Here is a 64,752-nt window from a genome sequence, read left to right as displayed (position 1 = left end):
AAATTGACTCTTGACTCTAATGAATCTGGGATTAATTTGCATTTCAATCGTATGTTATTTGACCATATCGAAGCACCGAAATCTTTGAAATATCTAAACAAAATTACCCGTAAAACTCTGTCCCTCCAAGCAATTTAGCACTTATAGCTTAAACCTCTAGAGAAGAGATGATCCTTTATCATTACCACCCGTCAAGAGATAACTTTTCGCGTTCAGATATCGCCATGTGACATAATCCAAGCATAAGTTCATAATACTTCTTGTTTAAAGATTAAGCTTTTTTGGAGTAGCCGCTTCCATATTCCATTTACAAGCACTATGCATATCAACTTCGCGTTAAGCGAGTTCAATTAAATCCAGTCTTCGTGTGATCGGGAGACGTATCGGGACATTCAATGTGCATCATGTCCTTTTTTCTAATAAATAAACTTCCGTGATGATAAAATTGTTTAGTTCTTTGATTTTTAAAACCTTTTCCGGACATAGTGACAGATTGGCAATTAATTGCACCCCATCATTCGAACATAATCAAATGTTGGGTCTGGACACCATCAATGTCATTCTAGCGATATAGTGCTACAACCGGAGTGGTTGAATAATATAAATAGCTAGAAATAAAAAACAAGGCACAAGACGATCATAAATTTACTTATCATTTCAAATATCTTTATGCCGTCTAATTTTATGTCGAGCTACATGGCACTTGCGAGGATGGTGGGAAAATCTTTTTTTATCGCTTCTTTTTCACGCAAAAAATAAAAAATCGCTCATCTGTCCACCTGCGTATTTCTTTCTTTTACATTGGCGTTGTATGGTCTAATTTTCCATAATCAAATGAATGTCGTTCTTCTGCCCTTTAAAAAGGAGAAAAGAGAGGAGAAGAGCTGGGAAAATTGGAGAAACTGTGCATCTAGGGCCTCGAAACAGTTTGCAGATCAGGGCCTTGATCTTTCTGTTCTCGAGCTGTCGGCCCTCGATGAGTAAATTAAGGGGGCCTTTGATGCTGTGCTTTGTTTCCAGGTATTCCTACGTTTGCTGCTTTAAGATCATCATCAGACTTGTCTTCTGTAGCTAAATTTTGGGCTATTCATCAATTGAAATTAAGACACTTATTATGTGATGGCAATTGCTTCGATCCTTCTAAAAACCGACAAGTACTTTTTCGTCCAAAGTCATGTAAATCATTTTTCCATATTTTTCAATTCTTCCAAAGGAGCAGTTCATCGACCAAGAAATTGGAAATTTAAGAAATGGCCGAAGGTTAAGTGTGCTTATTGAAAAATAATCTAAGGAAAAAAAACAAAAGAGTGGAAAATTAAAGATATATAGTCTTTTAGTCATGTGGGTAGCACCAGACTAGTCGATAACTTGGCGAAGCTAAATTTAAGTTAATCTTACAAATTGGGTTATTCTCGCAGCAAAGATACATCGGGGTGGTGGCGCAGTTGGCTAGCGCGTAGGTCTCATAGCTTCTGAGTTATCCTGAGGTCGAGAGTTCGAGCCTCTCTCACCCCACCACGTTTTTTTTGCCCTTTCGTCCCTCATCTTCTCTCTTTTTATTACTCTGATTTTTGTTCATGATTTTCTTTGGGTCGACTTATAGTTGGTCACAACTTTGCAGCGACGAGATGTGGGTAGTAGACCGATTAGCTATTGATCTTATGGCAACCAACACGTGAGACACAGTAAGTTTGAGCGATTTATCTGGTCAGGACTCGAGGTGCGTCGCTTTGCTTCTACGTCTATATCTTCTAAACTTACTCTTGTGTATTCAATCGAAGCAATGAAAAATCTCTTCAAGATAATCGATCACTCGCACTTAGCTGGAAGAATCGAGCCATACTTTGGTGCCTCTCTCATGTGTGGAGGTCTTAATTGGCTGGTACCTGGGTGATCCTTCTAATAAGCTATATAATAAACTTGTGTTTTCGTGTCGGTTCTGCAATCTTGGTTTCGTTACTCGTGCTGCTCCAATATACCCACCACTGCCGGTCTAAAGACACGATTCCATAGTGCAAACTTTTCTGCTTCGCCTCGCGTCTGGTCATTTTCGCTGGACTCCGCTCTACCGATCGAAACTCCAAAGTTGTCGGACCCCATGACCAAGATGGTCGATCGCACCAAATAGAAATTGATAAGAAGAGGAAAAATGGACGTTAAAGGGACCCTCTCGTGCGTGACAATGGTGGAGATTGAAGGTGGTAGAGACTGCAAAAGAGAACGGCATGTAAGAGAGTCTGCGTGCCACTCAGCGAGACTGTCAGATCTCATCAAAATGGGATCCCATTTCTTCTTAAAGTCGCATGTGGTTAGTTCGCTCTAATTTTAATGGTAAGTGTTCGCATTTATGATCATCTCATTCGGTCGGTGCACACTTTCCCTGTGAGGAAAACAATAGCCTTTTGTCTTCTGCGTGATGCTGCGGACCAAACTTCCGTATGGACTTCTCGTGACATACCCTGCAAGCCTAAATCGACACCTTCGGCCCATTCAGTGGCCATAACATTGAGCAAATAGCACGCTGTTGATGAGATTCGAACATGTAGTTTTTGAGCTGGAAGTTCCCCTAACGCCCCAGACCGACCGTGTCGGCCCTGGAGGTTATAGACTTACGGTCTGTGAGCTATTTGGTGGATGAAATTGAACGGTGCGTAAAAGTTTACTCAATGTGAGAGAGACGGGCAAAAGAATAACAGGAGGAGGACTTTGAAGAATCATGCATGCCCGAGTGGAAGAATGCTATTATTTCCCAAATGGACCTTCAATTGCATCCCGACATCAAGCCCTAAATTTCACTCGGGGGAAGAAGGGTGGGACTAAACTCGCCTAGATTTTCATAGCCAAACAAAACGAAAATCGGGGAAATCTGTCTACTTTTATCCTTCTGGCACTCTTGCCTTATCATCTATTGTTTAAGGGGAGATGCAAAACCTACTGCCGTGGATGTTGTTCTTGATTAGCTTTAGACAGCCATACCCTCCAATTTAATGCTTCTTTGATAGGAGTTGTTAAGTAAGAAGCGTAAATGCGCGCGAGCTCACACGATAGGATTAAGTCGGCCTTACATTTGAAATTACAAAGCGTATACGTAATCATGTCAATTAAGAAAGCGGGGACAGATCTTAAATAGAAAAGGTACCAAAAAAGTCCAACCGGTTGCGCTTGTACCAGTTCAATCTTAAACTTTTCAGTTATGCAAATTTAGTACTAAACCTTTTTTATAATTTATCAATTAAGTCCACTCGGGTAATTTTAGCCGTAAATCGTTGACATGAATGTTGACCGTCTTACGTGACACAGCCCACAAGGATCGCAACCCTCGCCGGCCAAAATGCAAGGTAAAATGAAAGAAAGAAAGAATAAAGAAAAGAAAAGAAAACGACCAAAAAATTATTAAAAAATAAAAAATTTATTAGAATGTTATTAAAAAATGTCTACACCAGTGTCAACCACAGGCCATGCCACATAAGATGACAAGCGTCCATCTCAGCGATTTTCGGTTAATATTGACCGAATAGACTCAATTAGCAAAATGTGAAAAATGTTTATGATTAAATTGGCAGAATTGAAAGGTTCGGGACTAAATTGACACAATGATAATAGATTTAGAACTTTTTTTTGGTACTTTTTCCGATCCCAAATTAGCAAACCCCTCGCTCTCTGATAGCGAGATTTGACAAACGATGCACTCCGAAATTTTAAGCTATCGGGAAACGGCCCAACAACATGGGGGCTTTTTCCACGATGAGAAGAGCCTCCTTCTTTTATAATGACCGTACCCTCCTATCTTTATGGGCACGGGGCGTGGTGGCGACACGGCTCGTGTTTACTGCAAAGCTATGCCCGAAGGATTTCCCGTGAAGTATTTAGCTTGCCTATCCATCAAAAAGCCTCTGTAACAAAATCAGAGTTTCCGACACCGTACATAGGGGTTTGGTCCGACCGGGTCGAATCGCAAACGGTTTATAGATTTCAATTCGGACTTAAAACGGTACCGTGAGCCGTTACCTAGTCGAACAGATTAAGACTAATACACGTAAATGTTAGAAGGAGTGCCCCGGAGCGCTCTTGCTAAGAGTTGTTATTAATGTTTTGGAGCTATACAAATTTCTGTTCAAAGTATATTGCTCTTTCAAAATATGTTATTGAGTGTGTTTTTACTATTTTTTTTGTCGTCTTATCTGGTGCCCCTGGAGCACTTACTAGCGAGATCCATATAAAGTATAGTCAAGAATTTTCTTTATGCAAGTTTTCTATTATCATGCACCGGAGATAAATAACTTTCCAACCAAAATTTTTGCCACCTTTTATTTCGATTTGTCAATGCAAAGAGCACGATTAAATTTGATTTGCCCTTGTTTTATATTATGTCGTCTGATGGCCCTAAGATTTTTTTTCTTTGTTTTTTTTAAAGAATTGTCTTTCTAACTATATATTTTCATGAAATTTTTAATCAAGTCACTATATTCTCAATTTTTTCTGATCGAGTTATTTTACTTTCATAGACTTTCTAATCAAGTCCCTCTGACACTAAATCTTGCCATATCCAGCTAACTGGCCAGCGGGCGACATCATGTGCGACACGGAACACATTTTTCCAATATAGACATCCACATTGAGAAAATCTAATCTGCATCACACTACAATGCATTCGCGTGGGCAACCGCATATCTTATCCGCATCATACTTAGACATCATCCTACAACCAAGTCGTAAATTCGGCGAGATTTGATATCGAAGGGACTTGACTAGAAAATTCAAATTCACGAAAGTACAGGTACCGATATTTAATTTGAAAAATATCAAATCGCAATAACCCAACTTTTTTAACCAATCGACGGCCATAAAAGAGGAGGGGGGAGGAGAGGAAACCGGCCTGTCTTTCCAAGTGGGTTCGTGGTCACATGCGTTGCCTCGCCTTTTTGAAATGGAGTGCGTATGAATGTGACCCTGAATCGGAGTGCCCTAAAGGACGATCTTAGTGAACTTCCCTGTCATTGAGGATTTGAAAGCACGTCACATGCCAATTCGAGGAGCCATCGTGGGTCACCTCCGGCGCTGCCCATGACCACCACCAGTATCCGCAATTATTGATCCTTCTCTCGTGGTGTCGAAGTGCCGCCTTTCGCTAAGTGTCCCCCCAATTGTTGCCGTCATGGCCGGTCCGATGGTGCAATGGGGACGCGCAGAGGCCGCCCCACCGATGAATATGACCCTTTTTGTCCGCACGGGCTCTTTGCTCTGTACTTCTGTAGTGTAAGACCCAGCAGAGAGGAAGATCTCCAGCTTGCATGGGGTCGGATCATGATTGGGGGGTTTGATTTCTTCATCTCGATCGAGAATCAGCGGCCGGCGTTCGCGGGATTCGTCTCATGTAAGTGTGTTGCAAGCTCTTTCAGTGTGTAGTGGAAGACATCAGCAGCAGGGGGAAAGAAGATCTCCAGCTTTGCCTATTGTAGGATCATGATTGGGGTTTTGAATATGATTGCTTGATCTCGAGCCCTTTTGTTCTGTCAAGATTTTGCGGTTGGTTGGCGTTCGCAGGTTTTCGTCTCGAGCCCTTTTGTTTGAACTCCAATTGATCTTGTTGTTGTTTAGCTTTTACTTGTTCTAAACGAACTTTACGAGGCTCTGATGCAAAATTACCAAACCATAATAGGCAAAATAGAAGTTTGTTTTCATAAAGGTCAGAGTTGTGAATGGATAGATAAAGTTTGTAGATTAGCAATGAGGCCATCCTTTGAATTTGATCCAACCAGACCTCTAGTTTATAAGTTACAAACATTCACGTCACTTGAATGAAAATCTAAATAAAGAAAACAGCGTGTAGCCCCGAAAAAAATAAAATCAAATCAAGTATACAATTTTTTTTCTGAAAAATACTAGCCGGAGCCGCGGTGTGGTTCAAATGTATATCAAAACGATGTGTACATCATATAATTAGAAAAGAAATCTTGGGAAATGTCTATGAGAGGACATCAACCAAAAGAAAAATGCAAAGTTGGGGGGCAATTTGATCCTAACGACAGGAGCCATGGGTCTACAATCAGTCCCACCCACGGGCCCATGTCACGCATGTGTTTCCTTTCACGGATGTACTGCATATGAGCATGCTCCATCCCTGCACAATGTCCTCGACATTGCAATCGGTTTTAGGGCACGTGGAATCCCGTGTGAATCAGCGAGGGCCTCTTTCGAGCGAGCCGGATAATGAATTCGTGCGATTTCACGTAAGGTAAGTCTTTCACCCTTTTCTTGTCCCGAACTGGAGCCGTCGTTTCGGGTCTTGTCGACTTCGAAGGCCTAACGAAAATATTATGCATGGACCAGCCTAAGTTTCGCCAGTATGCTACGTACGTCATTTCCATCAAGAATTGTAATTGTCGAGCTGATGGAGAAAGGACACGAATCATTGGCCCCCCTTCTCGCCAAAACAAGAAAACAAGCAAACAAAACTCCTTCGCTCCATCAGCCTTACACCAGAGTGAAAACAAAGTAGCAACCATCGCTTTGTCGTTCGTCGTGACAATTTCCCATGTTACTGCGTGCTGCTGGGGGCAATCGATCATGACAATTTTCCATTCTGCTGACGAGCTTGGCGGGGCCCGATTGCCTCAATCCTCTCGGACCACTTCGTCGCACTGCATCGAGATCCGACCATATAACGCAATCGAAACCTAGTTATTTCGCAAGTATACTTCGATTGCTAGAGGTTTCATCACATCGGATCAAAGAGTGTAATCCCATCACTCCATAAGTACTGCCTCAGCTCCACACCGTTCGCTGCCACCGATGGGAGTTCAATGAATCTTGAGCTGGGGAAGAGCATCATCGATCATAATTGAAGCACATGCATTGCATGTTGTCCATTTAATATATATATATAAAGGGCTGCAATTATTTCTGGGGCTTTTTTTGTCAATATTAGGCGGGCGTATCAAAAAGTGGGGAAGCTCTGTTACTTCAAATTTTTCTTCGGCCGTCGGTGAAAAAACTGAAACAAGAGAGATTTTGAAAGGCCCTCTTGGAGTTCATTGGACTTGGCTTAGCCCCATGCACGATTCAGAACTTCTCATTGCATTTGCATAGTAATTGCTAGCTACACGTTCACTGCCAATACTGTTAGAATGAAAATTTGAAATACTATTGTATTCACTTGTATTTTAAAAAGATTACAAGACGCGCATATATATATAGGATTAACACACGACTCTACGTTTACTCTAGTCACATGAACAGACACGTCTAGATTCATAACATTAAAGGCTATCTTGAAAGACATAACCTCCTAAGTAACAACTTTATAGATTCCAAGTATCAAGATGAACTTGGGTTACGAAGAGTCTCCTTGAGATCTGAAAAATCCTTTGCGATTTCCAACAGCCTCCCTTAAGCCGAGTTCATCTTGACCATGCCGATCATTCTCTTAAGTTTAAGGAAGGAATCTATCTTCAACGACTTAGTAAACATGTCAGCCACTTGGTCTACCGACTTGCAATACTGCAGCACAATCTCCTCGGACTTCACCAGATCTCGAATGAAGTGGTATTTTATATCAATGTGCTTGCTTCTTCCATGGAAGACTGGATTCTTTGCAAGGGCAATTGCTGACTTGTTATCACAATAAATCACCGTCGAATGCTCCTGCTTATGATGTAACTCAGCGAGCATCGAACGCAGCCAAACTGCTTGAGTAGCACAATAAGCTGCTGCTATGTATTCCGCTTCAGCACTAGACAAAGCAACCACCCGCTGCTTCTTTGAAGCCCAAGACAAAATTCCATTTCCTAAAGAGAAAACATACCCGAAAGTACTCTTTCTTTCTTCAATATCACCTCCCCAATCACTGTTTGTATATCCCACAAGCTGAAAATTATCAGAAGCAGTGTAGAATACACCATCATTCACAATACCTTTAATGTATCGCAGAATTCTTTTCGCTGCCTGAAAGTATGATTGTCTAGGGTGCTCCATAAATCTGCTTACCATCCCAACACTAAAAACAAGATCTGGCCGAGTAGAAGTAAAATATCTTAGACTTCCAACTAGCCTCTTGAAATACGTGGGATCAATTTTGGAACCACTTCCGTCTTTTGTCAACTTCAACCTTTCTTCCATGGGAGTGCTGATTGGTTTACAAGTAGCCATCTTGAAACGCTCAAGAATATCCTTGGCATACCTTTGTTGACAAATAAAAATACCATCTTCCGATTGTGTAACTTCTAGGCCGAGAAAATAATACATCAGACCCATGTCTACCATCTCAAACTCATGAGTCATAGCCTCCCTGAAATCACAAATCATCTCTTGACAATCTCCAGTAAATATGAGATCATCGACATATAAGCAAGTAATGAGCATCTCACCATTCAAGCTATTCTTAACATATAAAGTATGCTCATAAGGACATCGAGTAAAACCATGATTCAGAAAATAAGAGTCAATTCTGGTATACCACGCTCGCGGTGCTTGCTTAAGGCCGTAAAGAGCTTTCTTCAATTTGTAAACAAAGCCATCTTGTCCTTTCTTGACATAACCTTCAGGTTTATCCACATACACTTCCTCCTCAAGTACGCCATTGAGAAATGCGAACTTGACATCCATCTGGTGTATTTTCCAATGTTTCTGAGCAGCCAGGGCAAAGATCATACAAATGGTATCCACTCTAGCAATTGGAGCAAATACCTCAAAATAGTCAATCCCGGGCTTTTGTTTGTAACCCTTGACTATGAGACGAGCCTTCAACCGATCAACATCACCATTAGGCTTGTACTTGGTCTTATAGACTCCATTTCACACCGATGGACTTTTTGCCTTCCGGGAGAGATGTGAGCTCCCACGTATCATTTTTCTCAATCGCGTGGATCTCATCATTCATCGCGCGAACCCAACCATTATCTTGGGAAGCCTCCTGAAACTTTGTCGGATCACAATCCGCAAAGAGAGCAAAATTGATAATTTCTTCATCAGAGGGATCATCATCATTGGACAAAACACAATCCTTCAAACGAGCCGGTAAAACTCGTTCTTGCCATGGACGTGAAGAACTTTCAGCAAGATTTTCGATAGGATTTTCAACAGAATTCGATGAAGTAACTGCTGTCGAAGTCTCTACTATCGAATCTGCTATCGAACCTGGTTCCACCGAAGCCGCTACTGGTTCAGATTGACTATATGAATCGGGCTGAACCGTCTCCTCCTCATCTAGGACAAAGTCAAACTGCTTCTTTTCTTCCGTGTTCCAAGTCCACTCACCTTCCTCGTTGAAGGTAACATCTCGACTGATTACCACATTTTTCGTTACCGGATTATACAACCGATAACCCTTGGTTTCATTGCTGTAACCGAGGAAGATGCACTTCTCGCTCTTCTCATCAAGCTTCTTACAAAGCTCATTTGGCACATGGGCATAAGCAATACACCCAAACACACGAAGATACTAAACTGAAGGGATTCGACCACTCCACACTTCCGTCGGTGTCTTGAACTCAAGACCTTTAGTGGGACATCTGTTCAACAAGTAAACAGTACAAGCAACCGCCTCCGCCCAAAAATGCTTTGGCAAATGTTTAGAACAAAGCATAGTACGTACCATTTCGACAATAGTGCGGTTTTTTCTTTCCGCTACTCCGTTCTGTTGAGGAGTATATCTTGCTGTCAATTGATGCTTGATGCCGCATTGCTTGAAGAAGCCGTCACCAACCAAATATTCTGTGCCACGATCAGTTCGGAGAATCTGAATTTTGTGCCCACTTTGGTTTTCGACATAGGCTTTGAACTCCTTGAAAGTATCAATGGTGTCGGATTTCTACTTCAAGAAATAAACCCATGTTTTTCTGCTAAAGTCGTCGATAAAGGTAACAAAATACCTGTACCCGCGATTCGACGATTCACGAAGCGGTTCGCAGAGATCGGAGTGAACTAACTTCAGTGGCTTCGACGCTCTCCATGATTTTCCTGAAAGAAAGCTTTCTCTGGACTTCTTCCCAATGACGCATGGTTCACATATCTCCTTTGGAGAAGAAATTTCGGGCAGACCTCGCACCATCTTCTTTCGACACAACAGCTTCAAGCTATCGAAATTCACATGTCCGAACCGCTTGTGGCAAAGCCATGAAGAATCTTACACTGAGGCACTAAAACATGACGTAGCATAATTAATATACAAAGGAAAAAGGCGATTTCGGGCCATTTTTACCTTTGCAATCAATCCTCCTTTGCCATCATGAATCGTGCAAACCTCATCCTTGATGATCATGTGATAGCCTCGCTCGGACAACTGTCCCATGCTCAAGAGATTCTCTCGAAGACCGAGAACATAATTAACGTCGAAAATGTTTTGAACCGACCCATCTTTTGTTTTGATTTTAATGCTCCCCTTTCCCGTGAAAGGAAATTTTGCATTATTGCCGAACCTCACCTCCGAACAAAAGGTGTCATCGAAATTCGAGAATAACTCCTTCTCGCCACACATGTGATTACTGCATCCGGTGTCTAAGTACCAAACATTCTTCTGGTTCTCCACTGAAGCATTACACGTGAATAAAAGAGCATTACCATGCTCATCATTGCTTTCAACAAATCTATCGACAGAACTTGCTACTTTAGCATGAAACTTTTGACCACCAATCCTTTTACTTCGACACTCAGATTTATAATGCCCATACTTTTTACAATTAAAACACTGAATATGGGATTTATCTATTTGTTGTCGAGGTTGCTTCTCCTGCCACCTTTTATCTTTCTTTTGAGTAGAAAGATTTTTCTTTTCATCGAGTAACGCCCACTGGCTTTGTAGAGCCTCCTCCACCGTCTTGGACTTCTTCTTGAGTCGTTGCTCGTGCATTTGTAGAGAGCCAATCAACTCATCCACGGTCAAAACTGAGAGATCACGGGATTCTTCAATGGAAGTCACAATATATTCGAACTGCAACGTTAGCGTCCGAAGAATCTTCTCGACGATCTGTTGATCACCAAAAGTCTCACCATTGGCCTTCATTTGATTGACAAGAGCCAATACGCGTGAGAAATAGTCAGAAATGGACTCCGACTTTTCCATCTGAAGGAGCTCGTATTGTCGACGAAGAGTCTGAAGCCGAAGCTTCTGGACCTTCTCAACACCTTTGTAAATTTTGATGAGAGTATCCCATGCTTCCTTCGCCGTCTTCGAATTCGCCACTTTTTCAAAGATTGACGAATCTATCGCTTGAAAGATGTAAAAGAGAGCCTTACGATCTTTTTTACGATTTTCTTTTATCGTCCTCTGCTCCTCCGTTGTCGAATCTGCCGCTGCTTCTGGCTCGACGAATCCTTCTTCGATAATCTCGGTCAGCTCCTGGAATCCAAACAGCACCTCCATCTGGATCTTCCAATGCTCAAAATTCTTCCCATCAAACCTTGGGAGTTGAGGTTGAACATTCCCGGCACTACTCACAGAAGCCATCTGACTCGAGATTTTTCAAAACTTAGCCAACTGGCTCTGATACCAAATGTTAGAATGAAAATTTGAAATACTATTTATTCACTTGTTTTTTAAAAAGATTACAAGACGCACATATATATAGGATTAACACACGACTCTACGTTTACTCTAGTCACGTGAACAGACACGTCTAGATTCATAACATTAAAGGCTATCTTGAAAGACATAACCTCCTAGGTAACAACTTTCTAGATTCCAAGTATCAAGATGAACTTGGGTTACGAAGAGTCTCCTTGAGATCTGAAAAATCTTTTGCGATTTCCAACAAATACCAAAAACAAACCTCTTCGAATAATTTAGTTGAGTCGATCCTGTTATACAAATCTTGTAACGGCTAATGAAATTCTGCTCGGGTATTGTATCGTCCGCAGCGTTAACGTGCTCGAAAATCTCCCTCTAAATCACTTGTCCAAATTCTTTTTTCGTGTGCTTTTCCCCTTTTTCAAGCAATTAAATCAAATAAATTTTGACAGAGAAGAGTGAGAAAACCACTTTCGTATGGATTGGGAGGAGGGGGCAGATCTAACAAGAAACGGAACGAATATGCAGATTCAAAATTATACTTATTTGGGAAAACCCACAAAAGAAAATCCAAATTTTTCTCACTTTAACACATTTACCTTGAACTTTTTACGTGACGTCAAAAACCCCCAAACTATATCCATTGTGACATATTTACTCTAAATTTTGTTTTGACATAAAATATCCCAAACTTATATCTATGTTTTCAGCCAAGACAACGTCCCTTTTATTTCATTCGAGTCACATGGACGTCGTGTCAACACTGTCTGCTTTTCCGGAATTCATGTAGACTGATTTTTAACGGTTCTCATCGACAGAATTTTGACGGAGAGTAAATATGCCATATAGATACAAGTTTAAGATTTTTTGTGTCACGAAAAAAAATTCGTGGTAAATATGTCACAACGTCGTATAGTTTGAAAAAAAAAATTGTGGCTTTTGCCCTACTTATTTCAACACGAAAGTAAAACGGAGCCCGTTCCAATCTTTGACCGAGAGAGAACGCGGAGGGTCAGCTCTCGACGACTTTGGTCGCGCACCACGCACAATCTAAGGGAGGTTAGGTACGCTAAAGGACAGGCACAGGCAAAAAAAATCCCCCTGATTTGCTCCGGCATTAACACAGTTATCTTCGATTTCAATTTTTAAATCGATGTAACGAAAAAAGACAAATATTCTCGATTCGATATGTCATAAAAAAGCGAGTGACAAAAGTGCTATCCTTATTCTAACCATTATGCTGAAAAAGGAAAAAAAAAAAGCAAAAAAATAAGTAAAATTTGATGGTGAGAGGAGAGCTTGCTTTGACTCTTGTTCAATTTAATTGCAAAGCAAATTCGTTCGCACGGAAGCCTCGGTAAAAAAAAAAAATGACGAAACGAATTACTCGGCACGAAAATGGTGGCTGCGTTGGTTTGGCTCCTCTTCCTTATCGCTGAGGGGAGGGGTTCGAATCTCCGGTCGCTAGCGTCTTAAGTGGGGGGCCCTGGTGGTAGGATCCTGGGCTAGCTCCCCCCGAGGTATAGTCGCTGTTGGTTCTGTCCAGCTGTCGGCCGGTGGGGCCGTACGGGCGGATCCTCAGTCATCAAAAAAAAAAAGAGAAATGAAATGGTAAGAAGCTTTTGAAATAAATAATACCGAGATGAATATGATATAGACGCTAAAGCCAGTATCGATTGGACACTTGAGTCCTAGGATTTTGGTTTTGTGCACTTGAATCCTAAAGTCTATTACCGTCATTCAAATAGATCCTTCCATTAAAACCATTTGCTTTTAGCGAATTGAAAAACCCGAAGTGGCTTTCTTATAATTTAGTTTTTTTTTCCACGTGATCGTTAATAAGCCACCGGAACTCATTAGAATTCAAAATGGCGCCGTTTGACACAAAAACGGCTGGATTTCTATTAAAACGCATTACGGAAAAGAAACTAAAAATACTTACGTGGAGCACGGCAACGGGTTTCAGGAAATGAATCCACCAATCGAAAGCTTTAGGATCTAATAATATCAAATCGTGCGCGTGTTTTACAAAAATACGTAGTTTTCACCGACCGTGCACGGTACATATACATATTCAAGTTTTTTTTTAAAAAAAAAAATGCCATGCCCTATTCAGAAAAATCATCGGTCTTCCGCGGACAGAACATGTCTCGGCACATTCATCACGGTACGTGGAAATCCATCGGGATAATGATACAAACAGTCCCCGAACTTTGACCCAATGTGTAATTTGATTCCTGAACTTTTAATTTGTTCAATGCAGTCCCTGAACTTTAACCTAATATTCAATTTGATCCCTGAATTTTTAATATGTGTTCAAATTAGTCCCTGAACTATATGAAAATGTTCAATATAGTCCCTGCACTTGAATTAATGGAAGGACTACATTGAACATTTTCAAATAGTTCAGGACTAAATTGAACACATATTAAAGTTCAGAGGACCACATTAAACAAATTAAAAGTTCAGGGACCAAATGAACATTAGGTTAAAGTTCGAGGGACTACATTGAACAAATTAAAAGTCCATGGGTCAAATTGCACATTAGATCAAAGTTCAGGGACTGTTTGTATCATTTTCCCAAATCCATCCGACGATGTACTTGTCCCGAAGGAAAATTATCCGACACATAAATTTTCCCGTATTTATGGGGGGGCGTAAACATTTGGGAACATCATTTTCGAATCCCAACTCATACTTTTAAGAGGTCCCTCTTCATCGATTGACCATTCATGGTCGACGTCTCCGTCGCCTATCCAAAAGGACCACACCGGGAAGTCCATCTTTTTCAGCTTGATGTTGGCCTCACGGGTCTAGGGCCTGGCCGTTGGCTAATTTGCAAAGAAAAAAATGGGCGGCTGATCTTGGACCATGGTTTTATTTTCTTCATTCATTTAGGCGATAATTGCGCAAATGGTGTCTACTTCGTAGCTCTTTGTTGGTCCCCCAAGCCCATAATTAGTGACATAAATTGGTGGCAGATCCATCATAAGTTGCCAAAAATATAATGAATAAAAAAAAAAATTATAGATGTTTGCCGAGTTAAAAACCCCCCAACCGTCCCCACGTGGTGTGCTGTTGACTTCCCCTTAATTAGTTTTTGATTTTTTTTGTGTGGCAAGAGGGTGTCTTCAATTGGACTTCTTTTAATGGGGTAGCGACATCTACACTCGAGAACGTAAAAAATATATTTAAAAAAAAAAAGAGATTATTCACAGCATAATGACTGTATGTAAATTTGTGTGTTTCGGACCTGATTAAGTTTCGTGGATTTCTTCGTATGCGATTGGCTCGATCTAATAGGATTAAAATAGGAAATATCGAATTCAAATGCAGCCCGCGAATTTAAAGAGAAAGCTCCGTTTGTTTAATAAAAAGACCACTAGTATCGTTTACGAAAATGAATTATCGATAAATACGAAAAAAAATTTATACGGAAATTATTTTTAGTAATGAAAATATTTTCTATTGACTAATTACTTTTATATATATTCTTTGGCCACACATAAAGGTCCCACTAAATCAGGAGATTATCTTTTGAATTTTTAAAGTAAGGAACGAGCGAAAAGGGAGTTGCTATCTTTGGTAATTCTTGAGCTGTGCTTTTTCCATTTTGGTTCCCACTTTTCTAGTTCAAGAGAAGGCGCAACTAGAAGACGCAGTTAATGTTTCAGCGCCGACACATAACATGCATGGAAAGCTAATGAATGCCACGCCACGCCATGCCCTGCAAATTATGGCCTCCCAATTTCTCATGACACGAAACAAAAAGAAAAAACATTATATATACACAAAATGTCAAAAAGTAAGAGATTTCAATTTTTTTCCACGAAAAATACCCAAATGACATTCCTACATATCGCTATTGAGCCAAATTTTTTTTTTTTTTGCGTAGTGCGGACGTCACGCATCTGGCATCAAATGGTGAAATTTAAAAAGTCAAAATTAAAAACCAGATATGCGAAAGGCCATTAGGTCGGGGTGAAATGGAAAAGAGGAAGACAATATAGCGGCGTGGCAACCCCACGATGGCAGCCTTTGTTCTTTGTTCTTTTTCTCTTGGGTAAGAATTGCAAGGGAGATCGGACAAATCGTTGCGAACCCGAAATTTTGATCCTTCTGACAAGATGGTACTGCGGAAAACTCCGAAAAGTTTTTCTTCTTTTTTTTTATTTCCCTTTTTCCATTTGGTAATTATTATCTTGTTTTTTTATTATTATTTTTTGGTGCTTCAATGTGTATGATTTCATGGGTGGGCCAAAATTCGTCTGCTAGTTTTGCTTGTTCTCGTCGTGTGCGCAAATTATGCACGGCGGAAGTTTCGAAATAAAAGAAGGTCTGAATTATGCGCGAGTCGCGAAATTTTGATTGAGCAGAGAACGAGAAGTCGCGATCGATCCGAACACGACGCCCATCAAATCGTCTCGGAGCCACTTGCCTCGATTAGACGTACCTTAATGCTGGACTTGAGTTGGGACAAGCTTAGAAACTGACCCGGTTAGGTTTCTCGGAACTTCAACTCGACTCGACTAACAGGTAAGTTTTCGGTATGGATTCGAGTCAAAGCTCGAACGTGAACCCCTTAACCAATTTAAAAATACCATTCGGTTATTTTATTTTTTTAAATTCATAACTATACGTGTCGGGGTCAAATAAGATTAGCATAAGATTCAAATCCTCCGTGATGGCCACGACTTACTCGATCCAAACACTTTTTTAAAACCTCGCCCTCAATCCAACCCCGTACCAAAAATCGGATCGCGCGAAGCAGAGAATGAACTTGAAGCCGTCGTGGAACGAGACGACACCTTTATCGATATCCAACCCACGATTCCAAATGCCGTATCGGTCTTCGCGACGAGTTAAATCAAGCGGGTCGTGGCGCGAGCATCTTTTTAGGATTACAATGACACGGACCGTAAGGAGCAAGAGCCAAAAACACCTGCTGGTGGTCCTCCCGCGCGTAGGGAGTGACAAAATCACGTCCAGCTCATCCTTCCTCCCATCTCCCGCTAAATTCCACCGTCGCCTCAGACGTTCGTTCAAAAGTCCAATTCCGCGTTCCTTCCTGTTTCCCGTGTTTTTGTCTTTAATTACTTATTAAAATAAATCCCGCGTTTCCTCCACCGAACCTAAACCCCTCCCCCACAAAACGAAACAAAACAAAAAATCCGGTTCCGTCGCAATAAGGAGACCCGATCCGATTTGTCGTTTTTTATAATATTAATCTAATTTAACGAAAATTAATGAATGGTAAATTTATCATAAGTATATCAATTTGGGGTTTTTTTGAAGTCAAAAAATTAGTTTGAGATTTTTCGTGATATTGATTTTTTTTTTACGGTTTCGTCGCGATAACGTGAGCCGATCCAGTGCGGCGCGCCCCCAGCGGCCCGGACACGGTGTCCGAACCGGTTCACCGACAGGAGTGACGGAGGAGGGACGTGGGGGCCACCCGCCTGGGCCCCACGTGGCGAGCGCCTTGCTGTGTTTTTTTCGGTTTTTGGCGGGGGCTCGGGATGGGCCCCACGTTTTCAACCCCCACCCCCCCCCCCCCCCCCGCGCTCGCGTTTGACCTCTCAGCCCGAACGGGGGTGGGTCTCTCTCCCTACTCCTACGTTAGTAACCTCGAAGCATAAATGGTTGACCCTTGCCTGCATGTGGTGGCCCGTCTCGTTTCCTGCGTAACCGTATAAAAGGACCGCATCAAAAAAATCGTCCCGCATTAAATTAGCATCAGGAAAAAAGAAATTAATATCAGATTAAAGTGAATATTAAGTAAAGCAAGGCATGCTATTGTTTTTTAAGAGCTCACCACATCGCTTATTGTATCTCTTTTTTGCAGATCCATTTACCAGCCGGATCATATTAATACGAAATAGCCCAACTTTTAAAAAAAATATTGATATTTACACATGACACGATCGCAAGGGTTAATATCACGAAAAACACTTAACTGATTCATCCGTGACAAATTTACCCTAACCTAATTTCCCGACGATAAAAAATCTCAAACTGGTACATTTATGACAAATTTACCCGTTAGTTTCCGTTAAATTAAATTAATAACACGAAAAATCACAAATCGGTATACCTTTAACAAATGGAGGGTAAAACTCCAAACTGGTAACCTGTTAATTGCCATATGTCATCCAACTTAGCAATTCGAAGGTAAAATTTAACGGAAACTAATAGAGGGTAAATTTATCATAAATATACCAAGTTATGATTTAGTTTGGGATAAATTTGTTATATGTGTATCAATTTGAGATTTTTCGTGGTATTAATCTCTTTTTATAATGGTTACTTAACAAGTATTGACCGAGGCTTCATTTTTTTTTTTTTTGGTCAACAACCGAGGCTTCATTCAATGGAATCGATCTCGTTACATTTTTATTCTAATTTAATGTGGGAAACCCCCCCCTGCTGTACGCAAGCATTGAATAGGGTCAATCGAAAGTTTGAATTTTATCAAAGCATTATATTTCTCCGCAACTTTACTCCATTGCATCACTGGCCCGAGTCCTTTTCGTTCTGTTCGCGGGAACGAAGGGAAAAGAAGGGCATTTAATCTTACGCGTCTATGACGGACTTCGATGCGTATTTCTTTTCTAAAGTCGCGCGGTGTCGATCCAACACATTCCGCGACTAATTTTACGACCTCATTCGATTCCGTCCCCCAGATTCCATGAAAAATCGAACCCCCCACCCATACTTTAATTAATTTTTATTTAAAATTAAATCCCTTTTAATTATATCGATAAAAGCATAGGGGTCATAAAATATTACTTTTTGGTGGGGGGGGCTCTGCTTTATGAATTCCCGAATCGACGTAGCACCAGAAGGAAGCCGCCCCGGGACATGATGAGGATTTGGCGATTCGGGTCGAAACTCTGTCTCGGGCGTGATGATTGCATCTTTACGAGTGCCCAGAAAGCTAATTGAGGGTCGGAAATCATTCTTTACGGCCTGCATCGTTCATCGCCCAGACGAACGGAGGGATGCGTCCGGTCCGTCGTCCCTACCGATCGAGAAACCTCTGAGGAAATCGAAAAGGATAAAAACGTACGTTGGACCTTGGAGTTTGTTTTGAATTTATCGGTGTTTGTCGATGAAGAGATGATGTGCGGTTTTTCGAAGCGGTCCAGACTCCAGAGGATTAAGCTTACAAATTTTTTTATCTTCTTTTGATGCGGAACTCAGAGGCACGTCATTGGGTTTTATCTTTTGTTTTCGTTGCCATATCTTTCCATCAATTTTTTTTATTCGGATGAAATTTGAACTCGAATTCGGGTTATTCTCTCGATGACATGAACATACAAGATTATAAAATCATCTCCGAGGGATACTTAGAAAGATCCATATACAAAAATACATTATAGTAAGTCAAAATTTAGATAATAAGTCGAAGATAGTCTATCTCTTATCAGTATATATAATATATGATCGATCCGAAATAATCACGGTACATTTTCGTAATCCTCTTTCGATATATTATCTTCTGAATCGCATTGGGATAGAGTTATCTCCTCCCTTGTCGAAAGAAAAGAGTCATTAAAACGTTCTCTAATTCTGTTCGATTAAATTCAAATTGAAATATTTGGACTGTTACAGATAGAATAGGAAAGAACTCGTTCCATACCATCACATGAAGATCGGGACTGCAGTCTTTAATGGGTTACCCCACCAAAATTTTCACTCGCAGGAGTTAAAGAAGCAAAACTCAAATCCAGAGATAGAGAGAGAGAGAGAGAGGGAGAGGGGGGTGTTCACCTTCGCCATCATTATTATAGTGTTTCTTCTTCGTTTTTTTTACAGTGAATGACGATGGAATAGAATACTATTTTCAGGGCCTTCACGAGCTGTGTCGCGACAGGACGACTGCTTACAAAATCTCCTTTCACACTGTCGCCCGTCGTCCCACTCTCCCCCCCCCCCCCAACCCCACACACCACACTCGCTCGGTCACACCTCCACCTCCACCTCTACCTCCACCTCCACACCTCCCTCCCCATCTGCGCGAGAGAGAGAGAGAGAGAGAGAGACAGAGACAGAGACAGAGACAGAGTGAATCTATCGAGAGCAATCGCAACCGGGGAATTTTGCAGTCGGGCATGAGCGAGTAGTCCCTCCGGACGATTTCGGTGCTGCATTCGGGCGGCGATTTGCAGATGAAGGAGCTCCGCCCTTGTCCTGTGTTGGGTCGTCGAGTGAGCTGCTAATCTTGTACGAGCAGGTCTCTCTCTCTCTCCGCGTTCTTTTTCGCTTTTTCCCTTTCTGGGTTGCTGTTTTTAGCTTTTGGGGTGGGGGGAGGTACAGACTTTCAGTTTCGGCGGATGCGAGCTTTGTTCCCTCGCCCCCGTGAAATCGAGCTCGTAACGAACTCGCCGCAAGCGAATTCCTCCGGTTTGTCTGCTTTTCTTTTCCTTCCCTTTTGATGGATAGAGAGATTCTGCTATCGGGTAGTCTCCAATCCGTGAGTACATTTGCTTTTCTGGTTTCTTGATTTTTATCTTGGTTTCTGTTGGTTGGTCTCTATCCTTATCCGAATTTTTTTTGAGCTGCTTCCTCGTATGCCTTGGATTTTGGTGTTAGCTTGTGCTCTGCCTCGTGCATGGATCTAAGCTTACTGCTGTCGTTGACACCGATCTGGTGGTTCCCCTGATTGCGGCACGCGCTCTCTGGCCGTGTCCAGCCAACCCAATGGACTTCTTGATCGATCCATCTGCATTTGGTTTCTTGGTCCAGTCGGGTCATTGCTTCTTGGTGTTGTGCTTCTTTCTCTCGATGCGTCGTGCTTGAGTGAAGTGGGGCTTGAGTTCATCTCGCTGAAAAAGGTTACTATTTTTCTGTTCAGATTCATCTGGGAAAGAATCGGGTGAGAAATGTCGAGGCCGCTGCATAGAGGGAGTTCCGGGGCGCGGATCTCCGGTGGCAGCCAAGATTTTTGGGATCCTCAGATGAAGGACAGAAGTGAAAAGGAAGATTTGAGTAGAAGAGATTCTTCTGACCAGAGCTACCCGCCGCAAAAGTTCGCGTCTCAGTTGCTTCACCCGAGTAACTCCCCTTCTAAGTTCACTAATCTCGAGAATGGCTTCGCATCCGATGCCTGCTCTGCCGGTAGTCCTAGGAAGCGAAACCATTTGATTATGCTCGCTCTGAGATCCAGTCTTTTCCTGATTGTAATTCTTGCTGTTACTGGATCGCTTTGGTGGACGATATCCATTTCGACCTCTTCCAGAGTCCACATAAACCAGCACTACAAGGATCTCCACGCTCGAGTTCTTTCGGATTTGTGGGACATAGGGGAGCTCTCTCTTGGGCCGACAAAGTTGAGAGAATTGGAAGCTTGTCCTGATGAGTTTGAGAATTATGTTCCATGCTATAATGTTTCAGAAAATGTTGCTGTGGGCTATTCGGATGGTAATGAGTTTGAGCGACATTGTGGGCATTCTGTCAAACAACATTGTTTGGTTGTTCCACCTACAAATTACAAAATCCCTTTGAGGTGGCCCACGGGGAAAGATATTATCTGGGTTGCAAATGTTAAAATTACTGCCCAGCAGGTACTCTCTTCGGGGAGCTTGACCAAGAGGTATGTGGACATGCTAATAATATCACTAGTTATATCACACTTCTATTTCCCTTCATATGATTAATACAACTTCCGTTGCCTTTCTAGGATGATGATGCTGGAGGAAGAGCAGATTTCTTTCCGTTCAGCTTCTCTTATGTTTGATGGCGTGGAAGACTATGCTCAACAAATAGCGAAAATGATTGGTCTTAGCAATGAATATGAACTTACAAAAGCAGGGGTAAGTGGAGATATTACTCAGCCATTGATTATTAGTCCCACCTGTGTCGGTGCTTGTGTTTTCTATTGTTTCCTTTTACCTCCTATGGATACTGGTGCCACTTGTTATCATGTTTCATGCTCTCCACTTTCGGTTGGATGACAGTAATGTTATATGCATAAATCTGAATTCAAGATATTCAGCACTTCTGGCCAAAGTCATCTTCCTCGTGATGCAATTTCATTGCAGCTAAATCAAAATGTAACTGGCCCTGAGATGAGTGAATCCATGTGTACTAATAGGAAATATTCATCTTCTAGTTTCTTCCTGTTTCTTCTCATGGTAAAAGGAACTTTCTCTTGCACCGCGTGCCGGCACTACTATTAGTTGGATATCTGAAATTGTAGTTAGTCATTACAGTCTCGTGTAAAAAGATGACATATCATATGATGATTGACAATTTTCATATTTAAGTTCTGAAAGCTTTGACTTGTACATCTTACTTTTTGTTTAGCCGCTATATGTTGTTGAGAGCACATTGATCATATATATTCACTTGCTGGCACTTCTCTTTAAGCTTCTCCTTGCATTGGTTTGCAGGTTAGAACAATCTTGGATATAGGATGTGGTTATGGTAGTTTTGGAGCCCATCTCTTCTCCAAACAACTCTTGACTTTGTGCATTGCAAACCATGAGACTTCTGGAAGTCAGGTTCAACTGACCATTGAAAGGGGTCTTCCAGCAATGATCAGTTCATTTAACTCAACCCAGTTGCCGTACCCTTCTCTTTCATTTGACATGCTGCATTGCTTGAGATGTGGGATTGATTGGGACCAAAAAGGTGCCTCTTGCCACTTTTGTTAAAGCATAGTCTACTCGTACAGCGTGCTTCACATGAAACATCTGTCTAACTAGTATGATTTACATATAATGAATAAATTTGCGGATTACTCTTGGAAGAGTGTTCGAGAAAACAAGGATCTTATTTATTACTATGCCTACTAGGGCAAAAAAGCATCTCTATAAGTTTCTTTGAGGTTCTCGCACAAATATCAGATTAAATGCAATGACATTATTTTTTTACTTTATTGTTTCGACATCCTTTGAGCTCTGTGTAATATCCAGGATAGGCCCATGAAAAGGTTGGAGCTTAGATCCACCCTCAAGGAAGTTTTAATAAAATCAATAATAGAAGTTATGTCATATAAACTGTGCGACTTTTGTTCCTTAATGCAAAGTCATGATACTTCCTGATTGGATTATAAATGGAAGAAAGTCACAGCCAGATACCATTTTTGGTTTCTATATTGATCCTCTAGTGGCTTCGATGTTGATTTGGAGCAATATGTGTGGGTCGAGCAGTTTTTCTCATATGAATACTTTAAATTAATTTAAGCAAGTCATTAGGACTGGTTTTTGCATTTTTACTGACCATTTAGATATTCGGGTTGTGTTGAGGTGATGCAGTCATGTATACTTCTGTTCATTCAACTATTATTTCTACAAGGAGATCATCAAATGCCACAGAAATGTGGACGAACTTCAGCTACCAATGTTTTTTGTGTTCTCTTAGTACGAGCCAAAGATAGAATAATTTTAAGTTTCCCAAAGAGGTTTACGATAGCATTAATGTCTTGATTGGCAAGGCAGTCCAGATAGCTTTCTCTTGCAATCAGAATATCTTGATGTGGTTTAGATGTTGGAATTAAAACGAAAACTCACTCATTTCCTGTTACTATGGTTGCTATACCCTTATCATTTGTATTCCTCCTCTTTCTGCAGATGGAAAGTATCTGTTGGAAGCAGATCGAGTTCTTAAACCTGGTGGGTATTTTGTCTGGACTTCCCCGATTACAAATGCTCATGGGAATAGTCGTATTAAAGTATATAAGAAACGGTGGGAGTTCATTCACGATTTTGCTGAAAGTCTGTGCTGGGAGTTGTTGTCACAACAAGATGAAACTGTTGTATGGAAAAAGACTAGCAAAACACGTTGTTATGGTTCCAGGTAAGGCAATCTTCGTGGATGTTTAAATTGGTGTTTGTAACATCTGTTGCTTGCAAACCCCAAATATTTGCATATAGATTTCTCGCACATTAAGATGTTCCTAGCCCTCTAATGCTTAAATAAACAGGAACCCTGGTTTGGGCCCTCCAATTTGCGGTAAAGCCCAAGATGTAGAATCTCCTTCCTACCGCCCACTTCAAGGGTGTATTGGAGGAACAAGAAGCAAGCGATGGATCCCTATAGAAGAAAAGACAACTTGGCCTTCTAGGGCTAATTTGAATGCGACTGAACTTAAGCTTTATGGTAATTTTCGCATTTCTCAAGACTGTAATTTCAGCATTTTTTGTGGGTAGTTATTGCATCAAGTCATAAATGATGATGAGAACATCTGTAAATGCATAATTTCAGGTCTGCATCCAGAAGACTTTGCCGAGGACACAGACAACTGGAAAGCAGCTATCCGTGAATTTTGGTCTCTCCTGTCGCCATTGATATTCTCGGATCATCCTAAAAGGCCTGGAGATGAAGATCCCTCGCCACCGTATAACATGGTTCGCAATGTACTAGACATGAATGCCCATTTTGGTGGTTTTAATGCAGCATTGCTTGAAGCAGGAAAATTTGTGTGGGTCATGAACGTGGTCCCAATTGGTGCTCCCAACTACCTGCCAATGATTCTGGACAGAGGTCTTGTAGGTGTGCGGCATGATTGGTAATTTGACCTCTTTCTTCTAGCCTTATTTCCTGTTATGTTTAGGGAAATTTTAATCCCAAGGACAATATTCTTGTCTAGCTTAGGATTCTATCTGAATTGGTGGGAGAAGAAGACTTTTTTCATAGCTATACATTAATATCATACATTTTGAAGAAGACGACATTTTAGAATTCGTAAACATCATACATTCTTTTGCATTTTTAGCCAACTAAAGATCAGACATTGAAATCTTGAAAATGGCAAGAAAATTTTGGATCCAGTAGACCATGCGTTCTGGCAACGTATCACTGAAGCAGGGTTTCAGAGTCTTATGCAGTGAAGCCCATCAATCTTCGCTTGCAGTATGAGTTGTGAGCATTCAGTTTTGGGGCTAGAAGAAAAAATAAGTAGAATGCCAGTTTGTTTGGAAAATCTAACACTGAATATAACTGTTGTTTGCCCGAAAGAAAAAGAGTATAAGTTGTCAATTGTAGAGCAGAATGTGAAAGTATGTCTTGGCACTATGAATAATGCATAGCACCAATTATCTGTACAACACTACTTATTAACTCACAGGCAAAATTTTGTATACATGCTTTGCAAGTTTACGTATTCTCATCAGTTGATTTTGCACTTCCCTCACAGGTGTGAAGGATTTCCAACATACCCCAGAACCTATGATATGGTTCATGCCTCAGGACTTCTCTCCCTTGAAAATAGCCAGAATCGCAGATGCTCAATGCTTGATCTTTTCATTGAGATCGACCGAATACTTCGTCCTGAGGTACCACCTTAATGGATTTCTCTCTCTCTCTCTCTCTCTCTCTCCCCCAAACAGATTTCCCTCTCGGTCCTTTCTTTTGCTGATTCTGGCTGGTCTACTCTATCAAAATGAATAAATGAGATTTAGGTTGAATAGGCAGTTCTTAAACGTGTGTGGCAGAATGGCTGCTTGGAAATATCTTCGTCTAGTTTTGTTTCATCTGTCTTGAATTCATGTCAAGCACGAGAAACTATTGTGCCACTGCAAATAGGTATATACATGCAGCATAGCATGGGGGGTAGAGAATTTTACGTCTCAGGAGGTATTGTGAAAGTTACTAGATATGATTTTTTCGGCCATCTAGCGGACACCATCTCAAGATGTGCATACTTTGTTGGCAACGAATGTGCTCATGAGTCGTGAATCTGCTTGTTTCCTCAATTCTTTTCTGCTTTATTGGTTGGTGTAGGGTTGGGTGATATTCCGCGATACAACATCCCTTATTGAGTCGGCGAGAGCTCTGTCCGCACAATTCAAGTGGGACGCACGAGTTATAGGAGTCGAGAGCAACACTGATGAGAAACTCCTCATCTGCCAGAAACCATTTTTGAAGAAGCCGTCGAGTTAGTTATACTCCACACTGGAACACATGAAAGTTTGGATCAGATTGGATCAACATTCGTTGGCTTCAGTTTCTTAATTTCATACATACAGCTATTCTATGAAGGACGACTAGCCGTTCCAAACGAAGACAAGATAGCCCAAAAAGGTAATAGGAAACAGGTGAATCTTTGGTGGAAACCAAACCCACAACACAACTCCTACGGAGCCTAAGGCGGACGTAGGGACTTGTAATTATGCCATTGAGGCGCTCCACAGTTGAGAAATATAGGGTTCAATTCTTTATGATGATGTCTCATTGTAACTATACTAAGACAAGAGGTTGATTAAGATTTGCATAGATAATCAGAAGAATAAAGCAAGTGCCTTTTTGCTGTAAAATGCACACGAGGGATTCTACCCCCATTCAATTTCTCATTTTTGAATGTTCTCTGTCTGCCTTTTATGCCAAAAGAGCCAGTTCGTCAGGTCGGGCCATCTCACATGGCCTCATAAGCTGGTTGCGGTTCATGTTCACATGTCTAGACTCCAGCCAAAAAAAAGACAAGGTTGGTTCTCCTCCTTACAAGGCTTACTTTGTGCTGCACAGAGGGAATTCTTCATTTACTCAAATGGATTTTAGTTTAAACTGACAAGAGGAAGAGAGAATTCACTCGACACATGAAATGACTGCACATCGCCCAATTGTGTTAGCGGTGTGCAAAAGTACCAAATCGGATCGGTCTGGCTTTCTGTTCTAATAAATTGGAATTGGTGAGTACTGGTCCGGTTTTGGGGATGGAACTGCCTAGCCGAACCACCCGAACCGGACTGATAGAGACAGAAAGTCAGTCCATTCCTATGAATCTATAAATGCAAGCAAAGCTTCCCTCCTCCTCTCTTCTTTCTCTCACTTCAGCTTTTGAGCGCTCTCTCTCTTGGCTATAAGAGAGCTCTCGGATCTTCACACTCCCAATCATTTTAGTAGCTGGCCTGGTAGGAGTGCGGGATTTTTGCTCAAATAGAGCTCCGATTCCTTCGCGGGAAGTAGTAGCAGATCCGCGACCGAAGTCGAAACCTTTGAGGCCGATGAGCATTTGGATCGGCCTTCCTTGTCCTCCGTAAATTGGAGAAGAAGTAAGTCTACCTCCTCTTTGCTCTGTTTCGCCATTCTCAGCCTCTCAGGACATGGCCGGTTCCATTGACCCTTCCGAAATTCAGATCGAATCACCAATTCAATTTTCAAGTGGGGCCAGAAGCTAACGGACGGTTTCCGATTGCAGGGTTTGTGAGGCCGATACTTAGTGGGCAATTTCTGATTTCAAGATGAAAATCGGCTCACCCGAAAACCGATCACTCGTAATTTGTGTTTCCTTATCAAAGATTTTATTACAGAATAAGTAGCCTAACCAAGATGGGTCAGTCTATATTATATAGCTCGAAGCATCCCCAACGTAGCACCATCGTGCACTTGTTCCTCCATCCATCCATGGCTTGGCGCGTCATCTTCTTCTTCAAAACCCCGGAGCCCAAACCCTCCGCGTTCCGAAACCCTAGCCTCTGCAACCTCCTCGCTTCCCCATACTCCACCTCCTTCCTCAAGACCAAGCTCCCCAAATCGCTCCGCAAGAAGCGCAAGAAGAAGGACTCCCCTCGGACCACCCCCGTCCAGACCCTCCCCAACCGCAACCCCCACTTCGAGTCCACCGTCGACCGCGACGCCCGCTTCCGGTTCCTCGCCCGGTCCAGGGACTTCCTCGCCCGGCAGCCGGAGCGCGTCCTCCGCCTCGACGACGCCGGCAAGCTCCACCGCGAGCTCGGCTTCCCCCGCGGCCGCAAGGTCGTCCGCTCCGTCCAGCGCCACCCCCTCCTGCTCGAGGTCTACCGCCACGCCGACGGCAAGATGTGGCTCGGGTTCACCGCCCTCATGGAGGAGCTGCTCGAGGAGGAGAGGCGGATCGCGGACTCGATGGAGGCCGACCGGGTCGACAGGGTGCGTAGGCTCCTCATGATGTCTGCTGACAAGCGAATTGCGTTGAGTAAGATTCATCACTGCCGGTCCCTGTTCGGGATTCCTGAGGATTTTAGGGATAGGGCTTTGAAGTATCCGGATTATTTTAGGGTGGTTGTGGACGGCGATGGGAGGAGAGTGCTTGAGCTGGTGAACTGGGACCCGCATTTGGCGGTGAGCGAGCTCGAGAGGGAGTTCTTGGCCGATGAAGATGGAGTGAAGAAGGCTTTTCGATTCCCGGTAAAGCATAACAGGGATTTGGATTTGGACGCCGACGATACGAGGAAGCTTAACCTGTTGAACACGCTGCCGCTCGTTTCGCCTTACTCGGACGGGGCGAGTTTGGATTTGTGGACCCTGGAGGCGGAGAAGTATAGGGTCGGTGTGTTGCACGAGTTCTTGAGCTTGACTTTGGAGAAGAGGGCGTCCATACACCACATCGTCGAGTTCAAGGAGGAGTTTAGCTTGACCAAGCATACTTACCAGATGCTCTTGAAGCAGCCCAGGACTTTTTATTTGGCTGGAACGGAGATGAACTGGGTAGTTTTCCTGAAGGATGCTTATGATGAGAGCGGTGTTCTGATCAGGAAAGACCCACAGGTGCTGTTCAATGAGAAGTTATATCAGTATGCTGGAATGACGAATATGGAACCAGGGATGAGGATATAGATGACCGGATGAGGTGTTGTGACAGCTTTGGAATTTTGAGCATCGACCATACGGCAGATGGAGAGCAATTCCTCGATTTGAACATTGGAAGGATGGTAGCAGGTGCCATTCCCCTTCTTCTTGTGGCAGTGAGGACTTTTCACTGTCAAGCTTTCGATTTCATAGTTTATGCCCGCGTAATGTCATTGAGGAAGGTCTTATGGACTGTCTCGCAGCGGATGGTCTGTTTAGTGGCAGAGAGATCTCGACAAGTTAAGAATTGGTCATGTAGATGAAGTTCCTTAAAGATTTTCTGGATGCTCATATTTAACGAGGATGTCTTTGGAGGTGTCCACAACAGTGTGGGTGGACGTTGAAGCTTGTAACACCGCGAGTGCTTCACTGTCAACCTGATCTTTTAGAATGCCGACCCGGTCATTGAATTCACCTGCGGAACAACTTGTCATCACCTTTCTTCTCTTCAAATTTAAGCTGAGTTCATGGCATTATTTCAGTGAATGATATGGGCTCATCAAGATAATATTTGTCGGATTGACTGCTTCAGTCTCGTACTTCTCGGAATCCAGTTGTGACAACTTAGTGCTTTCATTTAGTTTTTGTCATAAGTTAGCAAACTAACTAAAATCTGTCTCCTCTTTTAGTCAGAGTTACCATATGTGTACAGAGATCCGAAGAGTAAAATGCAGATCGTGCATTAGTTGCATTAGGTCCTTCAATTGTTGCTGCTCACTGGTGACCTATCTTATTCAGATTGTTAATATAACTCGTTAAATCACTTGGAGGAAGATGAAGTTATTCAGAAAAGGTATGGGGTTCTTCCTTTTGCCAATTCCTAACTCTTTCTGGTTTTCACAGTTCACATGACGCTATGAGGGTTGGTTATGATGTTTGTCACTGAATATTCAACAAAGGATTGTTGTTGGAATGTGGCAAGGATAGCACGATTCACATCTAGAGTTGTATCCCGAAACTGTCTCGTGACATATTTGACAAAAAGCACCTTGCATCATGTACTTCGTTCAAATAATAAGTTTAGCATATCCTCCCTTATTTAGTTAATGGTGGTAGGTTCCCTCATCCAGCTAGGTTGTGGTTTTATCCTGTGCCTATGTGCTTCGGATTCGGGATCTTTACTGCGGTCTGTACTCTGTAGCTCACTTTTACGGCATTATTCCATTACAAGACTGTAATATGATCAGTTCTCCTCAGGTTTCTTGCATGCTGGTAGATGTTTCTTGTTGTGTTATCAGGATTGTTTGGCTGTGAAGGAGGCTCTTCTCGATAGGTCTCATCGAAATGCATATTCACAGATTGATCAGAAATTTCAAACGATCAGTGGTATCGGCTGGACTGGAAATGTAAGTAGTTGGAGCACCATTTTAAGTGGCAATGTTAGAAAATTCAAGCACTGAATATCAAGTGCTGATAGTAGAATGAAAAAGCTGTTTGATAGAATTAAAAATTAGTCACTAAATGAATTACATAACGCCTTTGTTACTTACTCTATAAAGTTCTAGGGCTACTACTGTTTAATGGTGCCAAAGTTCAGTGGGTTTGAGCAATTAACCTACAAAAGATGACCTCTCTGGAGAATCTAATGAATCATACACTCAATTCTTTTGGAGAGCCTAACTAGAAGGTTTGTTTTTTAAACCTAGTTAGGTTCTAGTTAGGTTGAGAGCCTAACCAGAAGGTTATCCACCTCTTTTCTATTGGACAATAGAGAGGTCCTTTTCTTCATCAAATAGTTGTAAAGCGAACAAAGATTAGGAAATTCACTATTATTGGCCGGGCTCTGAGATCAAGGCTAAAGCGTAGCCCAATCAGCTCATAACGTGAATGCTATGCATAAAATTACGAGATAAGCGCACTGAAAGTCCTATAACTTATCATGAAAGTACAATTGAGTTCTAAAATTTTCAAACAGTGCAATTGAGTCCTAAAACTTGTCAAGTTTGTGCAATTAAGTCTTAAAACTTGTTAGCATTTTTCGTTTTTTCAAATTGGACGAAATTAAAGGAAGGATTTGATCGCACTAACTTGATAAGTTTTAAAATTTGATTGTATTTTTAGAAAGTTTTAGGATTTAATTGCACTTTCGGGACAAGTTTTGAGACTTTTAGTACATTTATCCCTAAATTTTTTAAGCCTCCATGCGCCCAACGGACTTTATAACTAAAAAGCATGGGCAAATGTGGCTTGAGTTGAACTGTGGACCCATGGGTGGTTAGATCAATGATCAGGTTCAATTCACAAAAACAATTGTAAAACTAAGTTATGTAATATAAAATATTGCCTAAACTATTTTTTAAAGTAAAGAGATATAAAGAAAGATAGCCTTGTACTTTCGTGAAATCTTACTCATTTTTTCCCTCATATATATATATAATGTGTCCGTGGATAAATGCGTAATTTCAGAATTTATCTTATTTCTCATATTTTTCGATATTAATAGTTGGATTTTTTTATTTGTCTTACAGTGTCTTTATAACTAGATTACAAATCTCTAAATTTCTCTTTGCATAAACATTTATACAATTTCTTCGTATTGTGTCTTTTCATCAATAATTTCTATTCATCATGTAATAACTTAATATTTCGTAAATTAAATAATTTTGCTTAATCTTTTGAATATCATTTTCTTATGAGCACGTTGCTAGTGAATGATTAACCAAACGATCAGCTAAAAGCCGTTAATCGATGAGGGTGACAATGATTGACAATGTCAAGTTCCCCCACTCCACGTTATTGGTTGCTGAATAGTATATGCGTATTCCTTTTCAAAGGACGGAAAAAATATTTTCCAGTTTTTTTCATATTTCAATCAAATACCAGAAAATATTATCATTTTCCCGAAAAAATGACTTCCCGAGAAATGTAACATTTTATGTGAAGACAAACGGAGCGTCACGGAAAATGAACGATTTAGAAATATATTTTCTCAAAACGATTGCTCGTATTGCTCATAAAAATTAAATAAACGAAGAATATTTTCACCGTCCGCAAAAAAAAATATTTTGACATAAATTGTCGCTGATGGCGAAAATATTTTTTATTAAACAATTATTTCGAGCGATGCAAATAAATCATTTCAAGAAAATATCTTTTTAAATAATTTATTTTCAGCTAAATAAACTGAACCGAGCATGTATCAACCCGTGCGCCCAAGCACACTCACCAAACCAAACCGCAGCGTGAGACCAAATCCCACACCTTCCCAAACCGCCCCAAAGCCGAGTGCGATAGCGAAGCCCTCCCATCCTCTCCTCTCCTCTCCTCGTCGCTCTCCCCCATTCGTTTCTATCTCTCTCCCCCCCAAGGAAAAGAACCCACCAAGAAAAAACAAACACAAGAAAATTCCAACAGCACACACAAGAAGAAGAAAAAGAAAGGAGCATCAAATCCCCATCGTAAAATTTCCAATTTCGTGAAATTTTTCTTCCAAATTTCTCTCGTCCCTTCTCCTGGTGGTGGGTTAGCTGAACTGGCCATTTGATTCAACTGGGTCTTCGTCCTTTTTCCTTTTTCCTTTTCTTCTTCTTTTCTTTTGCCGGTTCTTTTTCTTGTTTTTTTTTTTTTTGTGGTGGTTCTTGGGGGGTGTGGCGTCGATCGGCTTGGGGGCATCTTTCTGGCCACGGCCATGAGGGTTTGGGCGGTGATGTTGGTGGCGTGGGCTGCCGTCTTGGATCCGGCCGAGGGCTCGCCGGCCGGCGCCGTCTGCGAGCGGGAGTCGCTCGCGGGATCGATCGTGGGGTTTGGGGATTCTCGCTGCTCGTTGGACGGTCGTCGTCGTCGTAGGGAATCTTTCCAGTTCGTGGGTGTTACCGAGGTACTAGATTGGGCCGTGCGTGTTCTTGTTCCTGTTCTTGGTTTTTTGTCCTTGTTGCTTTCTTGGATATCTCCTGTTTATTCTTGTTCGTGGAATTGCATAGGCGTTGGTGTGGGTTTTGTGTTTGAAAGGGTAGATTTTTGGGCTGGATTTTTAGTTGAAGGCTTTGGTTGGTTTCTACTGGATGCGAGTGACAGAGAATGGAGAAATGGGTTCTTTTCTTTGAACTATATGATCGATGTCCGAGCCAGTGCATGATTAGGGTGAAAAGTATAGCCAGAACTAATCTCAAGTTGGAGAGCATGAGAGATTGACTTTAGATTCTCGAGTTATGTTATTCAGGTTTTCTTGTTCAGCTAAGCTGAGATTTTGGTCCTCTTTTTTGGACTTTAATCTGAACTTCTAGGGTTGGTCCGCAGAATAGTGGATTGCCTCCATCTTTTCTTAGAAAGATAATAATTTTTGCCTTTTCCTTTTCCTTTTCCTTTTGGGTAATGCTGGAACAATGTTTATTTTAGCACTTCATTCTTTAAATGAAGCGAAACTAGAATCGCTGTAAAAATACTTCTTTACTGTCCTATGCATAGACTTTCAAGCTTATGAAGAGTCATGTCAAAGTTTGGTTCTTTGATATGAGTGTTGCTTCATGGAAGCATGTATGAGACTGAGCCTGACGAAACTGTATCAAGGGAAAAATATTCGGCAGAAACAAAGTGAAACTCAGGGGTTGTTTTTGCTTTTCCTGGTGAATACATTTTATTAAATTTTGATGAGGATTTTTAACTGTATTCTATGAAGGGTGATGAGCTTTCACTGCTAAGGGCACTGAGTATAGTCCACAAGAATAGTGAGGAGTACGTAGCTGTTCTTTTCTATGCATCGTGGTGTCCTTTCTCGAGGCTGATCAGACCACGTTTCTCCCTCTTATCCTCTTTGTATCCCTCCATCGCTCATTTTGCAATTGAAGAATCAGCTGTACGCCCAAGGTTTGTTCTGCCCTTAGTTTTGAGTTAGAGATTCATTATATGGTTTTTGAGAGTAAAGTTGGGTGTAATTTTGCAGCATCCTCTCAAAATATGGTGTCCATGGGTTCCCATTGCTTTTCCTATTGAATTCCACAGTTCATATACGCTACAGTGGCCCTCGGACCGTTGATTCTCTTGTGACTTACTACAATGTTGTCACTGGTATGTACCTCCTGCAGTGTCTTGTGCCGGTCCTGTTTTGATTCCTTTTTCATTCGTTTTACTCTGCATTGTGTGAATGATAGCAACTTGTGAGTACTGAGCTAAATAACTATCACTTTGCTATGTCACAAGTCAGATTGGTTGAGGTAAATATCAGTTTTTGATGGATTGAATAATATGGTATTTTTGCATGTGACCCTTTTGTTCGGGGTATATCTGCCTGGTTAAATGTGCCTCTTTTCCTGGTTGCATGTTGTGCATGCCTGTGTGTGTTCACGAAGAGTTGGAGGGGGTTTGAGATTGTGCCTTTTATGAGGCATCTTTCTCTTGCTAATTGATACAAGTATGCTGATTTGATTTTTGCCCTCAACCTCGGGCCAGGCCATCCATTTTAATGTTTCTGGTATTTCATTTGGACTTGCACGATTCCGTCAGAATTGTTATGGCTGCAACTGCATTTTCTTCATTTTTAAAAATAAACGTCAGCTGTTGTACATGAATGCTAGGTATGAAGCCTTTGACTTCGGAGTGGCCATCATTGGAAGAAATTAAAACTCCAAATTACGAGAAGCATGATAACACCGAGCCGGAAAGCTGCCCATTCTGGTGGGCAAGATCACCTGAGAACATGCTTAGGCATGAAACATATCTGGCTTTGGCGACCGCGTTTGTGCTCTTGAGATTGCTTTACTTCCTCTATCCGACTCTCGCCATATGCGTTCAGTGGGCATGGAGTAGGCACATCCAAAATATGGGTTTGCTGAGCATGTTGGGCCTTTTCCTGCCTTATCTTAAGCAGGCGACACAGCTATCAAAATCTATTAAAGAACCACGCAAGAGAAGCAATTTACAGGAAGGAGCGAGGAATGCTGGTGTCTGGGCTTCCAAATCCCTTGCTACCGTTTCAATTGGGGATGCAAGCACGAGCAGGAGTCACTGATCATTTTGTAAATGACGATGCTATTCAAGACTTTAGGTATGAAAAGTCGCCCGCGAGAACTCGGCAGCAGAACCTCGTTGCATAACTCATCTTTAGACACAGGCTAAGCATTAAATGCGGACAACTGATAATCTGATGATCGTTTAGATCACTTTGTATTCTTATTCCAGATGACTGGCATCCGGTCAGATTTGTATATTGATCTCCTTTCGAGGAAGTAGATTCTGAAGCTTCATTGTAGTAAAACATGATCATCATGATTGTTGGAGTAAGTCACTTTTTTTTTTTGGGTATTTGAGTGTTGTGTATACTACAATTGTTATGCAATAATTTGCATCTCACAGAATTCTGCTTGGAGTCAGATTTGTTGTATGACACTGATGTCCCGATCTCTTGTGATCTATGTTCTAGAATGTCTGACTGAAATGTGGCGCGACATTTCATAAAATTATGGACATTCTAGCCGACACTGAATTAAATTGCCTCTGGTGGATTGCTAATAATAAGCCGTGACTTAATGGGAATGAATCGCCACCCTAATCAAGTAATCAGAAAGATGCCTAGCTTTCCACAAGACAATACCGACAACATTTCAAGTGCATCAGGATATGCAGGTCCAAGGTTGTCCTCTCATTCCTCTGCAGATGCTTCTTTTCATGTGCTTTTGTTGCTTCCTCGTGTCATTTCCTCTAGAGGGCAACTTTACCTAGTACCAAGTATTGTTTAGGATTCGCATGTGATCTCTGCATTTACTTCCTTTCCAGACAAGAAACTTGATTGTCTTATTCATGGCATATATGTAGAGTAGAACACACTTTGCTAATGATAATTTGGGATAAAGAATGCCACTGCAATTAAGTTCATGACAGGTGACAGGTCCTCTACCCCGCCCCCAACAAAAGGAAATCTCTGACGAGGACATTCGCGCTGCATTAATCTGCTTCATAGATAAGTATCTTGATAAGCTTGACATTGAAATGCAAAACCACAGCATTAAGCCAGGGTACAGCCCCATATGAGTATAGAATCTTCCACAAGGATACAAAAAAAGGGTAAGAATGATATCATGAATCTACAGCTACTCTGTCCTTTAAATGGATCCTACTCCGCGTCTTCATAAGTGACATCTTTCTTCACAACCTGCCATGGCAACAAAATGCCAACATCAACAGAAAGATATGACAGGTCAAGAACCCAAAGAAAAAAGGCAGTAGAAAGAGAAAAAGTGGAAGGGCTTTGATATGATTTCATTCCATTCACCACCTAGTTTATCAGTGTAATTTCATATTATATAGGCAGACTAGGATTACTTAGTAGAGGTTTTTCTTCTTGTTTTCAGTGTAGGCATGTGTGGCACGCGCACTATTTCTTTGGGGTAGGGGGCAGGTGCTGTATATCCATCCTCCATGATATAGGTGAGACAAATGTTTCATATAAAATTTTCGCCAGTACCACCCTTACATCAACAAAAATCTCCTTTTTCACTCGGAGGATGCATAACATTGGAATGGGAAAAATTATGCAATGAAAAGGCTGCACTAGCAAATATGTTGAAGCTTTACACATCTTGCAGATTGTATGTTACTGGGACGACAGAGGCACGTCATCTAGAGATAAACAAAGAAAATCCCAAAGAGAGTCAGCTATGGCATATCCAGAGGTACCTGTGATATGTTTTCTTTGATCTTCTCAATAATTCTTGCATCTAATGCTCTCTCAGCAAGCTCGTACAATATCATACTACCTTCTGGACCAGTAACTTTGTCTTTCTGCAAATATCTAAAGAAGTATCTTAGATTAATGCATATTCTCTGGTTGACCGCACAGAAATTATTCTCCTAAACAATACTCAAACCTTTGCTGGACTAAAGCTTCCAATGCCTGCTTGACATTTCCGAATTCTTGGTGGTTTTCATCGGTTTCATGCAATCCTAGCCGTCTCAAATGGTGCCATAAATTATCTGCAATATCATTGCAGTATTATTAACCTTGAAATTCTGAAGAAAAAAGTAACATAACAGATCGCGACACTCATTATTTCTCTTCAAATAAGATTGCCGAAGCTGTGTAAACCAATAGCTGAATAGCATCTATTGGACATAGTATTTTGGTGCAGTGACTAGCAGGAGAGCCCCATCCAGAATATCAAAATGATCTCAACTTCGATAAAGAAATACAGAAAAGAGAATTGGGTTCGGAAAAAAGAGAACAGGTTTCATAATTGCATACTTTCATTAATCATTTTAGCACCAAAAAGACACGTTTAGGAATTGGAAAACAAACCTTCTGGGATTTTGCCTCCAGCAAGATGCACGATACTTATCACCACAAAAGTAAAACCAGACAGATGGGCTGTATTTACGTCCTCCACATACCTCCTATATAGTTCAGCAGGTAGCTGACTCATGAGGACATAGGATCTGCTGTCTGCAGAACCTGAAAAAAGAACATGAAATCTGGTCCAGTTATAACTGAGTTAACAGAAAACAAGTTTTCAAAGCAAATAGACCAAAAACAGCAATGCAGAACATGGCTATATCACAGTGTCCCATCATGATAAAGACGAATTAAAGTGTCGAATAATCCAAATTATAAGAAAAACAAAACTCTCCATGTAATTTAATGACTAAATCCATCATGCATTTGCAGCAAGAAATTCAAACTATATAACACAAACTAGCGAAAGATAAAAACTAAATGACACAATTCAATCCCATCAGCGAATTCAAAACGAACCAGTGTTTTTCGTGACAGGATTGCCCTAACCCAAGAGGTGCCTAGTAAGTAAAAGAAAGTTCCAATTCGGCTCTTTCTGTACCCAAATAAATCAGTTCACGAAAGATTACACTGATCATGTACATACGCTGCAGGTGGTGGCCAAACTCAACATCACAAGCATTACCATCTAGATGTTCCTCCTCAGGAAACACACACAAGGGTCCACAACAACAACAAGAAGCAACCAACTTTACTTGATTGAGAAGACCGGGTCTGGTTAGTCGAAGGGCGCGATTTCTGGAGCTCCCTCATCTCGTACCCGAAAACGCTCGAGAGCTTCTCGCGGGCCTCGTTGATGACGAGCGCGGGCAGGTTCCGGTTCCGGTAATTCCGAGTGACCAACTGAGTGAGCTCCTCTCTCTTGATCGGACACCCCGAGTTCTGGTGAGTCTTGAACAACGCATAACGCATCACTTCCCCCACAAGCTTGTCCTTCTCCTGTTTCGACAAGAAACACGAAAATTTACTCGGACACCACACGGCTTCCTCGGACGCGAGTAACCCAGAAATCGAGAGAAGAAAAAAGAGAGGCAGGCAGACAGACAGACAAAACATTACCTCCTTGGAAATGTCGAATTGAGAGAGATCGTATCCGGCACTGGCCATACCGCAGCAAAATCGCGACTTTCCGGGGGGAGGGTTTCGGCCGCCGCTGCGCGAACTGATTCTCGAGAGGGGTTTTGAGCGGTGAAGAAGAAATTCAAGATTCGAGTGCGAATGAGAACAGCAACACAACACGGAGCTGGTTGCAGCTAAGGGGACGACGGAAATCAGCTGATTTTGCTGCTGCTCAAGCGTCGAAGGGGCTAGGGAAATCGGATTTGAATTCGAGCCCTAGCTCCTCCGTCGCAGCGCGGGAAAACGATCATCCGTCGCAGAGAGGCCAATGTGTGTATGCTCAAGAAAGGACCCCGAATCGCCGCCGCAGACCGCCGGCACGAGCGCCGAATCCCGGTGGCCCGACGGCGAGAAACAACCCGCGCCGAGAGAAGCGCGGCGAAGTGATCGTTTGGCGCAGCACGTGCGGACGTCGGAGCTGTTGACCACGCCGCGACGAGAGTCAAAACTGAAAACTGAACATGAAGGGTATGATTAGTAACGTTTCGGTTCCTAAAAATAATTTCTATTTAGAAATAATTTTTTACTATTTTTATTTTATAGACGAGTTTTAATTATACGAAATTTACATTAATAAATACGTTTGGTAAGCCTTCCAAAATAAAGGGAACGGCTTCGCATAACAGTTTTTAACTAGCGTGAGGATTACAAATTCTTAAAAGATGAACCCTACTACAACTTTTAAGTATTTATTATTTATTTGCTTGCGTTCCAAAATAAGCTATCCATCTCGTAGTTAATTAAAGACGGTCACATCCGCCGTCGACAAATAAAGGAAAAATAGAGAAACAAAAATGATATTAAACATGCCCTTACAAATTCTTAAAAGATGAACCCTACAATAATTTTTAAGTATTTATTATTTATTTATTTACGTTTCAAAATAAGCTATCGATCTCACAATTAATTAAGAACCATCACATCTACCGTCGACAAATCAAGAAAAAAATGACAAAAATATATCTGAATTTTTAATTTGTTTAACGTGATTTTTGAATCATGAACTTTAAATTATTCAATATAATCCCTGAACTTTCGATACATGTTCAACTTAAATTCCGAATTATATAAAAGTGTTTAATGTTGTCCTTCCGTTAATAAGTCAAAAGTCCGGAAAATTACCAAAAAAGTCTTAAACCTTTTGTAATTGTGTTAATTGATCCTAAACATTTTTTTATTGTTAAATAAATTAAAAGTTCGCCGGCCATGGCGAGCCGACCTCGATGGGCATCGCCGCCATGGCGAGGTCGAGCTCGCTGCGTTAAGACCTCGCCCGGCGCGACGAGGCCTCGCCGTCGGCAGGCCTCGCGTCCCGGGCGAGCTCGACCTAGAGTTAAGAAGGAAAAAATTAAATAATGCCACGTTAGCTTCGCGTTGAGCAAATTTAAAAGTTAAGGGAGATATCATATTTAATTATCGCAAAATCCACGAACACATGAATTAAAGCATGGATTACATTACCATTAGGCTAAAGAATCATTAAAATTTATGGATTATTTTATGGAACATGTATGGTTCTCCAACGATCAAAAGAGCATGACTAGGCGTTCATCCAACGGTGGGGCTTCTTCACCTAAAACACGCCCCAAAAGGCAAACCGCCCAATTCCACGGCCAAAGAACCAAGGCTGGCCGCTAGCTCTCGACGCACGAAAACCACCATCCCGAATCCAACGGCCACCACGGAGTGCAAAATTTTCCCCCTTTTCATCTCTTTAATTTCCCAATTTTTTTTTCGTCTTTTTTCGCAACCAGAGAAACGCAGCCAGAGCTAAAGAGAGCCGGTTACCCTCGCCCCAAAAAACCAGCGAGAGAACACATTTCCGTCACACAACACGCAGCTCACAGAGGTAGAGAGAGAAGAGAGAGAGAGCGAGAGAGAGAGATGGAGAGGGAGAGAGAGCAGCAGGTCTACTCGGCGAGGCTCGCGGAGCAAGCCGAGCGATACGACGGTTAGCTTCCCTCCTCCTCTTCTTCACTCGAGCACATCACGCGCTACTCGCCATTCGATCCGTTTTCCTCTTTTGCCGGATCTCCCGTGCACGGGATCGTCCTCTAGCTTCTCCTGCGGATCGGAGCGCTTCCGCGGATGCTTTTTTCCCGGCGTGTTCCGTTGTGGCTGGAGTTTCGTTGCGAATGCGCGAGTTCCGTTTCTGTTCCTTTCTTTGCTTGTGAGGTTGAGGTTGTTGTTGTTGTTGTTCGTCTGCTTTAGGTTTAGCTAGCGGGCGCGCGTGGGTGCTGGATTGGATGGCGTGTCGATTCTTCCGGCAGGGGAATCCGTGGCGGGCGGCCGTCCGTCCGTCCGTCCGTCCCCGCCGCGCCGCTAGGGGTAGCTTTTGGCTGATCGGACGTCGGCCGGCGGCCGGCGGGGAGGTTTTTGCGGCCTTTTCGTTTTTTTTTCTTTTTTGAGTCTTCTTCTAGGGTTCTCGTCTCCTCGCCGCGTGACCTGTTGCCGGAAGCCCCCCCCCCCCCCCCTCGCGTGGTTTCTCCATTTCGTGCGGTGATTCGTCGTCTCGGTTTCGTTTGCGAGCGTTGTTGCCTTGTTATGGGATGGAGTGTAATGTGAGGCGAACGGCTTTAGATACCTGACGAACGATTATTGATGGGGTTATTATTACTTTGCGAAGGCTACTGCATGTCCTCTTTTAAGATTTTGGTAAGCTCGTGGATTGGGAGGAGTCGGCGAACCCCAACTTCTCTCTGGGATGGTCTTCGTAGATATGCCCTTTTTAAATAGACAGTTGATCTACTGAAAGGCAAAGGAAGAGATGATAACTAGGATTTTATGTTCTCCAGACAAAAGTTATCGTCTTACAAATGATGGAACGCGCCCGAGGTTTCAGTTAGATTACCGGTTTTGCTTAAACAACCAGATCCCTCTTTTGCAATATCTTTATTTAGGGATTTCATTTCACCAATAAATGTATAATTGTGAGTTGTGAGGTCTCTTATTTGTTTCACCCCCTTTTGTTGCAGAGATGGTTGAGTCGATGAAGCAAGTGGCTAAGCTAGATGTGGAACTGACTGTTGAGGAGCGAAATCTGTTATCTGTTGGGTATAAGAATGTGATTGGTGCGAGAAGGGCATCGTGGCGGATTTTATCTTCCATCGAACAGAAGGAGGAGGCCAAGGGCAACGAGCAGAATGCGAAGAGGATAAAGGACTACAGGCAAAGGGTTGAAGATGAGCTCATGAAGATCTGCAGTGACATTCTCTCAGTCATTGATAAGCATCTTATCCCATCCTCCTCAAGTGGAGAATCAACTGTTTTCTACTATAAGATGTGAGGAATTCTCCATTTAAGCTCCCTCCCCTTCCGTGTCTCCATGTCACGTGCTGAAAATGAAGGTCAACTGGGCTGTAACAGCACAGTGAAAACATGGTTATGATGCATGGAATCAACCAAGCACACATGAGGGAAACCTGGATACGCTGGGGGGAAACATGGGAATATGTAGATATACACACATTTATTCATAATTTTTTCTCTTGCCATGTGTAACGCACCGACCCCTGTATTGCATGAGCAGAATTGGAAATTTCTGGAGCTAAAAAGGTGACTGATCTTTGGACAGTGGCAAGGATAGTCATTTGCGATTTAATACCTTTTGACTTCATGTTACAATGTCCGAAGGAAACAGTTATTTTGATTCTTATATTTATCGACACTATGGGTTCGATTATGTATCTTCTGTTTTTAAGGCTGGCAAAGTGCATACTGGGATCCTTCTCCCTAAGTGATAGCCAATGAACCAGATTTTAGAGTTTCCTCGTCATGTTTTCATTGGGTTGTTGACTTGCAGGCTATAAATAGTTTCTTTTTCTTCTAATGTTTATTGTTTCCTAATTTGGCAGGAAAGGTGATTATTATCGTTACCTTGCTGAATTCAAAGCTGGTGATGACCGCAAAGAAGCTGCTGATCAGTCGCTTAAGGCATATGAGGTGGGTGCTCCTCTGTGTGGTTCATAAAGTCTGAGGCTCCTGTTGGTTTCATTTGTCTCATTCGTCACTGTTTCCTCGGTTTTTTCCATTTTCCATCCTCTTAAAATGAAGTGCCTATTTTTGGCTCAATATGCAGGCTGCCAGTTCCACTGCTTCAACAGATTTGCCTCCAACTCACCCTATCAGACTTGGACTGGCTTTGAATTTCTCCGTCTTCTATTATGAAATCATGAACTCGCCAGAAAGGTTGATGTGCATGCTTCTTTGAATCTGTGTGTTTCTTGGGCATATTTTTGCTGCATGTGCATACGTGATGGCAGGGCTAGCTTCTATATTTGTGGAAGCAATAGCGTGGTCGAAGAAGCATGGGCTCACACATTCAGAAGAAACAAATTTTAGTTTAGATAACTGAGATCTAATTCTTTGACGGGCAGGGCATGCCATCTGGCCAAACAAGCTTTTGATGAGGCTATTGCGGAACTCGATAGCCTAAATGAAGAGTCCTATAAGGACAGTACTCTCATTATGCAGCTTCTTAGGGACAATCTTACGCTATGGACCTCAGATTTGCCCGAAGAAGGAGGTGAACGTCTCGTCAACCCCTCCCTTTTGTAGAATGTCGAATTCTTGCAGTCATAAACTAAATGGATTGGCAATACCAACTTTTCTAGACGATACGGCCATATTTAGGTGGCTAAAGAACTGTAACGGTAGTTGAGCTGTTAATGATATCAGGAACCACTGCATTTTAAGAGGACTATTTTCTCAGGAGGGGTCTTATTGCTTTGTTAACATGGCAAAAGAATCGATTTTTGAGGACCTGCTTGTCAATTGAATATCCACGACTTTTTGTCTCTTGGACTGTTTTGATGGAGAATATCTTCCTGCAGTTATTCCATTTGCAACATTCTCTCTTTCTTAAATATTATACGCAAGATATTCCTGTTCATAGATTTCTATATCCGTTTTGCTAGAAAATGGGTTGTTTATAAAACATGTCTCTTCTCAAGCTTTTGATCTGGTACCCAAGCATAACAAATGTGTTAACCTTTTTTTTCTGAAATTGACAGGCGAGCAATCTAAAGTTGTTGAACCTCAGGCAGAGGTAAGGAAGTCATACACATGCGCAACTTATCTTTAAATTATACGCTCTTGAAAATTTGGTGCTGCTTTTAGTATATATTTATTTGTCACTTCTCATGTCGGAGGTGACAGAGCTTTTAGTACATTTCTGTGTTTATGCCGCGTCTCTTAAACTTTTATGCAGAGTTAATTGGGCAAAGTAGATGATTCCTGATGATTTCAATTCTTTGGGGGACATTGAGGCTGGCAAGGGCAGGAGTCATGGTCTTGTGTGATGGTGCAGTTAGTAGACTGTTGGTCTGTATTTACTTGTTCAACAGAATGCTTCTCCACGGTATTGTGTTGTTTGTGCTTGTGACACGATTGAATTCTGCTATCTTTGTTCTTTAAACAAGGAGGCCTTTTCTCAGATTGTTTGTATCTGTGGAGTGAATGCCATTGTGAATCCAGAATGGTAAAATATTACATGAGTTAGAGGAGAATGGAAGATGCCGTCTTGTATACAATTCATAACCGATTCTTTTCCTTGGATCTGTGAGGGATTGCCTCCAGATAAATGCACCTTAGGGTCACGAATGGATCATAAACCAAAGAATTGATTCGAATGGCCTGTGGATGTCCTCGGCACAATTAGTCCATGCTTGTGAAGGAGCATCTGTTGTCTTCGTCTTCGGATCACTACCACTATCGCTTGTTCTCTTTTCTGTAGTGCATTTCTCACTTTCAGAATCCGGTGATGAGCTTGCTGGAGGAGGCTGCTGATCAACTAGGAACGTCTTCAACAGCTTGTAGAACTCTTTTCTGTAGTGCGTTTCTCACTTTCAGAATCCGGTGATGAGCTTGCTGGAGGAGGCTGCTGATCAACGAGGAACATCTTCAACAGCTTGCAGAACTCTTTCGGTTTCTCCACGTTGAAGGCGTGTCCTGTATCCTTGACGACCACGACATGCGCATTGTCTCCTATATGCCTACGGTAAGAAAGACTCGGGGGGTTCAGCCCGAGACTAAACTCGCAATAGTGTTAGTTGGAGAAAGATTTTGGAGAGATGAAGGGAAAACTTGCCTCTTTAGCCTGTGACCCAGCTGTAATGGGAAGACATGGTCATGCTCTCCCCAGATTATCAACGTGGGCTGCAGTATCAATTGGCACGATTACGTTTATGCAACTTTCTAATGCGCGGGAGCATTAACAAGAACCGAGAAGGTAAAGACAATAAGGAAAAGGGGAAAGAAGTATAACCTGGGTGATTTTTGGGATTTCGGAGATTTTACGATTCCTTGGGATTGCTCGAACCAAGTCTCTCTTCTCTTCAATGTAATCAGCGCACATTGCCTGTCGATATCCGCGCACGTAAATTTTCAGGCGAAGAAGAACGACAGATCCACGACCCATAGCGAGGTAAGAATCTCAGTTCGCGCAATGCCTTCATCAACATATCTTTAAACAGCATGATATTCGCGTGCTAGTATATCTAGTGCGACTGGCTGCTACGCTTGACCTGCCGGCCAGCTGCAACTATCACTGTCCTAATTAAGCTTAGAGCCCACCTACTCGATCGAATATATCACCTATTGCTCGGGCACTGTTCTGTCTTTATCATCGACCGATGCTACTCTAGTGCTCTCCCTCCATAGCAAATGAACACCTTATCCTTCCACCACCAAATTTGGTACCTCAGTAATAAGTGGGTCGCACCGTCTCTCGTTAAATCGTGAATTCTACACATGCAAATTGCAATATGGACACTAGATTGATTAGGCACTACCTGCAGCTGAAGATCAGATCTAGAAAACGAATCCCGCCAATTCATCCACAACCACAACAGAAGAGGAAGACATTGACACACTTAACCGAGTGCTGGTCTTGCATGAGATAAAGAGAGAGAGAGTCTCACATCAATGAAATCACTGAGCAAGCAAGAAGGAATCAGCCCGAGAGGAGGATGCCGGGAGAGCGTGTAGCCCATCAACTCCCTGAGCCTCGCCGGCGTATGCGGCACGAGGATCGTCACCGCCTCCTCCAGGTCACTCACGCTCAGCACCCCCTCCTTCAAGTCTTTCTCCTCTATGCACACGGCGGCGCAGCATATCACCAGCCTCTCCACCGCCACCGCCGCCTCCTCCTCCATGGACTGCGCAGCCATGCTGTACCCTACAAAACCCCCATAGCTCAGCCCCACGAGGCTCAGCCGCCGCACCGAATGCGACTCCATGACCCGCATCAGGCACCGCGCCTAGGAAGGGCTCATTCGTTACATTTATGGAATCAGATTTTGATAAATTCGAACATGATGAATCTAAAACAATTGCACAATCAAATATACAGCAATCAAACATCCACCCTAAAAGCTAAAGTCTCTAGAAGGGCCGATAATGATTCCACGATCAATCTTTATTTACTCCTCCATCACGATCAATCCTCCCTCTATAGTCCCAAGGCAAAATCAAAGCCTAAACGTGCTCCGTGTCGGTTCCAAGTTATCAAATTTAAAACTCTTGCACCCGCAACGTTCTCTAGAACTCTTAAAGACATCTGAATCTTCACACGACGGGAGGAAGGGACGGGGGTCGATGGTATTTACCTGGAAGGAGTCGGAGCGGTCGGGGCGGGAGGTGGAGGAGTCGCCGAAGAAGAGGAGGTCGGGGATGAAGAGGTTGAAGTGAGGGGCGAGGTGGGGGAGGACGTCGGCCCACTGCCAGAGGGCGTTGGCGCCGAGGCCGTGGATGAGGAGGAGGTCGGGCTTGGCCGGGGATCGGGCCTTGGGGACCCAGCAGTGGACGACGGTGCCGCCGCCGTCGCGGAGGTCGGTGAGGGCGGAGCGGAGGCCGGACTTGGCGAACGCGAAGCGGTAGCACCAGTTCCTGGACTCCGTCAGGCTGAAGCACCGGCGGGACATCTGCGACGACGCAGCGCGCGTGCTCAGCTGCTGCTGCTGCTGCTGCTTCCTGTGGCCGGAGGAGAGAGAGAAGTGATTGAAATGCAGAAGAAGAAGACGAAGACGACAGACATTCTGGAACGTTGTGGTACACGTGGGCAGTCGCGGTGTGTGACGAAGCCGAGAGGTAAGTACTAAATAGATAATTCCCTAACAATCATATGTCTTATGTTAAAATAATAGGTCACTTTTTCCTCCTCTTCTGGGTGGTTTTTTTTTTTAAAACTTATTTCTCTAATTAAATGAGTTATAATCGTAGACATCACTCGCTTTTAGTTTTAGTTAAGTTTGCGTGCGAATGATGTTCGTAGCTTGTGACTTATAGCTTGTGACTCAATAATCAGATTAGTGGTTCGAGGAGATTTACTTCAATCTGAGACGGAGAACATATAAGCCTTGATTAAGCTAGTGTATCGGTTGATTTTTGTAAAATCATGCTGAATGTTAAATACGAATTGTTGCTTAAAACCCTATTTATAATCCGTCACATCATATTTCGTCCGATGGATAATTGCACGAGTGGCATTCTCCTTCTCGAATATTTTCCACCTATCGAGTCAATAATGTATTTACGGTACATGACTGAACACTTCTCTTCGCATGTAAGCTGGTACTACACGCGCAATTGTGGACGGAACAGCACTAATAACGATATAACATTCCAATAGAAATTAGCAAGAGTGTGCTAGGTTTCGAACGCTTGATCCGTGTTCTGCTACCATGTCGGAAAAATCGTTTTTTTTTTATAAAAAAAAGATGAAGACATCAGTAAACAAGCCAATAATATGCGGCCAATGAAATATTTATAGCATATGACCAGACATAGTTAAGAGGCGGGGGTAAAGATCACCATGGTATAGTTTGGTTTCGATCGATTAGGAAATGCACCGGACACACATTTCTTTTGTTGTTTCAGCTAAATCGAATGTATCTAACTCTATCTCCTAGATGTGATCCATAAGCAATGACCAATATGGAAATATTGCAGTGACAAAGGTCCAAATTGGATGAAGATCTAAGCTCTTTTCAATACGCAATTAATCGACCAACTCTATGCATCGATCTCTTCTGTGCAGTCAAGTCTTGGGGCTGTTGAGTCGGTGAATGGTAGCAATTCAAAGAAGAATTCATGTTAGATCATCTAACATGAATTCTTCCATTATAGATCAGCACTCACCTACCATCACCATCAGCCCCCAAACGTAGCAAGTCTTTGCTGAATGGCTAGCCCGAGTAGCTAACACGTCGTTTGGATGCGGCGGATTCTGCGTAATAATTGCAATGTCTTCTGCTCACGGGGATTTGCGTGCATCCGAGGAGATTAGTCAACCCAAAAAATTCGAATGGCTCACGTTATCTAGAAAAAGGGTGTTCCAGTGGTCTGCCTGCACAATTCAGCTTGCATTGATAACTGCGAAAGTGAAGTTTGGCTTGTTCACCTGTTTCTCTGTTCAGCTCAACCCCACGCAAATATCAACTAGAATTTTTCCATGACATAACACCCTTAAAGTACGCATCTTGCAGACCTCAGATCTTTATGAGCGACCATTTCAGCCTACCAAAACCGTTGGAACGACAAGATGTGATGAGAGGGAAGGTGGACAAGTGCAGGTCCTTTAAGGGGCAATCCCAGCTGTAGATTTAAGGAGCCAGGCCCACATTGTCCCCAGGAGAATGCAATCATATGTGGGCATAAGTCAAAGTTCCAATTTAAGCAGAAACTGGTCCGTAGAAGCTACTAACATGCCTTCCGCTGTTAGAATTTCGAGTTGAACACCTCAAGGACCAGTTGTAATCTATCAATGCCTGTCTATCTTCATGAACATTATACGCCAAGCCTTGAGAGAATTTTGGTACTTTCGGAGCATTGCTGGCTGCAAGCTCTATCAGAATACATTTGATCGAACGAAAATGGGGCAGCTCATAACAGTTGAAGTTCGGAGATTGGTTGGATAGATGGTCATGTAATCAGATTGCATCTAAACTTCCACTCCAAAAACGGTTGGATCTGTATTGCTTCCCAGAGTCTTTTTCTTCCCCTCTCCTTTTCAGGCTCGTTGTAAAAACTTAACTGTAATCTGCTGAGGAATCTCCAATTCATAGCTGCAGTCTGCTTCAAACAATGTAGCTAGAGCAAATGGGAAACCGGTTTTTCAAAAGCTTAAATTATCAGGAAGAGGACCGACAAAGTAAAGATAACCAACAAAGAATAGACAGCATATTCGACAAACAGTCAAGTAAACGACTTGAATTTCAGATTTGAAGGAGACTTTCCCAATACAAATATGACAATCAGAGGAACATCTATTAGTCCTTCAATCACAAGCAAATACAAGTCTAATCCTCCGGACAAAATCTGTCCTCTTTCCTAGGTTCAGAAATATGCAACAGATTTAAAAAAGAAAAGGAGAGAAATCCTCCGGCACCAGAACCAACTTCACCATAAAATAAAGAATGTAATATACAGCAGAAACCTTTCTGCACCTGCTTGATCCCTTGCCAATTCCGCACCCTTCAAGAGATTGGCAAAAGGAGCTAATTGGGCCGAGAATACGATCCACAATCACTTAAATCATACCAATCCTTCACAAACAGTGAAAATCTCTCATCTGTTGGTATGTACTGAAGCTGCCGAGCAGTTTAATATCAGACTGTATCAACCTCTAAATCTGACGACTACACAAGATATGTCATCTCGGCTGTCCCTTCTCAAAGCTTCCGCAGTCAACTCTTTAGCTGCCTTTTCTGGATCTTTGATCCTTCTAGCAATATCAACTGCCTCTTGATTATTCATCACCTGAATCAACAATGTCCCCGAATCAATAAGAATTTAGCTCTCAACTGATAAGTCAACTCAACGGAGAATTTTCAGGTGTCGACATTTGTAATAATTCTTTGTTATCTAATGCATTATTATTTGTAAACTTGCCTTCCAAAGACCATCACTTGCAAGGATTAATACATCCATATTGACATCCACATTGACGATTCTAACGTCAGGGTCCGAGCGTAAATGTGACTTCAGGCTCTTGTCTCCAAAAGCACGAGAAACTGCCAGCTGTCCGTTAACTCTAGGGACATCCCCTGGTAGAGTGAAAATTTAAGCTAAGGATCTCTGCAATATCCAAGCTCATTTGTGCCGTAGAAGAATCATCGAATGTAAAAAGGTACCACTTTATTCAGTTGCAATTTAACAAGGAAAATATAAGAGAGATCAAAATAAGACAAGTGCTTGCAAGACATGAGCCGGATCCCTTTGCATTGTCAATTACGCATGATTCACACACATTCGACACTCATATGATCACACGACAATCGAAACTGTTGATAAGACCATTTCACTCTACTTATTTCATAATGATGAATACTACAATCTCCAAACTCAAATTCGATGATGTAGATGTGGTTCCATTCATCATGCTTTCAAGTCCAATGAAAAATAGATTGTCAAGCACCGCTATCAATGTGACTGAGTAACATCCAGATGGAATATAAAGGCTTGACGCTTACACTTATCCCAATATCACAAACCTATGACATTACTGCTATAGTCTCTCTTTTTTAGATACATGCCACTGTACATCTTATGCTCAATAACTAGCTATTCCAAGTTACCAAAATCAATACCGAAGGTCAAAACTTATAGCAAACTACAAATACGAAACACAGAAAAGGCACAACATAAATTCGATTATCAAAACAAGGCAGCTAGATCCATTATGCTATCAGTCTTTATTTGTGAAGTGCATGGCCCGCAGTAGCCATGCTCCGAAAATAGTCCTTCAACCGCAGTGGGTGTCTCTAGCAATAAAGCCGTCAGCAGAAGCCAAGAAAATCCCTATTTCAACACAATCTTCACCGCACATTGGAATAAATACAATTCTTCATCAGACTTATAATCGTGCCGAAAACTTGAATAAGCCATCAGCAGGAGGCCATCGGTATATGTAGAAAGCACCAACTAGAACAGATAGGCTCAGGCAATGTATCAACTTGTGCACTTGCAACTTCGTCTACGCAGTTCATGGATGAGTATGAAATGCAGCGTGAACAGAGTAGAAAAGTTAAGCAAGTTCCAAGGTCGTACAGACACAAATTGAAGCAGCCTAAACCATGAAAGGAAAATCATGGATTGATAACTGAGACATCAAGCTATCATGCCAAGTGGCAGAGTAGTCCAAAATATGTTGAGCCTGGAAGGAAATTAGTCTACACAAACTTACGAGTTAATGGACAGCTTCTAGTTTGGATACCCCAGCACAGCAGGCAGCAAATGTAACTTCTAGCTCTTCACGCATATGCTTAAGATTACAACTACTATAAGTATCTCTCTCATGAAAAATTCCCTATATGCAGTAACAGGCTATCATGAATATACCAAAGAGCATGAAGGTCTAGAGCGTGCTTTAGAATTGTCGCCAAGCAATTGCTCTCTTTTGTCCTAAAAGCATACAACTGACTCTGTGAAGTGTTGCTGAATCAATATTTGGGTCTCGACTAGTAAGTGAAGATTAAACAGACACAACAGCAGCCTGAGAAGCTGGTTGTTTTCTTCATCAGCTCTCTGCAGGCCAAGAGAAACAAGTAGAAAGCAGCACATGCCTAGGGTTGATTGTTATGATATCCCAAAAGAAGAAGTTACTCCCGCATCGTCGTTTACTATTCCATTGTACTCCATTCTAGCTTCGGTTCATGAAGCATGGAAAGACATGCCATCTTCTCATTCTTAGAGAAAAAGGTTCTAGATGAAATTTTCTACAACTCCAAAGCAGCAGACATCTGCTAATTCAAAATGATAAAACAGGAGCCTTCAGAAACTAGGCTCAAGAGATTCAAGTATTTAATTTGTTTTCATTCGTGGAGATTTGAATATTAATTTTTCTTCACAAACTGGGAAAGCAACTAAACATATTAAAGTATTCCTCAGTGCAATCAATAAGGACAGAGTTATTCCTCCTTGAAATAAAAAAACACATTAATTGATTAGGACATTAATAAACACAAATTGATCTTGCATATATCACCCCAATCAAAATCAGCTAGACTAACAACAATCAAAATAACTGTTTCCTATTAGAACCTCACGCGAACTGATTAATATGCACAAATTCCCATGCCTTTTGAATTTGACCAGTCTCAGTAAAGTTTCTTTTGGAACAAGAAGCTCCAGATAGTTTCCCGCTCGAGTTTCATGAGATTTGTAACAGCGCAATTTAGAAATTAGGAGATTTTGCATGGTGGATTCGGTCATGAATACAGCATAAATGCCTTAAATCAAAATATTCTAAGAACCAAGAAGCTAATCATTGAGAGATTTTGAGCCATCAATTGCTTATGAAAGCATCATTTAAGCATACAGGAAAAAAAGCACATCTTGAACCATGAACAGCAAGGTTGCTAGGAGAAACCTGGCATGTTCGAGACAAAGCCACCTCTATGTTCAATGCTCCCTCTTTCTGTACTGGGTTCATGATCAATACTCATCTGTAGAGCTCGACCCCCTCTTGAGAGAACTGCTCGTGAATCTCCAACATTAGCAACCAATAGTCGTTGGCCATTTATCAGTATTGCCGTCACAGCAGTCGAACCACCACGTCCCAAGTCTGAACTACTGGAGAGAATCGCCTCGTCTGTCTTCTCATAAGCTTTCGAAATAGACTTATTAGGGTCGACCCAGAACTCTTCCTGTAAGGTCGATGTTGAACAAGTAAAAGAACTAAGGATTGTGAGTGTGAAATAGCAAGAAACACGTAATATTAATCCTATTAGAGTCCGATCACTACAACCCACCTCCTTTAAGATGTTGGAAAACAAATGCTTTTGCAGGTACATGGGGACCTTGTCCCCCAAATGGCCATCATATATAGCAAAAAGCCCCAACTCATGCCCTTTCTTTTGCATGAACTTGGCAACATGATAGTCCTCCATGGGATGATTGGCTTTCCCTTTTACTAGGCTGAAACCATACTTGATCAGCCCTTCAATGTTTCTTCCTTTACCAGAAGCAGAGGATTGAACTCCTGCACGCTAATGTCCGAAAATTAAGGAAAGAATCAATCTCCGAAAGTGCTATAGTGCAACGATAGCCGAACAATTGGTAAGTAATAGGACAATAGGTAGATATATCTTGAGCGGGCTTTGAAAAATCTAGAAGTAATCTTCACAGTTGATTGCTAGGTTTTAAATCCAGCTCTCCATTCTTCCACAGAGCACAATCATACAAAAGTAACCAAGTCTCTTCTGACTCGCACACTGTCAAAGGGTATCCAACTAAAACCTTAAACAGCTAGACGAGGGCTATAAACCCTGTAGACGAACAATATTTATTCCTTATATAGATTTTAACCATAGAAATTCTAGTGATAACTGGTAACTACATGTAAAGTAGACACAGAAGTACTCAATTGGATTGTACACATACTCTGGACGTGTACACACAAAAACAGAAAGCAAAACAACAGAGGCTAAGAAGCTAATAACATCAGTTTAGATCAATACCTGAGACTTGAAACAGCATAACCTCGCCATCCAAAAGAAACCCCCCCAAGACAAGACAACAAAAAGGGCCCTCTGTTCAGCTGAATTCACAGCATCACTCCCCTGTTCCCACCACCAAATTGGGCAGCACGAAAAACTCCAACCCCAAGAAACTGCCCAATCATGATCGTCAGAGATCAAAATAAAGAAAGAGATTTTGAGCACCTCCAAACAAAACTCGAGAACCACACGAAGCAAAAAGCAATGGAAATCAACAGGACAGGAAATTAAGAACCTGCTTCCTCAAACTTTTCAACAGCTGTCGACAGTTCCTCTTATGAAGAGAACAGGGCTCCTGCCGATACCTCTGTGAAACAAAGCGGAGGAAACAAACACATACAAAAGCACAAAACCGAGGGGAGAGAAGGGAATCTGAAGGGTGCGGGTACGGCTTTTGGGGGGGTGCGCGCGCGCGTGTTGGTATGTAAAACCGTTTTGGGAGAGCCTTCCCCTGAGATTGAAAAGAACAAGAATAAAGAGCAAAAGGTTGCCAGAAAGCAGGCTCCGTTATGCCGTTTGACTTTGCTCCCCTTCTCTTTTTCCACTTTTTCGTGTCCGGGCCTCTTTAATACTCATCCCAACCACGTATCCATAGCTCGAGTTCGATCACAGTTGTCAAACACAAATCAATGTGAGAGATTATCTGCGGCACATAGTTACATTACATGATTATTTTAATCGATTACAATGGACCCCATAAAACAAAATTATCACATTTTACAACGTCCCACGCTCAATTACCGCACAATATTGCATGATAGAAAATTATGGAAACATATATTATATTTGCAGTCCAAAATAACTCGACGAGAATATAGAAACATGGTCGGTCGGAATCGGGTTCGAATAAAGAAGACGAACACGGTCATCGCTCAACAAACCATATGTTGGTTTCGAGGTTCGTGTTTTCGTTTTCCCGGGTCTCCCTTATTCCCCGTTTTTGGGTAAATACCCTCTTTACTTTCAAGCACAGCTCTATCTCAGAGTACGATCCGTTGACCGAACGTTTCTCACCAGCGCACCGCCCGCATCCAGCATGTTCACATTAGATTGCGGATCAACTCGCGCGTCCTCAACTCTGTCATACCGTGACTGCATCATCTTCCTATCGAAATTGACCGCACGGGAAGCTTTTTACCACGTTCCTAGAATTCAACCTTACTTAGCGCACGTTATACGTCTGCTGTTGTCGTACGTCCTCAGCTTCCCCCCACGAAGGAAGAAACCAAGTGCGCCTCTATCGCGCACAAAAAGTCAACATCTTCTTCTTCGGTCAGAATCCAGCTAATTCAACTTCAGATGTCGGCGGGAGCTCTCGAATTCGGACACGCCCTGATGAATGAATCGAATCGCGGTCCTCGCGGTCTGATTTCATGCACGCCAATGTTTAAAATTTGGGCCTCACGATTCAAAGTTCTTGTTCTTTTTAAAGGAGGGATGGTACGTAAGGTGTGAGGTAGCAGCCCAAGTTCTCAATGTGTTGGCCAACCGTGCGGTTTTTTAATCATCTGGGTATGCGATTGAGATTCCGAATTTGGAATTGTCAACAAGTGTGGTCTTGACCTCAAGGGCTCCCCTCCTCTTCAGTCCACCCTAGCTGACCCCTTGAAGGCGGGGTCGGAAGCGCGTTTCGGGGCCATTTCAAGCACTCGATCGGTTCCTATCGGCATTAGGCGCGACTGTTCTCTTGTCCAGTGCTCTCGAGACGACTGAGAGAGCGTGTAAGGACGACGGATGATTCGAACCGAGGACTTCCGGAAAGAGGGACTCGAAGAATTTTACTCGGCTAGGAGCTTGATTATTGTAAAAGCAATTTGGATTCGAGAAAAAGATCTACTTGCCAATTCAAAGCGATTAGACATTGTCGTGTTAGTGAATGAAACGTGCAATCGAGACCAACGGAGATGAGACAATTCCATGTTGTCCCGTCACTGGGGTTTAAAGGCAAGTTAGCGGGCGGGCGGGACGGACTTGGTCAAGCACACGATTAAGGATTAAGAAAATAAATCCTCTTTTCGGTCTCGTAATCAAAACTCACGTGGCAAGCAAAGTCAACGGGTCGACCCGTATTCGGTCTCCCTCCTGTGCCCGCAATTAAATGCGCTTGCGTTCTTACCCGACAACCCCGAATTGATATATGCGGGTGCGCGGCCTTTTCCAACCTTCGTGCATGTATTCTGTGCATGCGAAAGACTGGCTTTCGTTTGTTCTTGTTTTATCCATTCATTCAGGTCAGGCGATACATTCCGACTCTCGTCTCGACGGTTCTATATCATCGCTGTTGAGAAACGAGGACGATGAAGACGTATTTTGGGGCAATTTTTTCATCTTATGTTTTTTTCTCTCCCTTCACTTTGTACATATATGCATTTATCATACAAAAGATAAAAAAGAAAGAATAAACAAGATTACAGCGATTACACTCTCCTACTTTATCTCCGAGTATCCTTGATTGAATCAATTCAAATCAAGGTTAAAGATAAAATCGTATCTTTCTCCAACAATCGCTTCATCTCATAATGACTAAGAAAGGTAACATGATAAGAAAAGAGATGTAATTTGTCGGGGAAATCCTCGACAGGATATTTTCATTAGGTGTTTCGGGAGTATCGTTTTTCGGTGTAATCTTAGCCGACATGTGAGACTGTCGGCTAAGAGTACAGGACTCTTTGCTTCTGGGGGGCATCTATAGTTATTACTAAGTGAAGGGGGGGCCGATTTGATTTGAAAGCAAGTCGGCACCATTTGGTTTCATGGCCTCCACCTTAAGAGATGTTCATTCAGTGTATCTTGTTCATGTCGGTCGAGCCAGACAAAGGTCGTCCCGTCGTACCAAGTTCTGAGAAGTTTCCCACCAGATTGCTTCGTGATCGACATGCAACAGGTGATTCCCATGCGATGAGCGCAAGACAGATAACTAATGACCAGGGAGGGAGAAAACATTGGGTTCAATTCCAGGTCATGGAACTCAGGTCGATCGATCCGTCTCCGAATCGAATCACCGGTTGACGTGGTTTATGCTATAAACGGTCGACCTCCAGTTCCTCGACTGCTTTCCTGCATGCATGAAATCTTGTGTCTGTTAAGTATAATCCGACATTGCTTAAATATGTAATTATAATGTGCCTTATAGACATGCGGTCTCCTTCCACTTACTGGCGTTAGTTTTTAGGTTGGACATTTTAACGTAACATCAAGGCCTGGAACAAGATTTCGAATTGCGGCACCTGCTCTCAAACTTATTGCTCGTGATGGGTTCACAACTACAATCTTTGCAAGTACACCCTCATCCGAGGTTTTTACTTGGTACTTTCCTGAATTCTAGTACGATAATCCTCCAATGAGTAGGGTATAAGTGAGATGTTTATGCAAATCCCGTCACTAAAAATACATCATGAGCTCAGGATGAGAAGGATATTGGTGTTGTTGTCTTATCTCTGTGTGTACGTATGTGCGCGTGTGCAAGTATTAAGCTTTGATATTGATTTTGCCTGTAGTGATCTCGGGACGAAAAATGCGGCGGTCGATCAGTCCTAGAGTCGCTAATTGATGCTACTAGAGAGAGACAGCTATCCAGTTATACTGTCATCTGAGAAAAATTAGCACTGGGAGGGACTATGAACAGCCAAAAAAGAAATTCTGAATGAGGAAATAACACGACGCAGAGGCACGAGAATGTATCCGCTTTGCGACACGACAAGCGATCGCCTGTAAATCCATCACGAAATGACATCCTTTCGCTTAATAGCAGGTAATTAAGATGGTTTTAGTGTTGTCTCACGTTACAGCACTTTTTTTCTCGACTAGCTACTGGGGTTTGGGCATGCAGAGACCAACTGAAGACCCAAATCATGAAATCATCTGTTTTCTTTTTCACATGCCGATCCCTCGATAACAAAGAGGAGTTATGATAACAAATTATATCCTCCCTCAGATCAAGTTAACGGCGAAGACCACCAGATGATGATAGGTGTAACTATGAACTGAAGAGAAAGCACAAACTTGGTTTTATTAGGGGCCCATATGTCCGTGTTATGACAACTCTCTCCAGCTATGAGAACAAGACATACTATACACAACGGCTTCATACATTTTTCGTCAAACGAACAAATTCCATATATAGTACAAGAGGAAAAGGAAAAAAAAAAGAAAAGGACAGACCACCAGCTGCCTGGAACAATTTTGGACGTCCAAGGTGTAGCTTGAGAGGTTAAATTGCTGGTCAGGTCGAACCGATAGAGAGAGAAGCAGTGCCATATGATATGTACTCGGGACTTCTACGTCTTTCTCGTGCCCCTTTTGGATTAGGCCACGGCCATCTCTATGATATCTCCTCATGTTTCTTGTGTATTAAATAGTCACCTGTTACGAGAATGTAGAGTGTCTCAGAAGTTTCACAAGCTGGAGAAGCAGCCAAAAACTTTAGCAAATACTTCTCCACCACGCGGGGAAGCATACCTAATATTCTTTCAGAAACTCAAACTTGCAAGATTAGTGGCTCCTCGAAGAGAACTTGACTATCAAAGATAAGGGGACTTTACAGCAAACAATATACGCCAGTAACACAACCCAATATCTAATGGCACACATAACTTTTAGCAGGATCATCAACAAGAGAGATTATTAGAGTTCTTTTGTCCAACAGTGTCAAATCCACTTATTATAACTAAGCAGAAACTCTCTGGGGGACATTCTCATATGAAAAATGGGCTGTTGCAGCAATCTCAGGTATGATTAAAGTTCAACTCTTACCCAGTTTGAGATAACCGCCTCAAATTAATTATTTGATGGGATTGCGGATGCCTTTGTAAAAAAGCCGAACTATTGCCAATTCCATTTTCGTCGCCCACGATTTGGTCAGAGAAGCTAGAAGCTGAGGGCGACCAAACTGGAACGACTCCTCCATCCCTCTCTCTCCTGCTAGCGCTCGAAGACTCTGCAGTGGAATCTTCAGCATCATTATGTAGCCCAGGTGAAAAGTTATACATTGGTCGGGTGTTGTTTGGTCGAAGTTCTCGGAAAACCCCCTCATTTAACGTGTCTCTTCTTGGTTCTTCATTCAAATTTACATTTGCAGGCACTTCTGCTCTAGTGTCACCTACGGAGTTTTGAATACCAGAAGAAGTCTCGTCTTCGTACGCTCTAACCAGAGAAGTTATGCTCGGAACCATTTGATCCTCGTAACGGCGAACTGGACCTGGTGGGTTGTTCTGCATAGTTTCGTGATTTTCCTCCATTTGTATATCTTCAGGAAAAGCGATCAGAGCTGATTCAGCTGAGTCTCCTAGCCCTTCCTCAGTTCCATTCTCTATAGCGGCTCTTGATGTTGCTTCGTGCTGCCACATAATTGAAAGTGCATCTTGCAACCTCACTTTGGCCGCATCTATACTTACAATAGGGAGAGGATAATTTGATCCAAGCTCAATTCCAGCAGCTTGAAGAACAGATTCAGGTGCATTCCATGGATGGTGTATCCATTCAGTTGGTAGTCTGGCCAGTTCAGGAAGCCATCGTCGTACATATTCTCCATTTGGGTCAAACTTGTAACCTTCAAACTGCAGAAGAACTGGAGATTAGCCATTTGGACCCCATTAAACAATTCAAAAAAAAAATGTATAACTAATGCCCAACGAAAGCAGTAAGGGAAAAATTTGGTATTAAGTTAAACATGAGCTCTATCTTGGCCAGATGGGAACAGTAGTATGCCGAAGTCACCAGCTTTTGCTTCATGGTTTCATTAATTCATCATGTTTCAGTTTCAGTCAATGGAGTTATTACACTGCTTCGGCAGCGATGGCATGGTGAAAGAGAACGAATGGTCTAAGCAAGGAGATCACACTGAACAATTAGGAGGTATGCAAAGTCTAGTACATCTAAACACTTGAAATATGTTGGGACGTTCAAACCAAATAAATAGAAACTCCTTTCTATTTTGGGAAATGTGGCTTCGTCGCATACTAATCACTCAAAAAGTATCCTAAAATGCTACAGCATCAGTGATATGACATTGAGTAAGAGAGAAAGGACATCATGATAAAAACCGCACTGCAGCTGATCTCACTGATAAAATATCAGAGTGAGGAGCATATTACATATCGTAAACAAAAAATTAAGTTCCATACTATGACGAAAAAGTTCAATTTTTATGGATTCTACATAGTCAGTGTTGGGATATTCTAAAAAGACCTATATTTATATTATTGTGTAATGACCTAAGTACTTTCTGATCCCTTATTTCTTCTCACGCTCACATGTCTCTCTCTCTTGAGCCTCTTCCCCCTTCTCCCTCTATATTTGTTCACTTGGCCATCCACGACAGCTTAAGTTAAAGTTGCAATGTTGGCCTTCATGTAGATCAATGAAGTCAAGTAACTTAGAGATTTATGCCAATGTGCAACTGGTAGTAGCATTAGTACCTGTGGATTATCAATGCGGTCAAGCTCACGACCATCAGGGATTGTACCAGATATGTACTGCCATCCAAGGGCATCGCTTTCTAGATCCGCATCCAAGAGGGTGTCCCAGAAGTACTTCATTCCCCATCTCCATGGAAGCTGCAAAACCTTCACAAAAAAGCTCGAAACCACTACTCTAATACGATCATGGAGCCACCCTGTAGCCCACAATTCCCTCATGCCGGCATCGACTAGTGGATACCCAGTTCTGCCTTGTCTCCACACCTTAAAATACCCCTCATCCACAACCCACGGGAAGTACTTGAGGTGTCCAAGGAGAGGCCTTTCATGGCTGTAAGGATGGTTAAAGCTCATGTACCTCGAGTACTCTCGTAGACCGATAGATTTAAGGAACAAGTTCACGCTCTCTTCACCAGCCTTGTTCCCCTCATTCGCCCACAAAACCTGCTTGATGCGAACCAGGTGAAAGACTTTCCTCACGCTAACTTCTCCGAAGTGCAAGTGAGGAGAGAGAAATGAGGTTGTAGCACTGTCAGCCTTCCTGCGGTTTTTAGAGTACTCTATAAGTGGTCCATTAATAAATGTTGTCAGAGCCTTATCAGCATTGCTCCACCCAGGGGACCAAGCACGGGCAAGAAGCGCATTGCTTCCTTTCTCGGATTCGTCTTCAAACACCAAAGCTTCTGAAGGACATTTTGATACGTCACCTAAACAAAGGGTGTGAAAATTTTAGCATAAACAAGTGTGCCAATTGTAGGTCAGGAATTGAGGTAGGGTGGTTATACAAAACTCATGAAGAGAGCTTATGTTGGGAAAACTAAGGCGAAAATGGAAGAATGCAACCCTCTCAGACATGGCAACCAGTTGCTCCCCTCCTTTCACCCTCCTTCAGTCTAGAAATGATGGATTTATTGTCAAAATAAGATATGACAACATGGATTAATCATGAAGTTTTGTTTCATTTAGTCAACGCCACCTCTCTGTATAATTGAAAAAACAAAACATCAGCACTCAGCTAAGTTGCAAATTGTCGCTAGTTGTCTTCCTGATGATGGGAAAATTGACTGGACCTCAATGTTGACCAATCAAAACAGAAAGACTCTAATGTAATCTTCATGAAGAAAGTGGACTAGGTTCTGCTCTCATATCCTGAGCATTCCAGTATGGAAAGAAGGCAAACATTTACTCTGCAATTTGACAAGGACAAATCTACCTGAGAAATGGTTCAATCACCAGAAGAAAATTCTATGATCTTAAGCTATGTAGCAGCGTGTCAGGATACAGAAGTATAATAAAAATATGCCGCTGTGAATTTTCTCTGGTATGTTTTGAGAACTTCCTGAACTAAAGATTGACGTCCTATTTAAAAGCTCAAGCTTGTACTTGGAGATGACATCATCATACATCCACCAGGTTTACCAAAATTTTGGATATAGACGTCCTCAAGTATGGTTTGATATATATAGTTTATGCCAAACTATTTTCCACAAGTGCATATTGCAGAGTGTCTCTAAAATATATAGAACAGAAACAACAGATATAGAACGAACCTGAAATTATTCTCATTGGAGGAAGTAGTGGGGCTTCTGGATCATAAGGCATGCTGAGGCATTTCTCCCAGAAACCAGCAAAAGTTGTGAATGGATGGCCTTGATCATCATTTACTTCCCACGGTTCATAGAGCAAGTCCGCATTGAACGAGCGTACATTTACGCCTTGGGCAGTCAAAACCTCCTTTGCTCTGTGATCTCTGACAAGTGACATGGGATCTGAATGCATCGAACTTATCAGTAAATGCCAAAAGCAATAGCACTGCCACAGTACCACTAGACTAATTCTGAAAGCAATCAGATATTCAAAGCAGCAGAGAACACTTCCTTGAGGAAACTAAATTTCGTCTTGTTGATCTAATGATTTGCTCAGGAGCTTAATGGGTTGCCTGGAAAAATGATGAAAAGATGCAGAATCAACTAGGAGACTGAATTTGACACCCGTTGACAGGAAAAATCCAGCTTCGTCAACAACGGATTCTCAATTCTCGTCATTCAAATATTACAAGAGCTAGTACCCAGTAGAACAGACAAGCTCAACTCTTTTCATTATATGCCGCCAGAGTAGAAACTTCACAAGTCCATCCTATTCCTTTATGAACCAGCTTTAGTTATTATCGTCACCGTGAAATCCAACAAATATCAACATAATCAGTTAAACTGGTTGAACATCGTATTTCTACTGTACACAACGAACTAAAAGTCCAAAACCCCCTTCCACAAGGCAAAACAAGAAAAGCAACAAGGCATGCTCCGCACACCCGATCAAAGTTATGCGCAAGACCCACAAACAGAAAAATGATCACAAAGAGGCAATTCTTCAATCACAATTATAGACACACACCCAAATTGAAAAGAAGCACTAACCATATAAGTGGTTAAAGAAGAGCTGAGTAGCCCCAGTGGACTTAACAAGCTCAAGGAGGGAGGAGACACTGTCGGTGGATCTCTTGGTGATGAGGCAAGTGCCAAGGCTCCTGAGGGAAGAGTCAAGGTAAGCCAGGCTCTGCTTCAGCCACCACCTCGAAACCCTACCAGGGTAATATGCGCCTTCCTCTTCAGGTGCCCAGATGAACACAGCTAGCACAGAACCTGACCTCACCCCAGCCGCTAGTGCAGGATTGTCCTCAACCCTCAGATCTCTCCTGAACCACACTATGCTACACCCAGACATGTCTCTTCTTCACATCCACAATCACAGCATAAGAAGACCCGACCGTGACCACCAACCTCTGCGAAAATTTCTCCAACTCTCACCTGTTCAGCTATGAAGCATAGCTTACCTCTTTGGGAATGTTAGCTGACCTTATCTTGATCCCTTTGCACGTGCAACTTTGCTATTATGAGCAGGGGGACGCTTAACATAGCAATAACCAAGAAATGACTAAAAGAAACAGTTTTCTTTAATGGGTATCTCTGATTCTAAGGAGAGATGATGCTACCCTTGCTCCTGCAATTTGGGTGAACAATTTTTTGTTCTCTTTCCAGGAATTCGGGCAGAAAATAATTCTGGCGGTGTTTCTACTTTCAACCCAAGAACCTATGGAGAGAGAGGCTGGGGACACAGAGATTTGGACAGTGACTGAAGGGGATTGGTTAATGGGAGTGGGAATACATCCAAATTGACAGGCAAATTGCAGCCACAACTTTTCTTTTCTCCTTTTCAAGATTTTTCTTTTTTAATTTTACCCTTATCCTATGCAAAGAAAACAGGTCCCTCCCGTCTCTCCAGTTGCTCCTATAGGCTATAGCCGTTATCTTTGACAGGGTGGAAATATTTTCCGAATCTAAAAAGGAAACTGACAGAAAAATTTGTCGTCTATTTATATTATTGCGCATTGCAAATAGATACTTGAGCCCAACGTCTGGCCGCCTTCAACATGTTAGACATGCCTAGGGCTTTGATCTTGTGAGCTCTTGCGTTAACCTCTCTCTTCCATGAATATGGCACGGCCAGGGGAAGGATTCTTGGCAACAAAAGCCATCACTTTTTCTTTCATCCATGCAAGATCTTTGATAAAGAATGTCGAAATTACCGTTTGAGTTCATGTCGAAAATATGATCTCGATTTCATTATAGTTCATGACTAAATTTTTATAATATGAAAAGAATTAAAAATTTAAGGATAATATTGCATATTAAATCGGAGTCTAGGAACTATTAGTATTGTTTTCGCTTGTAATTACTCTATGCGCTCTTATGGGATGAGGTGAATGATCACCTTGGCTTTGTTTTCTCAACTTCTTTTTTATCATTTTCTTTTCAAGTCTTGCCCTTTTCTTTTCTTTACTTAACATAAAACATAACATGAGTCATTCGCTATTGATGTCAGCTAATAAGTAGTAAAGAATCTAAAATTAGGGTACAGTCGCGCAACAAATAACAAAGTACGTCAGCCGTCAAATTGGGAATAAACATTTAACGTTACCTCGTGATCGCCATTTAAAGAAACAAATCTTAATTTGTATGGTTTTGAGATAGTAGTGCCTCAATATTGGGATTACAAGAAATTTCTTATTCAAAATTCAATCGGGTACTTGAAATTTTTTCTTGTTCAATGTAGTACAAATTACGTAAGCTAACACCATCTAGTTTTTCAACGAAAACGTCGCGTTGAGCCAAATTGGAAGTTTAGATACCTGATTAAAAGGGAAGTGTAGATACTCGATTGAACATCAAGCAAAAGTTAATGTACTTCCGGTGTTGTCGACCTTATCATCTCTACAAAAACAATGACAGAAAGCAGATGTAGGACTTCTAAAGAGACCGATTTAACATGCAAGCCCGTCTGTAGCATATGTAGGTTATTAGGGCTTGTTTTTTCTGACTGTTTTTTGTTTGGAAGTATAAGATTACTTACATCAGCTTTCTCGCAAAAATAAAAAAGTAATTTGCTTCTTGACATGACTGCAAATGATTTTAGCAATTTAAATGCTCGTGTCCATGGAATTCTAAAGACTAAGGGACGTTCAGGGTTAAATAAAAGCCAAAAAATCAAATTTAAATTCGATAAGCACTCTACCCAAACCCCCAGCCAACCCCACACTACTTCGCCATAAAAGATGGTCATCATAGGTGTTACCTATCGAAATTAAGCATGCCTTTAAAAGATTTCATCGCTAATCTTGATCGGATGTCAGGATCCCGGGGATGTAAAATTTTCAGAGGATGTTCCTTCTTCTTAGGGAAAATAAAGATACAGAGGGAATTGGGAGGATTACTAAAAAAGTTCTAAAGCTATTATAATTAGGCAAATTAAGTTCTAAACCATTTTTTGATCAATTGAGTCATAAATCTTTTTTGTATTTGTGCCAATTTAGTCCATCTGATTACATTTAGCTGGCTGGCACTGACATGAACGTCGACCATTCTACGTGGCGTGGACAGTGCTAACGTGAATAATTTTTTAATAATATTATAATAATTTTCAAATTATTTATTTATTCTTTTCTTTTCTTTCTCTTTCTTTTTTTTTTTTGTCTTTCTTCCCTTGGTCAGCGAGGTCAACCTCGCCGTCGTTGGGTGTGACTCCTTGCCCATGATGGTGAGGGCGAGCTCGACCTCGCCCAGTGTTGGGCAAGGCTTGACCTCACCCATGACGGCGGCCCTAGCCTCTGGCCGATTGCCGGACCTTGGCAACTGGTCCGACGATTGACCAGAGGAAGAAAGAAAGAAAGAAAAAAAAGAAGAGAAAGAAAAGAAAAAAGAAATAAAAAGTTCGAAAAATACTAACAGATTATTAAAATTTATTCACGCCAGCGTCGACCGCGCCACATAAGACGGCGCCACGTAAGATGGTTAGCGTCCATGTTGACGCTGGTCGACCAAAATTGGCTGGATGGTTTGAATTGGCATAAATGCAGCAGGACTCGATTGGTAAAAAGAAAAAAAAAGTTTAGAATTAAATTGATATAATTGCAATAGATTTATGGCTCTTTTGGTAATTTTCTCGAATTGGAGGTGCAAGGCGTGTGAGTATCGACACGTTAAAATAAGGAATACATCTATGGGGCTCGTTGTCACAGGCCGTGGGGGACCCTGTAGGAGCTTCGGCTCCTCTTCTGTGATGAGATTAATTCTTGACCAAAACACCAAATATCAACGGAAGACTCCTGTCGAGCTAGTATAGTATGGAGAGGGAAACACCCAATTATCCGCGCATGTGCGATCTCTACGATGAGCCCTTGTCATGAAGAATGAAACGATGTTCGACAAAGATGTCGATTGGTGATTGGTGTCGGTACGACTGTCTTGAAATGGTACATAACAAGTAAGAAGAGGTCATGTTTGATTTATGATCGGCCACGGTACGATTGTCTGTAAAGGGTACGTAATCGCTCGTGACACGAGCGATCCACCATAGATTCCCGAAACATCGCCCTCATCGTCCGTGTTCCCTCTCGGGCCGAAACCAACCCCCATTAAATTGGGGCATTTGTCGTATGAACACAACAGTTACTCGCTTGTCATTCTCGTGCACCTGTGTTCCAACATGATTTCTTTTAAATGTCGGCACCATTTCGCTACTTCATTTCCTGAACAGAATTAGATCTTTTCTTCGTACCGCTATGTTTCGAAAGAGTTGGTAAAGGTCGGAAAACTATCGATCAAACAAAAAAAAAACCATATCACCGATCGCTTGATTTTCCAGTTTATTTTTTTGCGGTTTGCAAATTGCCCACTTTACCGATCTTTATGCGAGTGACTTACTAAGTTTTTTTCTTATTGAATTACCAAATAATTTTGAGTTACCAACTCCTATTTAATTGCTTACCACCGTTTATTTATTTACCGGTGTTACAACTTTTATTTGGATTAATTATCAATGTTTATTTGGTTTTTTTTTTAAATATTGCCAACTTCTTTGTTCTGTGATAAAAAAAAACTTCTCTTA

General features: G+C 42.0%; 8 protein-coding genes and 1 non-coding gene across 16 annotated transcripts; 5 read left to right on the top strand and 4 right to left on the bottom strand.

Moving 5' to 3' along the window:
• The first annotated feature begins 1,430 nt into the window (after positions 1–1,430).
• Positions 1,431–1,515, top strand: TRNAM-CAU (transfer RNA methionine (anticodon CAU)). The gene is given in 2 exon segments: positions 1,431–1,468; positions 1,480–1,515. It is a non-coding gene; the product is annotated as a tRNA-Met (tRNA).
• A 17,972-nt stretch (positions 1,516–19,487) lies between these two features.
• On the top strand, positions 19,488–25,764 carry LOC115674964 (probable pectin methyltransferase QUA2). 3 transcript variants are annotated; one of them, XM_056317154.1, is made up of 9 exons: positions 19,488–19,729; positions 20,361–21,098; positions 21,186–21,318; positions 21,898–22,138; positions 23,080–23,305; positions 23,433–23,608; positions 23,714–24,017; positions 24,645–24,783; positions 25,232–25,764. In XM_056317154.1, exons 2-9 carry the CDS (start codon positions 20,389–20,391, stop codon positions 25,388–25,390), a joined length of 2,088 nt encoding a protein of 695 aa, XP_056173129.1. In that variant the 5' UTR covers positions 19,488–19,729; positions 20,361–20,388; the 3' UTR covers positions 25,391–25,764. The 3 variants fall into 3 exon arrangements, with proteins under 3 accessions (XP_056173129.1, XP_030453360.2, XP_056173130.1); XM_030597500.2 differs by having other exon boundaries at positions 19,489–19,739; XM_056317155.1 differs by lacking the exon at positions 19,488–19,729 and adding an exon at positions 19,888–19,909.
• A 997-nt stretch (positions 25,765–26,761) lies between these two features.
• Positions 26,762–28,871, top strand: LOC115674965 (protein WHAT'S THIS FACTOR 1 homolog, chloroplastic). The gene has a single exon (XM_030597501.2). The coding sequence runs from the start codon at positions 26,777–26,779 to the stop codon at positions 28,040–28,042; it is 1,266 nt and encodes a 421-aa protein (XP_030453361.2). The 5' UTR covers positions 26,762–26,776; the 3' UTR covers positions 28,043–28,871.
• Positions 28,872–31,598: 2,727 nt separating this feature from the next.
• Positions 31,599–34,288, top strand: LOC115674967 (5'-adenylylsulfate reductase-like 4). Its single transcript, XM_030597505.2, has 4 exons — positions 31,599–31,871; positions 32,670–32,857; positions 32,934–33,058; positions 33,565–34,288. Exons 1-4 carry the CDS (start codon positions 31,683–31,685, stop codon positions 33,996–33,998), a joined length of 936 nt encoding a protein of 311 aa, XP_030453365.2. The 5' UTR covers positions 31,599–31,682; the 3' UTR covers positions 33,999–34,288.
• A 655-nt stretch (positions 34,289–34,943) lies between these two features.
• On the bottom strand, positions 34,944–37,841 carry LOC115674970 (uncharacterized). Of its 2 annotated transcripts, none has more exons than XR_004004992.2 (6): positions 37,335–37,841; positions 36,971–37,214; positions 36,282–36,434; positions 35,854–35,959; positions 35,663–35,767; positions 34,944–35,138 (listed from the first exon to the last, which is right to left on the bottom strand). XR_004004992.2 is itself a non-coding variant. In XM_030597508.2 (6 exons), exons 1-6 carry the CDS (start codon positions 37,380–37,382, stop codon positions 35,100–35,102), a joined length of 705 nt encoding a protein of 234 aa, XP_030453368.1. In that variant the 5' UTR covers positions 37,383–37,841; the 3' UTR covers positions 34,944–35,099. The 2 variants fall into 2 exon arrangements, 1 of the variants encoding a protein (XP_030453368.1); XM_030597508.2 differs by having other exon boundaries at positions 35,663–35,777.
• A 1,324-nt stretch (positions 37,842–39,165) lies between these two features.
• LOC115674968 (14-3-3 protein 7) lies at positions 39,166–42,925 on the top strand. Its single transcript, XM_030597507.2, has 7 exons — positions 39,166–39,345; positions 40,370–40,676; positions 41,249–41,336; positions 41,473–41,582; positions 41,771–41,919; positions 42,407–42,441; positions 42,604–42,925. Exons 1-7 carry the CDS (start codon positions 39,279–39,281, stop codon positions 42,607–42,609), a joined length of 762 nt encoding a protein of 253 aa, XP_030453367.2. The 5' UTR covers positions 39,166–39,278; the 3' UTR covers positions 42,610–42,925.
• Positions 42,891–45,465, bottom strand: LOC115674966 (uncharacterized). Its single transcript, XM_056317157.1, has 6 exons — positions 45,002–45,465; positions 44,315–44,653; positions 43,660–43,752; positions 43,483–43,550; positions 43,272–43,387; positions 42,891–43,173 (listed from the first exon to the last, which is right to left on the bottom strand). Exons 1-6 carry the CDS (start codon positions 45,314–45,316, stop codon positions 42,989–42,991), a joined length of 1,116 nt encoding a protein of 371 aa, XP_056173132.1. The 5' UTR covers positions 45,317–45,465; the 3' UTR covers positions 42,891–42,988.
• Positions 45,466–47,591: 2,126 nt separating this feature from the next.
• On the bottom strand, positions 47,592–52,447 carry LOC115675075 (probable protein phosphatase 2C 10). Of its 5 annotated transcripts, XM_030597688.2 has the most exons (6): positions 52,128–52,267; positions 51,854–52,005; positions 51,146–51,382; positions 50,764–51,040; positions 48,285–48,439; positions 47,592–48,152 (listed from the first exon to the last, which is right to left on the bottom strand). In XM_030597688.2, exons 2-6 carry the CDS (start codon positions 51,881–51,883, stop codon positions 48,012–48,014), a joined length of 840 nt encoding a protein of 279 aa, XP_030453548.1. In that variant the 5' UTR covers positions 51,884–52,005; positions 52,128–52,267; the 3' UTR covers positions 47,592–48,011. The 5 variants fall into 5 exon arrangements, with proteins under 5 accessions (XP_030453548.1, XP_056173265.1, XP_030453547.1 ...); XM_056317290.1 differs by lacking the exon at positions 51,854–52,005 and having other exon boundaries at positions 52,128–52,447; XM_030597687.2 differs by having other exon boundaries at positions 51,854–52,270.
• Positions 52,448–55,876: 3,429 nt separating this feature from the next.
• Positions 55,877–61,430, bottom strand: LOC115674953 (cryptochrome-1). Its single transcript, XM_030597481.2, has 5 exons — positions 60,726–61,430; positions 59,859–60,077; positions 58,309–59,015; positions 56,645–57,447; positions 55,877–56,254 (listed from the first exon to the last, which is right to left on the bottom strand). The coding sequence occupies exons 1-5, from the start codon at positions 61,030–61,032 to the stop codon at positions 56,251–56,253; spliced, it is 2,040 nt and encodes a 679-aa protein (XP_030453341.1). The 5' UTR covers positions 61,033–61,430; the 3' UTR covers positions 55,877–56,250.
• Positions 61,431–64,752: the final 3,322 nt, after the last annotated feature.

This window comes from Syzygium oleosum, unplaced genomic scaffold (assembly GCF_021117445.2).
Source record: "Syzygium oleosum isolate NSW1041296 unplaced genomic scaffold, Sole_v2.1 Sole_v2.13, whole genome shotgun sequence".
In the NCBI taxonomy this organism is placed as follows: domain Eukaryota; kingdom Viridiplantae; phylum Streptophyta; class Magnoliopsida; order Myrtales; family Myrtaceae; genus Syzygium; species Syzygium oleosum.
The sequence above is the reverse complement of the archived record's forward strand: the minus strand, read 5'-3'. Positions and strand labels throughout refer to the sequence as shown.

Coding starts and splice junctions, on each gene's coding strand:
- LOC115674953 (XM_030597481.2), bottom strand. CDS start 61,032: ATGTCTGGGTGTAGCATAGTGTGGTTCAGGAGAGATCTGAGGGTTGAG. Junction 59,016..59,858: donor TCCAATGAGAATAATTTCAG/GTTCGTTCTATA, acceptor CCCTTTGTTTAG/GTGACGTATCAAAATGTCCT. Junction 57,448..58,308: donor ACCGCATTGATAATCCACAG/GTACTAATGCTA, acceptor GTTCTTCTGCAG/TTTGAAGGTTACAAGTTTGA.
- LOC115674970 (XM_030597508.2), bottom strand. CDS start 37,382: ATGGCCAGTGCCGGATACGATCTCTCTCAATTCGACATTTCCAAGGAG. Junction 35,778..35,853: donor GAAGCTTTAGTCCAGCAAAG/GTTTGAGTATTG, acceptor ATACTTCTTTAG/ATATTTGCAGAAAGACAAAG. Junction 35,139..35,662: donor TCAAAGAAAACATATCACAG/GTACCTCTGGAT, acceptor TTGCCATGGCAG/GTTGTGAAGAAAGATGTCAC.
- LOC115674965 (XM_030597501.2), top strand. CDS start 26,777: ATGGGTCAGTCTATATTATATAGCTCGAAGCATCCCCAACGTAGCACC.
- LOC115675075 (XM_030597687.2), bottom strand. CDS start 51,883: ATGGCGAGGTTATGCTGTTTCAAGTCTCAG. Junction 51,041..51,145: donor TTTCCAACATCTTAAAGGAG/GTGGGTTGTAGT, acceptor TCGACCTTACAG/GAAGAGTTCTGGGTCGACCC. Junction 48,440..50,763: donor CTTTGTCTCGAACATGCCAG/GTTTCTCCTAGC, acceptor TCACTCTACCAG/GGGATGTCCCTAGAGTTAAC.
- LOC115674964 (XM_056317154.1), top strand. CDS start 20,389: ATGTCGAGGCCGCTGCATAGAGGGAGTTCCGGGGCGCGGATCTCCGGT. Junction 22,139..23,079: donor GATTGATTGGGACCAAAAAG/GTGCCTCTTGCC, acceptor CTCTTTCTGCAG/ATGGAAAGTATCTGTTGGAA. Junction 24,018..24,644: donor GTAGGTGTGCGGCATGATTG/GTAATTTGACCT, acceptor CTTCCCTCACAG/GTGTGAAGGATTTCCAACAT.
- LOC115674967 (XM_030597505.2), top strand. CDS start 31,683: ATGAGGGTTTGGGCGGTGATGTTGGTGGCGTGGGCTGCCGTCTTGGAT. Junction 31,872..32,669: donor AGTTCGTGGGTGTTACCGAG/GTACTAGATTGG, acceptor TATTCTATGAAG/GGTGATGAGCTTTCACTGCT. Junction 32,858..32,933: donor GAATCAGCTGTACGCCCAAG/GTTTGTTCTGCC, acceptor GTAATTTTGCAG/CATCCTCTCAAAATATGGTG.
- LOC115674968 (XM_030597507.2), top strand. CDS start 39,279: ATGGAGAGGGAGAGAGAGCAGCAGGTCTACTCGGCGAGGCTCGCGGAG. Junction 41,583..41,770: donor ATCATGAACTCGCCAGAAAG/GTTGATGTGCAT, acceptor TTTGACGGGCAG/GGCATGCCATCTGGCCAAAC. Junction 41,920..42,406: donor AGATTTGCCCGAAGAAGGAG/GTGAACGTCTCG, acceptor TGAAATTGACAG/GCGAGCAATCTAAAGTTGTT.
- LOC115674966 (XM_056317157.1), bottom strand. CDS start 45,316: ATGTCCCGCCGGTGCTTCAGCCTGACGGAGTCCAGGAACTGGTGCTAC. Junction 43,551..43,659: donor AAATCCCAAAAATCACCCAG/GTTATACTTCTT, acceptor TTGATACTGCAG/CCCACGTTGATAATCTGGGG. Junction 43,388..43,482: donor CTGGGTCACAGGCTAAAGAG/GCAAGTTTTCCC, acceptor TTCTTACCGTAG/GCATATAGGAGACAATGCGC.